At 39.0% G+C, this 60,449-nt stretch overlaps 2 protein-coding genes across 2 annotated transcripts; both read left to right on the forward strand.

The window, feature by feature from the left end:
- Nucleotides 1-4,870: 4,870 nt before the first annotated feature.
- Nucleotides 4,871-33,679, forward strand: LOC142349896 (cytoplasmic 60S subunit biogenesis factor ZNF622-like). Its single transcript, XM_075401742.1, has 7 exons — nucleotides 4,871-4,974; nucleotides 5,709-5,945; nucleotides 6,567-6,996; nucleotides 14,408-14,567; nucleotides 31,728-31,834; nucleotides 32,606-32,755; nucleotides 33,345-33,679. The coding sequence occupies exons 1-7, from the start codon at nucleotides 4,873-4,875 to the stop codon at nucleotides 33,485-33,487; spliced, it is 1,329 nt and encodes a 442-aa protein (XP_075257857.1). The 5' UTR covers nucleotides 4,871-4,872; the 3' UTR covers nucleotides 33,488-33,679.
- A 17,173-nt stretch (nucleotides 33,680-50,852) lies between these two features.
- On the forward strand, nucleotides 50,853-58,724 carry LOC142349394 (nucleoside-triphosphatase THEP1-like). Its single transcript, XM_075400924.1, has 2 exons — nucleotides 50,853-51,226; nucleotides 58,347-58,724. Exons 1-2 carry the CDS (start codon nucleotides 50,891-50,893, stop codon nucleotides 58,620-58,622), a joined length of 612 nt encoding a protein of 203 aa, XP_075257039.1. The 5' UTR covers nucleotides 50,853-50,890; the 3' UTR covers nucleotides 58,623-58,724.
- Nucleotides 58,725-60,449: the final 1,725 nt, after the last annotated feature.

Genomic DNA, 60,449 nt, shown 5'->3' on the forward strand with positions numbered 1-60,449 from the left:
AAGCCCATCCTTTTACCCCTATGCTTGCTATGTTGTGTATCTGAGAAAGCTGATATATTGCTTTTAAAACAAAATGACGCAGTCTGTATAGTTCTATGAGTTTATAAGTTGGCTGTAAGTTCTGCCAAATGCACAAGAAACCGCAAGCTGACGTTATGTCCCTCATTTGGACCAAAATAAGCTTCGCTCTCTTTCGAATCCTTTTTTCTCTGCCTGCGAGGATGGAGGTCACTGTGATGAAACGAAACTACCGAGAGAGAGAAAGAGAGAGAAAGACTTAATTCCCAATTAAGGGCCATTAACCAAAACTAAAATAAATTAATTTCTACTATTTGACATTTACAAAGCTCGTGCAAGTGGGGCAATTGCAACAAACAAACCATGAAAACAGGGATTGAAACATGCGATTATGGATTCAAAATTTTCAACAATCTTGTTGATCTTGAAGTAGTCATCATCGATTCTCCCTTGACGATAGAAAAAGTTGATCATGTTGATGGACCGTTTGTAGAAAGATCCAAGGGCTACTTTACGTTTGAGTTTGAACTTTTTTTTCCGTCTTCTTGTCACACCAAGAGATAAAACTTCAACATTATCACAGAAGTCGCTCAATAGCTTCCTTTGAGCCAAGAGAAGGAACAGTCGGCAGTCCTCAACTTGGATTCGGAAGGCGATTGGTAGGATTTTATGTGTGAGAAGAGTGTCCATGTAGTTCGTAGAACTCCCGTAAAACCATCTCAAGTACTTTTCTTGGATATTCTTAAACGCCCGAGATCTGCAAGTGAAAAGCAACAGATTTGAGAACCATAGAGGAGTATTGGAACAACATAGGCGACGTAGAGCTGGTACTTGATATGTGATGGAGTGCTCCAAGGTATAGTATTTTTAAGCTTGTAGAAAGCTATGCGGCTGTTGGTGACTTTACATTGAGTGTGCGTGTTCCATTTTTACTTTCTGTTGACATAAACTCCAAGATTCTTCACGCAATCTTGTTGTGGAATTGTGATGTTGGCGTACTCTAACATGGGCTTGACAGTCCCAAAAGACATACGTAGGCTCTTTTTGGCATTGACTAACATCCCGTTTGCTTGATTCCAACTGCAGAAACGGACAAGATCATCATTGAAATTCAAGGAGTTGAAAACTAGTTTCGCGTCATCAGCAGATAACCACATAATACTCTCCAGAAGAATACACGGCAGGTCTTTGATAAAAATCAAGAAGAGCAAGGGCCCAAGTACTGAATCCTGGGGTACGCCCCTCAATACTCTTGTGTGCATCGAAGAAAACCCGTTGATTCGTACTGCTTGAAATCTTCCGAGAAGGTAACTTTCAAAGAAGGAAACCAAATTCGAGTCCAGACCAATTTTTGGGAGTTTTACAAGTAGAACGGAATGTGGCAAACGATCGAAGCATTTCTCGTAATCGAAGTATATTAAGAATAATATGTCTCCTTTGTTGAGATAGAGGTAGTTGACGTATAATAGAAGCTGACAAATCGTAGATTTTTCAGACTGGGAACCATACTGTCTCGGATAAATTTCATTCTTGATTAGATCAATAAGAAACTTGTGAAGTAACTGCTCGAATAACAGTGAGATGTTTGGCAGTAGACTAATTGGACGGTAATTGGTGATGTCGTTTCGGCAAGCTACCTTGTGAATAGGTTTAATAAATGAAGACTTCCATATTTCGGGGAATTGGCAGTTCAGGATTACGCAATTGAAGACGATCCGGAACAACGTTGCAACAAGACCATAGCATTTTTTCAATAGTTCTTTCGAGAAGTCATCATGGGTCTCAAAAGTGCAAGCGGTGCTGTTTAGAATTACTTGTAGAATATCGGAGCCGCTAAATGAGCCACAGAAGTCATTGAAGAAAATAAGTCCTTGGCTGTTATCTGGTGTCCTTGTTTCGTACAAGTTAGTGTTGAAATTCGAAGCAAGTAAATCATTGAAAGCAATTGCAACGTCAATCCAAGAAAGGAGTTTCGATGTACTGGAAAACATTGGATGCGGAAGAAATTTATCCTTGAAGCTTTCAATGAGTTTGAAGCAAGAATCCAGGTTGGAAGTAAATTTCCCAGATATGTTGAACACCTTGTCCAATTCCAAAGATTTCTCAAGGGTGTCTTCGAGGTTCCGCTCGACATTTTGACCAGAATGATACTTTCTCTTCCCAGAATTACTCAGAATGCACAGTATGGGATTAGTAGTAGGTTGGTAGAGAAACACTTTTTCTGGTTACGCTCCGAACACTGTTTGACACTAACATGCAGATGGTGATAGAAATCGGCGAGCGTGTCCGCAGAACGATAGTTGAAGAAGGTGTAATCTTGCCATAGTGAGCAAAAAATAACAATGCCTGGCTCAGTAAAAGCATAATTTTGGATTCTACTAGAGGAGTGTGAGGACTTCGTGATTATCTTTGCTGATATGGGAGCACGATCTGAGAACCGAGTAAGTGGAAGGACGTGGCAGTCGAAACAGCCGGTGATAGATTAGGGGACGACAATGTTGTCGAGGGAGTTGCCACGGTTGAGAGTGGAGCTGAGGATAGTATGTAGAAGGTAGACCAAAATAAAGAGGACAAGACGATCGTCAACTTTGATCAAGGCTGATGTAAAAAAGTCGAGGTTGACAGAATTGCCAAGGATCTTCGCACATAATGTGTTGGAGTGTTCTGTAAAATCAGAGTCACGTCATGTCGTCCTTGTTTGAAGTCTTGTCTTCCGACAACCGAAAACGATCCCCAAGCTGACAAGTCACTGTTTTCAAGCGTCGTTTCTAGCCATGTCTCGGTGAGAAAAGCGAAGTGTGGTTGGTGTTTATGCATGTAAGCTCGTTTTTCTAACGATAGCATTCCTCGACAGTTCAGAAGAAGAAAACAAACGTAAAGGTCATTAGCTAGTTAATTGTCTTTAATTGGCTTTGTTAGAACATCTGGGGCTTTGGAGTGGTCCAAAACCGTGTTCCCATGATAAAGTTTCAAGTTCAAAATTTTCATCTCGTGCTTGGGGATGCTTAGGTTTGATAGCTCGGAACGCAAATTGAGCAGTTGTTTCTCCAGGGCACTTTTCCGGAGTTAGCTTTGGTTTCAGAAAAAACTTGGTGTTCTTCAGCATATAGGACTTCGACAGGGCCATCCGTTTGTCCCATTGACTTTGGAAAGTCACTAATACTGGTCTGTGCTTATGATCAAAAGTGAACTTGTCAATTAGGTGGACGTCTTCGATGGCGCAAATGGACGGATCTACTTTTTCAATCAAATTTTCAGCTGTAGAAATGTCCTTCGGAAGACTTCAACGTTGGCTCATGTTCTTCGATCCCAAATACTAGTATTGAGCGGTCGAAAATGGAGTTTTCGAGAAGTTTTGGTGTCACTGCACGCAGCTCAGGCGGGTTCCGACACTTCAACTTTGAGTTTGTTGACCTCTGATGAAGACAAATTGACCAAGTACTTTATCCACGTCAATCCACGTGTGATCTCGTTAACGGATACGAAATTCTTCTTCAGCTCGTCAACACTTTCATGAAGTTTCCGGACTTTGTCAACTTTGGGAGATGACATAGAGAGCGCTTCTAGTTGGAGATTCACAAACCCACAAAGCCAAACCAATACTTGAACTTTTTTCAAGTGAGTTAACAGGGCTGCTGGAACAGAAGTACATTTTAGGTGGCACCAGAAGTAACACCTATGGCATTGTAGAGCTCCATGTCCATTATATTTGACCTGCAGTGCGCAATGACCGCATGGGTCCCTACTGGAGTTGGATCTTGGAGGCATTTCAAAGTCAAGTCCCGAAGTCGAGATCTCGTTGCCCTCGAAACACGTAAGTCAAGGACGCAGAAAACCCAACAAAGAACAAAACAATGAACTAAACTCAAGTCTTCGTTGGCTGACGTTCTACTTGTGCTGTCTTTCTTTTCGTGGAAGATGGGCGTTTCCGATAACCACGCTTCCTCTGGGCTAATCAACGAAGGTCTTTCGAGTTATTTAGGACGGTTGATAGAAATTTCAATTCAAAGTAAGCTGGTGGATGAACATGACGAATGTCTTCAACAATAGCAATATCTCTCCGTTTTCGAGTGGAAAGCAAACGGTTCCTGATGTCGATGGCACTACTTGAGAATTTCTCAATTGCTCCAGTATGTTAGGAGCCGAAGATCTCGCGGTGTAAACAATAGCACTTTGTCGAGGTTTGAATTGTTCGATGAGACTCAACAACTTGTCAATGCGACAAATGCGACAAGCCCGATTATTGTTTGAATGATGTTTCGTGAGGGCATTGTTAATTATATCGTGCCAGATAACAATGGACTTTTTGGATAACGTACCTTTTTGCCGAAGATATTGCAGTCTGTTAAGGGGCTTACGTGACCAGGGGTTGAGGCTCATTCCAGGGACTGCGAAACAGAATCGTCGCAGGAACGTCTTCAGCCCGTAGGGAGCAGCTTTGATGGCGTTTCGTAAACAGCTGGCGCCCACAATGAAGACATTTCAGAAGTAGAAATTCAAAATACTCTGAAATTACACGTGATAAACTTATCAAATATTTCTATTTATTTATCTGTTTATCACAACAATTAGTCAAAAATTCATCCTCTGTCATTGTTTATGAGAGTGGGCTGAACGGCTCCAAAAGGATTCTCCTACTGACGTTTGAGCTGATAAATTAGACACTCCTGCCAAGTTGTATCATTTTTCAATAAAGAAATATTTTGCAACATCAAATATAAACAAGCGTAAATGCTCTGATGCGTGCTATTTATATACTGTTTTCATCAATTCTGAGCAATAAACTCTGTGTATATACGGATAACTACAATTTTTAAAGTAAAAATGTTGCGAATTTTTAATTTTTTAGAGACTATGCCTTTAACCTGTCTTGCCTGTCGGACAGTTTTTGGAAGCAGTGAGTTGCAGCGAGAACATTATCACACTGAATGGCATCGCTACAATTTAAAGAGAAAAGTAGGTATCAGCTTTGAGTGAAGGAATTAGGGATTTTTCTATCTCCCATTATAGGGGACATTTTGTCTTTTATGTCTTCAGGCGCAGTGCTATTTTTTACGGGCTATTTAACAAAAAATTGGGATTCTAAAAATTGGGATAAGGAAACTATTCTGTTTCGCCCCGCCCCCAGTGTTTGTTTTTTATGACCCCCAGTTACAAATTCTGTTGTTATATAGCATGGTACTATGTAAGAAAATAGCACGTGCGTCGGGGGGTCATAAAAATTTTATGCTCACTAAGCTGGAGGGGCCGAAACAGAATAGATCCAAAAATTGCAAGTGAGGGTCGTAAAAAACACGGGGGGGGGGGGGGGGGGTGTTGAAACAATAGTAGTAGTAGTAGTAGTAAAAGACTTAAATTCCAAGAGGAATACATAGTAAAAGAAAGACATGACAGTACAAATTAACAAAGCACAGTAGCAAATTAAGATCTGCAGTCCACACAGCGACATTTAAGAAAATATGTACATGGCCGAAAGTAATTAAAAGAAAGTGTTTTGGCTATGAGAAAATTATCTAAATTCTTACAAAAAATATTGAAAGATGACCTAAAGTCAATGACGTTGATAGAAATTAAGTAATTGGCGGAGTGGATAGTTCGACTAAGAAAACAGTTGTCGGTTTTGAATTTTTTGTTACATAGACCCGGAACTAGTTAAAAGTCGAGAATGTATGACATTAGTTAGTGTCTAGGTGGTTGAGCTGCCCCCAGTGAGCCGCGAAGAATTCGAATTAAAGCGGCTAACGGCTGAATTGAACAGCAAACCGACTTCTGGAGGGAGAGGGCCAAAGTCAACTGTACCGACGTCACATTTTAATCCTGAGAATCAGCAATTGAGATGTACTGTCTGTCAGAAGAATTTTCAGTCGACAAAAGCGCTGAACAATCACCTTCAGAGTAAAAAGCATATCGAGAATCAGAAAAAAGAGGTAACGTTTGCCCACAAAATCCCCAACACCTCCCGCTCTTAACTGATTACATAGCTCAAAACATGATGCCCATTCGGGTCTTTAGCGTATTCGCGGCCGCCAATAAAAACATCTTTTCAAGTTAATTGTTATTAGGTTAAGATTTAACGCTGTAATACATTTAAATGCTAATACATTTGAACTTAATTAAATTTTTAATTCTCATGACGCAGCTCAAAAAGAGTGAAGAGTGCCTTGTCTTTAAAATTACATACGATGCAGTGATGTCTCTTAGTAGGGGATCACTCCTCGTCTATTGAATTAAGAGCAAACCCCCTCTTTATATACTGCTTAAGATAATAAGCAGTTAAAACTCTTTTCAAAAGAACTTTAACAGAGTTTTTGCAACGTCAGCATGAAAATTTTTATATATAGTGGAACGAACAGCTTAAGGGGTAACATCAGTTAGTAACCAGAAGAATAATGTATAATTTTGATTATTTCAATAAATATTCCTGATTATTCTGAAGGCATGTAAACTTGAACCTTTCGGTTATATTATTAATTTACATGTTTGAAAAAAAAATAAAAATACATTTGAACTTTAATAAATTTTGGTTTTTAAATATTGAATTGGCGTAGGTATCGAGGCAAAGCAGCCGAACTGAATCCAGAAGAACAAGCGAATCCTTCGACATTTCAACTCAACTAGCGGCCGAGATCAACACTTCAACCGACTGCGTCCAGTTGGTGGCAAAACAAGAGAAGCTTCCTGTCGTTCCGACATCGAATCCCGAAATAAACAATCCAAATACACAGGAATTCGAAGATGAAGAATGGGAGTCTGAAGATGAAGAGGATTGGGAAGAGATGGAATATGACGAAGAGGAGGAAACGGAAGCTTTCGTGCGTAAAATATGCAAATTTGACCCAAGGCAGTGCGTGTTTTGCTTTAAAGAATGTTCATTTGAAAATGTCGAAGAATGTTTAACGCACATGGAGCAAGCGCATAGTTTCTTTGTGCCCTACATCCATTTGGTAGCTGATTGTGGACAGCTGTTCTCTTATTTGCGTGAGTTGTGTTTTTGTTTCTCAATTGACCCACTAGTTGAACACCTGAATTTCAAAATTAAATAAAGGCCTCTTAATTTTTAATTGCTCTCAAACGAAGTTTGAAGCAATAATAGCAGTCCTGTGGTCTTTTTTTATGCGTTTTTTTGCTTGACCGATTTTTCATCTGACCCATTTGACTTTTTGTCCCCAAAAACGGGATAAACAGGTAGCGCCCTGAGGGCATTAAGTTCTCTTAGAGCCTTTCAGCTCAATAGTCTTCAAGTAAAGTGGAGGGCCTTAAGTGGCCGAGCAGCTCTCTTAGAGCATCTTGACCAACTTGCTTATAAGATTGATTTGACAATAGTGAATTCACAAACTTTGGTTTCAGCGGTAAATTAGCGTGGAAACATATGAGCTAAAGTTAGAAATCAAATCATGCAAAAAGAAGTCAAATTAAGAATCAATGAAATATTGAAGCTTGAACCTCAACACTCCGCGACAAGAAGAGGGCACGCTTTAAAATTAGGGCTGAAACTGAATACTCTGGTGATAATTTAAAACTGATATAACCTTTAGAGTTGGTGACCTATAATCTCTTTTGTACTTGTTGCCCTTCTCTTTGCATTGTAAGCTGCATTGTTTGTTAGGCAATCTTGTCAGCTGCTGATTACTTGTTTTGAGCGGATCGTTTTGATTAATGTGGCACCTGATGTTTTTCTGAGTTGCAATTCGTTATCATTCGGTGGCTTGAATTTTGAAATATAATTGACCTTTTTTGTCAGAATATACACTCCTCCCACACAGCGAGAGAGAAGGTTAAAATTTTGTTTTATGTTGAATAACTGGTTCTCAGGAGATGAATGTCGTGATAATCTCAGTAAGGGGTTGATTTCTTTTGGATTTTGCTCTGCTCCTTGTGTTGTTCAGTTCGTCTTCATCTTTTGCTCTTGACAATTTTACTACAGGGCGAGTCAAGGTACTTGTTGCCGAATGAATGTAAAATTATCTTGGTATTCCGCCGGCTCCATAATGATTTTTTGTTATCCGTCCGAGGGGCCAAATACCTCTTGGCACAAACTAATTCAGAATCCAGACTAAATCGCCCGCCTTGAGTTCTGACTGCTCTCTCCATTTTTCTTTGCTTATTAGGTCTGAAGTGTACTCTTTGCAGTGTTTTCCAGAAATGCTCCAAAAGCGTTAAATCCTTCTTGCTGAAATTTTTAAATTTTGCTGTGAGACTGGTTAGAGTTAGATGTGGTCGTCTAAGAATGAAGCGGTTGGGTGTTAGGGCTTCTTCCTCGTTATCAGAAGAAGCAGAAGTTATGGTGCGGAAGTTTTGAAATTGTCTGCCTCCAGTTGCTGACTGAAGACAGAAATATCTGCCTGCAGTTGCTAACTTCGTAAGATTGTGACGTGTTCTCTTTGCTGTTTGAATTATTCTCTCCCATATACCTCAAAAATGTGGAGCAAGCGGTTGATTCATTTTCCAAAAAATGTTCTGCTGTAATAATTTTTAAGCAATATAGTTGTCAATGCGGAAACTATCCAAGTTCATGACCTTTTTTTGATGCTGTAAAATTTTTTCCGTCTGCGGAGATTATTATCTCTGGGTATCCTCTCCTTGATACGAGACGTCTAATTGCCGGTAAACAACTGTCGGGGTCTAGACTATGGTAAACTTCCAAGTGAGCTGCACGGGTTACTTACTAAACACGTGAAAATGCAGATGTTCTTTTTTTCAAGCTTGTGAGTTTATTATGCTCATTATAGAGGGGTACAAAGTAATCTACTCCTACATTTATGAATGGGTATTGTTTTTGTGCGTGAGCAAAGCGAGAGTGCGGAAGATCAGACATCATTTGTGTATTATTGAGAAACAAATCAGGCTGATTCTTCTTTGAAATCTTCGAAAACCTTTGATTAAAGTCTGCTGCAGGTACGCTATGAAAAACTTCTCACCCATTTGACAGCTGTTAGTGTGAGCTTCTTGAGCAATTAACTGATTGACATATTCCTTGATGTCCTGTATCATGGGCTGATTTTGATTCTAAAGTATTGGTGCATGTTTCAGCCTTCCCTTGGTTCGCAAAACTTCATTTTCATCCAAAAATGGATTGAATTGAAGAACTGCATTGTCCAGTTTGCATGCTATTGTTTTTCTAAAACTTTTTTGTTGTGAAAATTTCATTAATGGGCGTCATTCTGGCTGTTTAATGTATTTCTTTTTTGCAAAGTGTTTGTTGCTTTGTACACGGTTGTTGTCCTTCTGAGCAGTCAATTTCGAACTTGAAAATTTTGTTGATTTGTCGACTGGGCTCACACTTTAGTTAATACTAAATTGGTAGCTGCTAAAAATTTTTGATCAAAGCTCCAGTGTTCTGGGTCTTGAAAAGGAAACTTGTAGCTACTTCTCTTCGAGCTCTATTGCTTTCAAAAATCTGGTTCATGGTGTGCAGGGCTAAATTTTCCGGATACATGTTTCCATTTCTCTGCTTGAGAATGATCCAAAATTTTGTTGACATGGTTAGCTACGAAAACTTTTCATCGTGACTTTATCCGTCCTAATGCTGCAGTTTTATCCGTCCAGAAGTGAACTGAGAAGAAATTAATGTCATTTCTGGTCTACGAAACTGGCTAGTTCCGCTCTCATTGTGACTGCCTTAACTTCAAGTTTAGGTGTACTTGTTTGCTTTGTCGGGGCTACTCGGGAATTGCAAATGGCATAGTTCACAGTCACACTTCGTTCATTAGTTGTAGATCTCATTTAAATAACCGCTGAGTTTGCTATATTTGAGGCATCTTTAAATACATAAAGCTGCATACTTTTCGTTGGTCCTGTTACAAGGCATCTTTTTCGTAATTTCTGGCATGCTGTTGAATTTGTAAATTCATTTCTGCAGGTCAGTATAAAATTCGGCTGGTACTTCTTGATCCCATTTTTTGCCTTGTTTAAGGACTGCTTGAAGAAGCTTCGAATTCGTGTTGCAAATAGCGTTATCATCCCCAATGGGTCGAACAGCAAAGGTGCTGTTGACGAGAGTTGTCTCTGTTGTATTTGTTCAATTTTGATGTCTAAATTGGGTTTCCTAAATATGTGAACAAAGCGGACAATTCTTGGGAGTTGATCCTTTGTTCGAATTTTCCCCTTGGTTGTACTATCTGATAGAAAGAATTTTTGTTATGAGTCCGTGGCATATCTTCGCACGCTTCGGCATACTTGTCTGTCCAATCTTTAAACTGAATCTGATTTAGATTAACAAGTTCTTTGCGCATGACTTTTTCGTTCCACTTTTATAATTGCAGGAGATAGTTTTTCTTTGGCTACTCTCAGAACGACGGATGATTCCAGGTCTGGTTTAAACTCGTGAAAATTTACACTAATTGTCTGACAAAAGCTGGAAATGAGATGAAGCTGTCTCAGTTGTCTGTCGAAGGCTTGGGCAAGCGTTCCAGTTTGTCAGGATGTATTGTTGATTTGAAATAACGATACCACTCGTGCCATTTGAGGGGTCTCCATTGTATGTTTTCAATTTTGTCTTTGGCAAGTTGATGTTTATGTGGGGGTGTCTCTGATTTGGAATAAAAATGAATTTGCAAAAATGTGTGTTGGTTGAATTGGTTGTATGATTTTCAGGTAATTGTTTTGCAGATTCAAAGTGAACTGCGGTGCGGGTTGTCTGACATTGGAGCTCTCTTCGTAACTCTGCACCCTGTTCTCTCTGATTTCGTGTATCGCATGAGACTTGCTCCGGCAAGACCTCGTTTGTTATTCCGTGTCAGTTGGGTCTTGGTGCTGTTAGTTGGCTGTAGTTTGCCTCTGTCAACATATTTTCATTGTAACAAGGTTGGTTCCTATTCTTTTGTTCCTGTCACTTGTTTGTTTTTATTTGAAGCGGGAATTGACAAAGTTGTTTGGAAATTTTCCTGTTCTGCTGTTTGTTGGTGAATTGTATTTCCCACAAAAGTTGCAGTTTGGACGCTTTGTTCTTTGAAGAAACCTTCGTAAAACATTTTTCGTTTCTCTTCATTGCTGTCACTGTCATCAAAGCTGTCCTGTGAGGGACAATATGTACTATCGTTTTGCGCTATGAACGTTTTTGAATGTCTGAGTTGTTTGTCTGGACCGAAGTTTTGATGTTGATTGGGGATTTTTATTGTTTTTATTGGATTTCACAAAGTGAAGTGGTTCCTTAAACTCATTAGGTCAATCTGTTTCGAAGCGCTCGTTGTGTTGATTGTTGTCGGTTCGCTCGGAAAGGTCAGTCTGTCGTTCGTTTCCTTCGTTTGATTCTTTAGGTTGACTATTGGAGGTCTGTTCAACAATTGTACCAAAATACCCCCGTTATAAACTGTTGCGGTTCCAATCTATTGATTGGTTACTAGTTGTCCTGCACTGTCGTTAGCTGTATTTTCTACAAGTTGTCCAATATTACGCTTGCAAGATTTATTCGACGCAACTGAATCTGTGCCCTTTTTATCGCTGACTGTCAGATGAAGAATTGTCGGTGTCGTTTTGAAAACTCAATAATTGGTATCTATCAATGCTGAATCCGATTTCTTTTGAGACAGCACATCATGTAGTGTTTCTATTGGTCAATGTTGGGTATGAGTCATGTTGATGTGATAGAGATTGCATTTTGCAGACTGTTATCTGATGATAATTCTCTAGAGATGTTAAAGGAATTATTTCTGCTGCATAACTTGGCGCATACGAAAATGTTTTTGTTATAGAATTGTCTCCTAAAGCATCAACTGTGTTCATTTTTGATTTTGTCAAACCGCTTTGAATTTTCTCTCATTTGAGGAATGTCATTGTGTGTTCACTTAAGCAGTTGGCAAGTGTGGTGTTTTCGTTGGTTGTAAGGGTAAACTCGGAGACATTGTCCAAAAGTTTGTCCAAATATGCCTTCTGTTCCAGCAGGGTGTCATACGTGAGTTGAAGAACGTCAAGATCATCATTCTGGTTTTTTCCTCAATGAAGTTTTGAACTAATGAACCCCACTCAACTTCACGTTTCACGATTTTTTGGATCGATCTCTTTCCTTTTATTTGTTTTGGTGCCATTTGTTTCAGTCTGTTGGCCGTTTGGAATTGTTCATATTATCGTTTTTAACTGGCAAAAATTCTTGCTTGGTGCTGAATTAGTTTGCAGTTTTGAACAGTTCTGAGCAAATTAAAATTGCACTATCAAAGAGAGGCACTGACTTGTTGCGCGCAAGAGTATTCAGTGTTACTTGAGGTTGGGAAAAGCTGCTCTTTCTACTTCCGTTGTCTGTTTTTGAAGTATTCTTCGAACTGTATGCAGCGTTATGGATGAGAGGTCTTTTTATGGTCAGCCTATATGCTGATAAAGGATTATTTTACTTTTTCGAAAGAGAATTCCTTTGGTATGTTATGTTAAATTAGCAAAAATATCTCAAACCCGAGTTTGCTTTTGTTAGTGTTGTGATATTAGTGAAGGTATGGTCTGAGTTTCTTATATCCTAAGCATGGTTTGGTCTGTTTGACTTGTTAGATAGTCAGAGAACGTCATTTTTTTAATGGAAAAAAAATTGAAATTTTTTTGTTATCGACTTTTGATACTGACGGTTGCTACTTGACGTTTAAATCTTTTCTGCAAAATCGTTCAACATGAAACCATTTGAGACACTTGAAGCATTGTATGCTAAATGTAGTACAATTGTTTCTGCATATACTGCATTGAAAGTCTTCAAGACTTTTTGCTTGTTTGAGAGCCTTTTTTGTGAGGCATTACTTTTAAACTGCTCAGTGGCACCTCACGGAACCTGGGGACAGCTTAAAACAATACATTAGGGGTGCCTCAATGCCACAACTTTTTGGGGGGACTTCTTTTTAAGTTCAATATAACAGCCAAATAAATGGAATGATGTAACCGGATATATTGAGTCCTTTATCTAGCTTCAGAGTGTTTTTCCACCCCAAAATAACATTCATGACGCAAAAAATGACAAGTTTTCTCGTTCTGAAATTTATTTTATGATGATTCTTTGATCTCAACGCTTTTCTTTAGTAAGGCAAAACTAGCGCACGTGCAGGATAAAGGATATATCAAGTTACATAGAGGAGGTGGAAATGAGCACGTGACAGAACAAACCAAAGCCTCCGTTTGTCCGTCAAGCTCAAAGAACACCCCGTTTTGTTTGACATTATTTTTGTGTGCAGGTTCCTGATATCGTACAAAAACCGCCATTTCTTGAACATGTTTCTTCAACTCGCCTCTTTTCTTTGTCTCTACTCTTGAAGACAGCTTCTATCTCTAGGACAGCCCTGTGTCTTGAATTCTTCGTACAATAATTAGTAGTTAAAGAACCAACGCTAAATCTGTAGTGTGATAACAAAACACGCCTCTGAGTTGCTGATCTTGCAATAATATGTAATAAGATCAAGAGACCTATTATAATAGGCAGATGTATTAATTCAAAACGCGGAAAGTTTTTCTCAATAAGTCCAGCGGCATGTCGAACTTGGCAAAATTGTGCTTAATTAGATCTTTTGCGCATCGGCTATCTCTTACAAAAAATGTCTGCGGAGCTGAAATTGTTTTTGGCACGCTAAACAGTCTAAGCGTGGACACCCTTCAGGGCTGCTTTAATTTCAAGCTACCCGTTTATCCCCTATCTCTACCGAAATAATCGATGTGTAATTCAGGTTGCTCCAGTAGAAACGCTGGTAGAAATTAAGGTCACAGATTCTTAAGTTGCATTGTTCTCTTCTCCGAGGCCCAACGGGCCTTCACATTTAACTCGTATCCTCATTCATTCCTGTATCGGTGCTGAATATACCGATTGCATGTTTGCGCTCTCTAATTGAAGCTTTTAACCAAATTTGTTACCAACTCTTTTTAAATCGTTCTAATGCTTTTTTGTCTGCTTCGTTTTTTGGAGCGCATAGACGAGTTTTTGTGACAAGTTGAACTAATCTTCGCACATCTGGTGAAGAAATTTTCGGCTGCTCCTTTGGGAGATTATTAGCACTGCTTACCTTTATAGAGTTTTCGCCTAATAGAATATCCAACGTACGCGCTCGAGTTCGTTGTTTTCTATCTTGGGGAAAAATTGGGTTCAATATCGGTTTGGAGCAACAATCAACGTTTAACATTACTGAGCCGTTTCACGTAGATTTCCTGAGTTCAAACATATATGCACAAAAAAACGAACAAATTTAAGATTCGACTTTCAGTGGGTGGCAAATTTTCCTCCGTTGTTTCTCCTAAATGACCTTTGATTTTTTAAACCTACGAATGCTCTATTGCGGGCAGTCTGTTGACTAGGTTTTTGATGGTCCCTGTTGCATATCAGTCTTTTTAAATGTACAAATGCTCTTTTGAGACCAGTTTAAAGATGTTTTCACTCGAGGAGAAGGAATAAAATCGCCGTGTTCCTAGCACGGAGAGTTCTGTTGTTGTTCAGATTACAAAGTGGAAGTGTTGCATCAATGTATCCTGTGTTCGAAGAGAAGCAAACAGTTCAGAGATGGGGGTGCTGTGAGAAAACACATGTTCGATAAGGGACACCACCGAATGGCACACGATTCTCCCGAACAGTTCCTGGAATACGTCCACTTTTACTAGTAAGTGAAAATGAATAAATTAGTTCCTGATTTGAAGGACTTTACTTCAATTGTTTTTGAGTATTTCGCATTATAACCCCCCACAAAATTATAGCCCCCGTAATGGGATACTTAGTATTTTGGGGATATACCCAATTTGTTCAATCTCTGTTATTGCAACTCTTTCATGCAAAGTAGGGGAATAGCAACTTAGCTACTGATTAGACTCATGTTACTAGAACATTTTAAAATGTTTTATTGATGGCTGGAATCATTTGAATTTTCGAGTAATTTTCATCACTTGAGTTTTTGATTTCTTAGATATCACTATGTGATTATGATATCTGTTATGTTCACAGATCAAAAACTGATTTGAACTGTTTCAAAAACAAAACCACAATTTTGAAATGCTATCAACAGTTTTTGTTTTTCTCTGTTGTTCTCTAAGCCCAAATATTGACCTGTTTTTATACTCTTTTATACTGCTATCTGTGAATGTTGTTCTGCTCATCAATTGATATCACCGTTTCCGAGATGAAAATTGCAAAAAAATTAATTTTTGAGAAATATTGATTAATCAATATAATGGGTAAAACTGACAAAAATGCAGTCTTTCGTAACTTTAATTCGTCGAGATCCTTAAACTACGATAAAGTCGAGTAGGAAACTGTATCTTACACATATCAAGGCAATAAGCACATCTAAATGGCCCGGCAAATCTAGCTGTATTTGCTAGCAGGTATTTTGTCTGAGCCGATTTTCGGCTCAGATTGGTCACCGATACGTTTTCGAAACATAAAAATATTAAGCCTAAAAAGAGCGCAATCGATTCAGTATATTAGTAGGCTCAACGAAAATTATGTTTAACGAACTTTTTCCGAGCTTTCTATGCCAAATAGAACGTATTTTGTGTGCATTTAATCTTTTCGTAAGGCTTACATCGTTAAGAGATTATGACGTAATACTTTCTCGCTGGATAGATTCTCGCTTTATTTAAATAGTGCATTTCAATCCTCGCTGCTCTTTTTATTTACTCAGTAACATCCTCCGGCCCGGAAGAAAATGTTGGGAGGATCGGTACAAGCTTAACGAGTGGGCGGACAAGCGATCCGGATGACGTGCGCAAGACGGCTGAGCGGGCGACGCTGTCGGAGCCGTACCGAATTTCTTCAATCCGAGCAGTTGGATAGTAACCCCTAGGGTTGCTTTCTTCAACGATCCAAACTAAATCACCGACCTTGAGGTGCTGCTCGGCAGGCGTCTGCCACTTAGATCTACGATTCAGTGCAGGTACATACTCCTTGAGCCAACGTGCCCAAATTGCATTGGCGTATGACTGTGCACGGGCGTACCGCTTACGATGATCAAACTCGTCGACGCCAACGATGGACGGAATTCTGGTTGCTTGGTTACCGAGTAGAAAATGATTAGGTGTTATTGCGCCTAGGTCGGACGGGTCGGCGCTTACGGGCGTTAAGGGACGTGAGTTTAGTGCGTATTCGACCAGACAAAAAGTAGTGTTCAACACCTCATCTGTGAGGCGACGCGTACCGAGGATGGTGTATAGTACTCTTTTAAAACTACGAACTAACCTCTCCCAGATGCCACCTTGGTGTGGCGCACTGGGTGGATTGAACCTCCACTTAATGCCCTTATGTGCGAGTTCGGCAGCGATATTAAGCGTATTCCACTTTTCCACACTTTCACGGAGCTCTTTCTCCGCTCCAATGAAGTTCGTACCATTATCCGACCAAATCATAGCAGGAGTAGCCCGACGGGAGACGAACCGCTCAACTCCCATTACACAGGAACTGGTGTCCGTGGACGGTACAACTTCAACATGGACAGCACGAGTAGTGAGACAAGTGAAGAGAAATCCCCACCTCTTCTCGGTAGTCCGACGAACTGTGACGTAGAATGGGCCGAAGTAATCAACCCCGGTGTTGGTAAAGGGAGGAGACTGGTATGCGAGTCTCTCCTTTGGGAGGTCTGCCATGATAGGCTGAATGGTTGCTGCACGGAACTTTCTACACAAGACGCAGTTTGATTTGATGGAACGCAGTGTGGAACGTAGTTTTAGGATGGCATAACGTTCTTGTACCTTTGACCTTAAGTAGTCGATGACCTGATGATGGTTCTTCAAATGAGTATGCCGCAGAAACAGTTGAACAAAAATATGACGCGCATCCAGCACGGTAGGATGCCTCGTGTCAAAGTCAATTTCCACTAGCCGTCGGAGTCGACCAGAGGAACGGATGAGACCATGAGGTCCAATAAACGGAGTAAACTGAGCAATGCGGCTGCTCTTCTTAACGGATTTGTTGTCAAGAAGATCCTTTCTTTCAGTATTAAAGGACTCTCCTTGAACCAAGTACTGGAGATGACGATCGGCTTCGTCAAGCTCAACAGGGTCGGCTATGCTGCCGTCTACGGTGCGGTAACTTTCATGAGATGGTAAAAGACGGAGCACATATGCGGTGACACGAAGTAATTTTTGATAAGAACTGAACTTATCAAACGGGATCAGATTAATGCTTTGTTCTTTTGAGGAATTGGTTACAGATGCGGCTAAAGATGAGATGGAGTCATCATCTTGTTCCTTGGTTACAACGCCGAGCTTGATGTTATCAACGACGTCAGTATTTGGTACAAAAGGGAATTGCTTAGTTCTCAAGAAGTCAGGACCCCTCACCCAGCTACTTGATTGCAAAACTTCAGCGGACATACCACGCGTGCCAGCGTCTGCCGGATTATCACAAGTGGCGACGTGGTTCCATTGGTCAACGCTGGTGTTCTCCAGGATTTCACTAACCCGATTTGCAATGAAGATGGGGTGTTTGTTTGTTGAGTTTATCCACTGCAAGACGATTGTACTATCTGTCCACATAAAGACTTTGTCGACAGTAACCGTTAATGCTCGACAGATTTCCCTTTTTAAACGGGCAGCGAGGAGAGCGGCTTGTAATTCCAACTTAGCAACTGTCATTACCTTCATAGGTGCAACACGGGCCTTGCCCAAGACAAACGCCAGCTCTGTTATAATCTCCCCGGAGTGGCAAGCTACTTGAGCCCTAAGAAAACCTACTGCACTGAATACGTCTTGCGAGCTATCACCAAACATGTGGAGTTCAAGATGTTGGAATGGTCCTGAAAAGTAACTTCTCGGTATAGTGATCTCAGCTAACCGCGGCAGTTCAATACACCAGGCAAGGAATCTGTCAACTGTGTCCTTAGGTAACTCGTCATCCCAACTTTGTCCATTGACACGCCAAATGTCTTTCAAGATTAACCGAGCACCAACAGTGAAAGGTGCGACAAGACCAATTGGGTCGTAGACCTTTGACACAAGACTTAAGACCAAGCGCTGTGTTAAACTTTTCTTGATGGTGCTGTTAGTGCCCTACTCACAACCAGAGTATCGTTGTTGTGATCCCACTTAAGCCCAAGCACGTGCATTGATTCCTCCTTTGATGAAGCGATGACCTTCGGTTCAGTGGATTGAGCAGACCCATCAATTCGGTCAGCCAGATCTGGTACATTGCTTACAAACTTAGTAAGCTTGAACCCACCTAGATGGAGAAGATGTACCAATTCCTTCGACCTAATGAGGGCCCTCTCGGGGGATTCCACTGAGTCCAAGTAATCGTCCATGTAGAAGTTCTCGAGGACGGCTTTCGCAGCTTCTGGGTACTCCTTAGCATTATCGCGTGCCGTGCGCTGAAGTGCGTAGTTGGCGCAGGTGGGCGAATCTTTTGCCCCAAAGATGTGGCGCGTATACTGGTGTACCACAACATTTGATGTGGGGTCCTCCCGCCACAAAAAGCGCAATGATGGTTGATCACATGGTAACACTCCAACTTGGAGGAACATTCCCTCGATGTCGGCGGATACGGCAAATGGGTGTTGTCTGAACCGTAGGAGTACATAGATTAGGTTTTGCAGTAAGTCAGGTCCGGTGAGTAATGACTTATTAAGAGATGCGCCATGGAATTTAGCTGCTCCGTTTAGTACCCTACGGACCTTGCCCGGCTTGTTCGGGTTAACAACCGGATGGTGTGGTAGGTACCACTCTCGTTCCGAGCGACTTTCCACCTTATGAGCATCTTTGACCCTTACTACGTAGCCTTTGTCTAAGTCCTCTTTGATGTTATTCGAGTACTTTTCCCTTAAAGTCTGGTCTTTCGCAAGCCGCTTTTCCAAAGACTTTAATTGAACAAGCGCTGAGAAATAATTGTTGGGCAGTTCGATGTTATCTTCAGCCCATAGCATTCCTACATCGTACCTTTTTCCATTATGTACGGTGGTGTTTTCAAGAATTTCATGCGCACGTGCATCCGAGGCGGATCGTGGGTCTACTTGCTTAAGTGCGCCGTACGACTCCATGTCGTACCAAGATTTTACTTGACTAGCGAGTTCAAAATCCTGCTCCATATTAGCTTTGAAACAAGTCGAGACTAAACCTGAAGACGACGGTAGAGGGCCGCTTGGAACCCAACCTATGGGCAAGCGAACAGCGAAGGGCGAGGACTTCTCGTCGGCAGCGAAGTACTCTAACGGGCGGATGGCATGATACACATCCTGTCCAAGTATCATCTCGATGTTTCCATAGCAATGTAACTGGGTCTAGAACTGCTAGGTGCGGGTATGTTTCCTGAAGTGCTTTAATGTTAATGACATCGGCGCCTACATTCAAATCTTCCTTTACGTAAGGGCTGACTTTAAATGGTTCAAATGTTTGGTGGTCGCGTGGTGTTACAATTAGTTCAACTAACTTAGTGTCTACAACCTCCTCGTTATTTATACCCTTGACTGTTAATTTCAATGCTGTACCGTGCAAACCAAGTCTATTTGCAAGATCATTGGACACCCAAGAGTTACTGCAAGCGGTATCACACAAAACTAAAGCCGTGGTATCTTTACCGTTAGAGCTCTTTAACTGTAATTCACTCACCTGAAGGAGGCCTTTCACATTACTCACAGATGACAAAGTGGTGGTCTTGCTCGATGATTGGACACTAGGAAGTTTACTTTGATTTGCGCCAGCATTAGAATTACTGTTGTTGTTGTTTGGAGGGGATTTTGATGGATAAACCCTCTCAGCTCCATGGAGAAGTGTATTATGGGAGCTGTTACATCCGTCCTTCCTGCATTTCCTGGGATTTGGGCATTGCCTAAACATATGCTTTTCTCTCAAACATGAGAAACACAGTTTTGCTTCCGCCACTACCTTTGCTCGCTGAGTGGGAGACTTTTCTTTAAATACCCTACACTCCCAGATGCGATGATTGCCTTTGCACACGATGCAGCGAGGGGTTGCAGGCGTTGCCGATGTTGAGGCTGGTCTCTGAGTGCCCTTAGTTTGTGTATTAGCAGCAAGAGTTCTTGAGGCAACTTTGGTCTTTACTACTGAGTTGGTGTTATCCTCAGTTCTTGCCTTCGATGAAGTTTGTTTCATTAAAGCGTGTGCCTCGGCCTTCTCCTTCAACCAATCGTTGAAGTCAAGGAGTGTTGGCTTAACCCAATGTTTCTTCACTGTGAAGAGTGACCAAGACTCTTTTAGATTGGGCGGCAATTTTTGCACAGCCGTGTTGAGAAGTGAGGCGCTCTTAAGGTCTGAGTCGTATGAGAGTGATTTAAAGACCCCTACAAGACTTGAAATTGATGCAGAATAGTTTATGATGTTATCACTATTGTGCATCTTAAGTGGAGGAAAAGAGCTGAGTTTGTCTAAGTGTGCACTGACTACTGCCTGTGGTTGGCCAAATTTACGTTCGAGTGTCCTAAGTGCATCCTTATACATTACACCACAGTATGCGAACTCAGCGATGGTGGTTTTAGCTTTTCCAGTTACAAGAGTTTTTAAGTATGTTAACTTGACATCATCAGTCGAGGACTGTGCGTCTATGGCGCTTTTAAATTGTCCGAACCATTCGTGCCACTGTAGTGGATCACCATTGTACTGTGACAATTTCCACTCGGGCAGTGGATCGTTCTTCTTACAAGTAATTGCGTCCGCCAACTGCTTTATCAAATCCGCAGAGTCCAAAGAAGGAGCCGAAGGTGTGGGATGCGGCGGGCCACCCCAACACAACGGGTTGGGAACGGTAGCTCCATACGTTGGCGGAATGATCGGAGTGACAAAGGTGGGGGCGGTACCTGCGGAAGAACTAAACGGATTCGCTTGCATGAAATCTGATGTTACGCAATTTTGAGCGCCTGCTGCTGCTTGTACATGAGGGGGGCTGTGCGATGTAGATATATGAGGGTTGATTAACGGGGCCGGTTGTACGGTGTATAAATTTGCAGATGTACGTACAAGTGGTACTGCATTAAGTGGGACTGCTGCCGGAAAACGCCAGACATTTGGATCTGGACGAGCAGGAGGTGCGTGGGTTATGGGTACAAAGTTTTGGGGCTGAAAACTCTTTTGTGGGGGTGGTGAATGAATTAATTGAGGCACGAAATTGTTTGCGGAGGAAATGAATGGTGCAGAAGGAGAATGGGGTAACAGATTGACATTATTCGCCACGGGGTTAGTGGCTTGTAGTGGGAGTGCTTGTGGCGGCGAAGGAGGAAAGCGGAATGCTGGTGGGATTAACGGAAAATGCGGTGGTGCGGGGTTTAGGACGGGGGATGGAGGAGCTGGTACATTTATGTGTGCTTGTTGCGGATTAAGTGCTGGCGGAGCATTAACAAGTGTGTTTAAAGGTAGTGAACGCGAAGGGCTGACTAAATTCAACTGTCCCGGCATGCTCGACCTGCGAGGGAATTGATGGTCTAACTGTAAACCATCGAAGTGCATTGTTGCTTGAGACAGTTGGGCTGTGTTTGGGGCGTTTAGTTGAGTTTGCATACCAAAGTTTACTGGGGGTGATGGAGGCGTATATTGAGGCTGTTGCTGCTCTTGCATGATGTTGTTTGCAACATGTGCATCATTGGTTACATTGGTTCTACTACTTGGTTCATGGACAGGGGGGTTGATGTTGGCCTCAACTTGACCATGTGTATTGAGATTGAAGTGTGAGTTAGGAAGTTGAGCTGAAGAAGGTCGTTGGACAATTGCTTGGTTGGATTGGGCGATGGAACCAGAAAAGTGCAAACTCGGTTCGTTTGCAACATCTGCCATGTTCCCGGCCGGTGACGAATTAACCCAATCTTGAAGAAGTTTCTTGCTCTTGACTGAACTTCTTTCAGTAAAGAGCCCACTCATTTTGCCTGTACCAGACCCGTCTGTGGATGATTTTGTCATCAACTCAATTTCCTCAAGGGCTGCAGCAGCTACTTCCTTGCGGTGATCCTCCTCAAGCTGCTCAATTTCCAATTCCCGCAATTTCGTTTGTTTTTCAATTTCGAGACGCTGTCTAGCAATGCGAAGCTTTGCTTCATGTTGTTTCTCAAGTTCCTCCCTTTTGAGTCTTGATAGTTCTAAGTCTCGTTGACGCTGACTTGATCTTTTTGAGGAAGTCATATGTGAACTTGATTTTGAATGGTGAGAGGTATACTGCTCTGCTGTTCCTTTGTCATGGACCGAATTGATATACCCTCGAGCAGCAGCAATGAACTCATCAGTTTTCTTTGTTACAGTCTCTAACCATTTTTCAAGGTTCTTACAGGCAGCATCTGGATTTTCAGTCTTTTGTGCCAGATCAAAGAGCTCTTCATTTTTATCAACTACTCTAGTAAAAGCGTCTTTGCACTTCACAAGCAGACGTTCGATCTTAACTTTCCTATCTTGCTTATCCACAGCATTGTTAATTTCACCATAGATGTTGTTAAGTTCAGCCTCTAATTTTGCCCTCGCACTATAAAGTTTGTTGAATTTGTCCTGCAAAGTTGTCATGATCTTAAGAAAAACAGGAACCACAAGTTTAATTTGGTACTAATATAAAGTACACACACATGCAACAGCACAACACAAAGGGGTTATACCGAACCCTAGTGTGACGGTTTGGCTAGCAAACCGCCAAAGAGCAAAGATGTTAGTCGAGTACAATAGTACCCGGCGAAAGAAAGAAAGAACGGTGCGCAGGAAGCGCGAAAAGGGGCAGAACGGGAGAGGGGACGGACGGGAAGAGACGCCGAACGAGTAACGCACGACGCAACGGGAAACCGGACGGACAAACGGGAGCGTCGGGCGAAAAGCGCGCGACGAAGCGGGAAAATGGCACGGGCGGGGCGGAATCGTCGGGCGGATGGCGCGCGACGAAACGGGAAAACTTGCACGGGCGGGGCGGAAACCACAAGCGAGGAGGCGGGAAGATCGATGCTAACAGACCACAGCAACAAACTCAACCAAACAAGCTAGCCGTAACTCCAGAATAAACTTAAGTCACACCCTAGAAAGAAGGAGAGGAGCTACTGCCAGGTAAACTAGCACAAAACATTATGGGGGCTTTATCAACGGCTTCAAAACATCAAACATGAAACAATTTACGGCAACAGTGTAGTATAACCAAAAGTCGAAAAGGTCAGGAACTTTACTAGCCGTAACTCCAGAACAAACTTAAGTCACACCCTAGCAAACCACCCTACCCAGACAACAAAAGTGCATACTACAAAATTAATAAAGCTACAACAAATTGCTAGCAAACCAGTGTGGTGAAAGTCACAAAACAAACCAGCCGTAACTCCAGAATGAACTTAAGTCACACCCTAGCAAGGAATGAGACTACACAACAAACCAGCATACTAGCAGAGAGAAATTTTACTACAGCAGAAACTCAACATACTACATCATACAACAGATATACGGGGGATAGAAGGAAACAAAGTGACAAGGAAACAAAAGGACGGAAGCGGAAAATGAAACCAGATAACCTGCGGAAAACGGACGGTAGTGAAAAACTCGAAGAATGGGGAGAGCGAAACGTTTAGTAAAGCGCTATCGGAGAGAACCAACCACAAACTAACCCGTAACTCGTGAGTTAACTAAGTCACACCGCCAGTCAGCGGGTAGACTCCCAAAACAGCGCAAGACTAAGTGACATTCAGGTTATCAAAGGCTTGTGTGAGTTCCGCCTCCTCGAACGCATGACGGGTGCGAAGCGTTTTACGACGGCGCTTTGAAAGTTTCTTCGGTCGGGAGCGTGTTATCAAGGACCGGAGGTTGTTCTTATGAGCTAAGACTATAGTGAGTGTTTTCAGCTCAAGCGCAGGCCTTTGGTGTAATGCTCTGTACTCTTTAAGTAAACTAAGATCTTTCTGTTTACGTTTAGACACAATGTCTTTCACTAAATGGATGGTAACTAGAGTACTACGCTTGAGCTGATTGTAAATATCAGGAGTTCCCTCTCTGGGGCAATACACTATAGCTTCTATGCGCTCCTGATACTTTTCAAGCACTTCAATAAGCTGCGAAGGTGTTAAAGGCTTATTGTTGTTACTGCGATGACGGGACAATGAATTGTTCACCACATCATGCCATATAACTAGCCTCTTTTTATCACGGAAGAAGTGACTCAATTGAAATTGCGCGGTTTTTCGGACTTTCAAAGCGTTAGGATTAAAACTCAGACCCGGTAATGCGTAAATTCCTTTTTTATAATGGTCTTGTAACGCTTGAGGCAAAGTTTTTATGGCGTGATGAAGTGAACTTGCAGCTAATATGAAAACCATGTAATGTTTTTACAACATAATTGATTTGAGCTTTGCTCAAACTCCGAACCTTGACGTTAAATGCACGATTTTCACGAGTTACCAAGAATAAGCGCTTATTTGTAAAAAAATCAGTTATCTGATTCTTTTTTTTTCAAAATTTGAAAATCTTGACCAAACTCTTAATTCTACTCTTTTTTATACAAGTGTTCTATCTGTCATCTATCAACGCTTTATATAATTTTTTTTGCAAAATTTTATCAAGTTTGGTCAATTTTCTCAAACTTTTTTCTTGCTTCGCTTTGATGTCAAGAACTGTAAAAAAACCACCGCAATTTGATTATTTCTAGATTTTGACAAAGATTTGTCAAAATCGATGATTTTTCAAAAAAAAAATCGAAGGAGTTGGTTATCGGTGACCAGAAAAATTGAATGAAAATCTAAGAAGTTGGATATAAGACCCAGAAATTTAAGGCGAGGGCTGCCTAGATTTGCCGGTTATTAATCAATTTATAGCATACAGAAGAAATAAAGTTGAGTTTGGATGGATCTTACAGTTTTTTCTTGTTGGTTTATCCCTGATTGTCGCCCATCATCTTGAAGTGAACTGGATCTCGCGTTGTTGATGACTTATGATTACGTTTGCTTCAAATGTCGTCAAATGCGTTGAGGGGCCAATTTGAGGGAGGTTTCTATTCAGTCACAGGTTTCCACTCAGTTAATTTCATTGTTTTCGTTTCGTAGAACCTTCTTTTGTAGACCTGAGCCTGATCATCACAAAGCTGCTCCACAGAATAATTTCCGTGACCAAACAGTTAATTTTTTGCCCCAGGATCTAGCCCAAGATCGCGTTAATTTTCCTTCATCTGTACGTCGAATGTTTCGAATGTTTCCTCCTGGCCCCTGTGAATTCAAGTTGTCTCCACATTTTTGCAGAAACATGAAGTTATCATGCATGGTACATGGAAATTGGAAATAATCATGACGCGTCTAAAACTGATGTTGCGCCAAATTGATTGCTTGCCGGGTAGGTGGTAATTCAATCTATTCAAGACAATCGTGTAATCGACCTTTACACTTCAGAAATCGCTTGAGATAAAGTCATGTGGTTACACTCAGAAATTTAATTGTGATGAGTAACTAAATTGCATCCACTGCCTAATTGGTGAACGAACCAGCAGGGAAAATAGTTGAACGATCTCGTGTATTAGGGGCGGCACCAGCAATAAAGCTGACAAAAATGCAGTCTTTCGTAACTTTAATTCGTCGAGATCCTTAAACTACGATAAAGTCGAGTAGGAAACTGTATCTTACACATATCAAGGCAATAAGCACATCTAAATGGCCCGGCAAATCTAGCTGTATTTGCTAGCAGGTATTTTGTCTGAGCCGATTTTCGGCTCAGATTGGTCACCGATACGTTTTCGAAACATAAAAATATTAAGCCTAAAAAGAGCGCAATCGATTCAGTATATTAGTAGGCTCAACGAAAATTATGTTTAACGAACTTTTTCCGAGCTTTCTATGCCAAATAGAACGTATTTTGTGTGCATTTAATCTTTTCGTAAGGCTTACATCGTTAAGAGATTATGACGTAATACTTTCTCGCTGGATAGATTCTCGCTTTATTTAAATAGTGCATTTCAATCCTCGCTGCTCTTTTTATTTACTCAGTAACAGACGCTTCCAGCTTGATGTTTATCAATATATGTAGTTTCCAGGTTTTTGGGACTCAATTTTTAATCCCTTCAGTGGTCTATTCTGGGTTGATCCAAATTCGTTTTTCCATTTTCTGTCTGCTCTTATTGGCGTTCTCTTGGTTTTTTAATTGCAATTGAACGAAGTTCATAGCAATTATTGTAAACGTGGTGGTCTTCTTTTTTATGCAAATTATGCAAAGCGCTTGACCCTTTAGCGCTTTTCTTCTAGAACATTCTTTGACGTCTCAAGTGACTTTATCGCGCTTTCGTTCTTCATTTTTGAGTGATCTTTATTGCTCTCACTCCGAAGTAAGCTTGTTGCTAATATTAAGTCGGTTGCAGGATAGCAAAAATTAGAGCCAAATAGCACAGTCAACCTTGATATGAGTGATAAAGACCTGCGTTTGGTACAGAACATGTCCTTCAACCGATCGGCGTCGATTAGGCACAATGGGAAGATCTCAGGTCAAGTTCCAATTAAACGAGGAGTCAGGCAAGGAGATAGCCCATCCCCCGACTACTTCTCTCTCTACTCCGAGATGATCATTAGAGAAATTGATTAAGAGGAAGGAGTTAAGATCAATGGGATAAATGTCAACAACCTTCGATTTGCGAACGACATTGTGTTGTTGTATAGGCCGCCCCTCATAAGGTGCCCCAGGTCTTTGGACACAGCTGCAGGGTCCGTCCACAGGTCGCCCGGTTCTCGATTTAGATGACATCTCATCATGTGGGTCACAGTCTCCTGCTCTTTTTTGCATTTCCTGCATAGCCCACTTTTTGAGCCGTCTATTCTCGATAGATAACTGTTGAGTTTTGAGCTATGGCCACTTCTTAGCTGACAAAGGGTTAATTCATCGCTGCGTGTTAGTTCTCGTTCGTTTTGCATCAGGACGTCGGGTGGAACTGGAAGGCTATCGTTCAAAACTTTGTTGTCAGCCAGATTTTCTACTACGTGTTGGACAGTTTCTCTGGGGTTTTCTTCTTTCTTGCATGTCGGTTCCAGAAAGAGTTTCTGGCAATTTTTTGTGTGGTGTTAACGCAGTGATTTGCGCACTTGCCAGGTGTAGCTGTCTTTCTTCGTTTTCACATGGCAGGGGTGACCCGGATTTTGCAGTGCTTCCGCTGCGAAATGGCTGGCAATCATGTTGCAATTCTCTTTTATGGGTATGCACATTGTCTCAGTGCGAATGTGATCAACTGGCGACATTTTTAGGCAACCAGTAACGGTGTTGGTCCGTTTTAGAGCTTTTTTGGTTAACACCTTTGATGTGCTCGTTGAAATTGAGGCTGTGGTCTAGTGTCACTCCCAGTAGTTTCAGTGAATGAAGTGTCGGTATATATGCATTGCCCAGCCTAATCCCTAGTGGTTCCTTCCATTCTTTGTTCCAGGTCGAGAAGAGCATCGAAGCACATTTTCCAGTGGAAACAAAGAGTTGTTTCCGCTTAAGCTACGGCGAGAGTTCGTCCAAGTATCGATTTATGCGTGCTCCTGCGTCCTTTCTGTCTGTACTCTGTGCATATACGGTTGTATCGTCTGCATATATGACAAGCGTCACTTCATCTTTTGGCTGCGGAATAGAATGTCTTGCAAATACCAGCGAAAAGCGTCGGGGAAAGGACGCTGCCTTGCGGGACGCGTGTTTAGATAACAGCTGCTTTTGACGACACACCATCAAGGTCCGTTCGCTGTACGCTACCTCTCAGATAGTTCGAAAGCCATTTTTTGGTGTGACCTGTTAGTCGCGACTCAAGAATCAATTCGATTAGTTGGTCCAGGTTCACCGTATCGAAAGCTTTCTTGATCAAGTGCCACTGCACTCGTTTTTCTTGGTGGTCGTCTCTCATTGAACCCATCTATGTCATCTTCTACGAGGGTTGAGATGGCAGTTACAGTCGAATGTCCTTTCGGAAAACCTTGTTGCTGCTTGGGCAGGTCGGTGGCCTGTTGTATCTCAGGCAGTAAAACTCTCTCGGCAATTCTGGCCACAGGACAGTGGATGCTGATTGGTCCGTAGCTGTCTGGAGTCGGCTAGTTTTCCGGGTTTCTGGAGTGGCGTTACTTTGGCGTTCTTCCAGTTGGACGGTATTCTTCCAGTTGAGAACGATCGTTGTACGAGGAAGGCCAAGAAAGAGAGCGCTTCGGGTCCAAAGTGCTTTAGGTGCACTGACGCCATTTCGTCAAGACCTATCGCTCTGGACTTTGACATCTTTTTGATTGCATCATATACCTCCTTAGTAGAGACAAGCACTTCTCCAGTTGCTACGAACTTACTGGCTTTCCTTTTAAGTTGTCTTGTTTTGCGAGATGTTTCATGTTTGCAGCTTGTTACTAGAAACCGATTCAGCTTTTTGTGGCTCGGTGACAACTTTCCCATCAAACTTCAAGGCCGAGTTAGCCTGCGAGGATCTTTTGCCTGTGATTCTTCCGAGGGCTTTCCAGATCTTTCCAGTGGTCAAGCGTGAATTCTCTTCTACAAACTGCATCCATCTGTCTGATCGGGGCTTCCCGACTTCATTTTGAATTTTCTTGTTAAACTCAGAGATTTGTGCCTGGTTGCTGTTGAGATCCCTTTCTTCAATCTTTTTCGGACGGTCATCGGAAGGCAGGGCGTCTCTTTGTGGTGACGACCATGAGGAATGCTGTTCTTCGCGGCTTTCTTCTGCTTTCCTCGGGAATTCTTCTAGCTCTTTTACGGAGGAGTTTAGCATATTTCCAGCTTTGGTTGTCAAGAGGCATTCGAGTTGACTTCTGAAGGAGTACGACATTGTCTTGATAGCTGCCCCCGAAAAAGAATTGCGGAATCTTTTGGATCTGATTAATAGAAAGGGAGAAAAATTTGGGATTGAAATCAACTGCAAGAAGACAAAATGTATGGTTTTCAGCAAACACGCTGATCAGAAGGTAACTATCCGTCTGAATGGCCAGCCACTCGAAACCGTTGACCGTTTCAATTACCTTGGATCACTCCTGAAATGTGATTGCGAAAGGAGATTTGACATCCGGCAAAAGGTGGCAGAAGCGAAGAAAGCTTTTTCTGACATGAAAAGCGTATTAGTGAATCTGAAGATGCCCATGAAACAGACTTCGAATCCTTAGATGCTATATCGAACCTATTCTCCTCTACGGTAGTGAAACATGGACTCTGGTGACCGTAGACAAGAAAACCCTGATGGCAACGGAGATGTGGTTTTTGAGAGGAATGCTTAAAATCAAATGGACAGACAAGGTAACAAATGAAGTTTTGAAACGCGCCGGGACCAAAAGATGGATGATAAATGCAATAGCCAACAGACAGGTATCTTTCTTTGATCATATCTTCAGGAAGCAAGGATTGGAAAATCTTGCTATGACCGGCAAAATTCTTGGCAGAAAATCACGAAGAAAACAGAGAAGACAGAATCTCGACCAGATCAAGGAGTGGACTGGAATCCAACAAACCGACGTTCTACTCCGAGCGGCTAACACGAGGAACCTGCAAACAGTCAACGTGTATTGACACGACACAAGAAGAAGCACAGTCGGCAGTGCATATGGTTATGAGGCGGGAGATCAATGGTTCGAATCCAGTTCGGGTCAAATGTTTTGCCACCCGCCGGTCGTTCGAGAGCTATTCTTCCGACATTAGTCGGTTTGTTTTTATTTCGTCATCGAATTTTTACGTGCATATGACGTCACGATCATTTCAAATGAGCCTTTTCTTCGTTCGTGCCTGCATTTTTCGACTGAATTGCGAGCAATTTTTGATAAGGCGATTTTTTGCTCATCGGTGTGGTCAAGTTTTTAGTCACACGTGACTTAATTCACTCTCAGAAATGACTTTCCTTACTTTCAACACGACTTTGCCTTACTTTAAATCAAATAGATAAAGTTAACTGAGCGTATCTCACTCGAATTGATCAAAATATAACTACTCAGCAATTAATCGATGATAAGTTTCTCCTTTTCGGTCTGTTTTTATTATCTTTCTGAGACCGCAGATCTAGGAAGATGATGCAGCTATTTTCACTCAATCTGCCAGCTATGTTTGAAACTGGTTGACTCCTCATCCATAGAATTGGGATAACTGGGTAAATCCTTTAAACACTGAGTCTCGGTGTAGTATTTAGAGCTTCATCGATGTTTGAGTTATACCGAATCTACTGTAATGGCTGTTGTGGGACCGTTCTCAGGTTTTTTTCGTTCGAGAGCAAATAGTTCTACGCTAGTTGGTTTATGGCTGTTGTGGGACCTTTCTCGGGTTTTTCCGTAGATACCCCAGTTAGGCTGGTGGTCCCACAATTAAGCTGTCAATATCAACCATAATCTCGCTCGTGTTTAAGAGTTCAATTTGTCCGACGTTACTTATCTTTTTTTTCAATTGTTCTTACCTTAATAAATCGCCCTCGAACAAAGTTTCAAGCAATTTTTGTAAACATGTGCTTCTTTATGCAAAGTTTTTTTGTTGACCATTTCCTTCTTGTACAATTTTTCGATTTCACTTCTGGAGTGGATGTTTCACGCTTGACTTTTTGTTTTCTGGGTGATTTTAATTGCGAGTATTAAGGAATTGTCTGTTGCTGAAAAAAATCGATTGTGAGTGAACGCTGATCATAGGATGTGTAGATTAGTGGCTACTGTCCATGACACATCCAGGAGGTCCTGGGTTGGAACCCCTCCCCAGTTAGAAATTTTCGCATCATAAGTTTCTCTAGCCTTTACCCCCTTCTAAATTGATTGCCTCGACATTCGTTCGAGTGCAAATAGTTCGACGCTAGTTGGTTTATGTTAAATAGCCGCCGTCAGCCTCACAGGCTATTATTCAGGCGCTTTCCTTTTTTTTACAATTCAAAGAATTTGATTTGTATTATGGGCGCTGTCTTTTTTTAAGATCTGTTCACACATTTTCTAGATTTTTGAGGTCAAATTGGAGTAGTGATTTTAGTCACGCCTAAACAGGCAGTAGAGCGAAAAAACGAGTAGTTCTGCAGCTCGAAATTTTTCAATTGATGTGAAGTTTTTTCAAGTGAATGTGTGTCACTCTAATTGAAGGTTTTTTTGAGAGCAGCTAATAAAGGCAGCAATAACTTATACATATTCCTACTCAAAATGTAACATCTCATCCTTTAATGAAAATGAGTAATTTTTTTGGTGTGTCTTTTTACTGTTTTTTAGACTGCAGATCTACGAAGCTATTGCGGCTATTTTCTGGCAATGTACCTGCTATGTTTATTCAATTAAAGTTCTTGGGAGTTATACGTCAGGACTTGTCCTGCTATGTTTTTTTTTAAAATTCGCTTTACCTTTTGATCACGTTTTTCATTTTACATTTACAATTTTCATGTTTGACTTCTGACTTTCTTATAATTTTCACGTGTTTGACTTCTGACTTTCTTCACTCACTGTTTCAACTGAATGGAGTTTAAATTCTTTCATGCATTGAATTACTCATTGTGGTGAATAATGTCAAAGTCAAAATAGCAAAATCAAAAGAGACGGGATAAACCGATAAAACCCGGTCATTAGTTAATTGAGAATTAGGTTATCAAAGTTTATTATATTGTTTGCTAGCTGAAATTGGTGTTAAGCGTATTAGCTGTCAGTTTAGAAGCTGAATGAACTATAGCTTAAGATTCTAACTGATGCTGCACCTCAAATTAGAACATTTTTAGACACTAAAAAAGAAAACAAAAAAAAATCGGTCAATTTGTCTCTTCTTTTTTTTCTGTTTCAATCTCGATGTGCATCGAGCGCGTCAACGACGGCTATTTTCCGGCAATCTGCCGACTATGTTTGCGATTCCGTATCCGCTGAAAGAGGCAGATTTTTAGCGGGTCTAGTTGATAGAGTTACGTTTGTAATAGCATCAAAAAGGATAATTTTGATTGGAAACGTTTTTTTTTGCAGCGAACCGGATGATGATACAGATCATCTGGATGATCCAACTGGTGCCAAATTGGAGGAACTTCTCACTGCTGCCCTGGAGGACAGCTACAGTCTTGTGCTTCCATCTGGTAATAACACATATCTATGTATTATATACAAAAGCCGAAGTAACAAGTCAGTTGTACTGAGATAAATTCAAAATGAAAAGCGTTGCTGGCGGTTACAGATAATCTCTTCTGTTTCGCCAGCCCTCTGGTTTTATAATTAGCATATACTATTGAGACATACTAGAGTGAAAATGCTAGATCTCTGCTGTGCCATATTTTCTTATATATGGTGCCAGATTTCAAAATCGCCAGTTCGGGTTTCGAGAATTTGGAATAAAATTGCCTGTAATATTTCACCTCGGTAAAATTTGATCATGGGTTATATTTAAATTTGTTGATCAGTCCTACCTATCTTTGTAGGTCGTATAAACTCTTATCAGCGCCTTCAGGTGTTAATACAGCCTTCTCTAGATCAAAAATATATATACTCGTTGGATGAAGAAAGTTTAATTTTCTTGAGTTGGAAAATGTGGGCCAGATGATGCTCTTCGTTAGGGTATGATTAAGTATAATTAGAAAGCGGAAACTTTTATTATTATTGATAGAAATAGATCTAAGATATATGACTCAAGAGTTGGTTTCCTAAACCTTAAAGCTCTTAGTTTAAAAGATGAATTAGAGAATAGTGAGATAAATAAAATTATAGATTATATTAAACCACTAATGAATAGTGCTACAGGCAGAAATACTATTAATAAAGATAACTATATATTCTACTTTAATAAACTTCTTACTTCAAGAGGTATTAAAATTCAGTTCTTCCGACGTTTAGTTGGTTATGTTTTAAATCAGGTGCTGTGATTGGACATCGTGCACTAATGAGGTACTACAAGCAGAAGCCAAGAGCACCAGTGGACATGGCAGCTCAGAAGAGGATTCAAGAGAACAGCAGAAGATACATCGGATTCAGGAGTAACCAGAACCAAAACAACAATGCCATCGGTTAGTTTCCTATGATCATTATTTAGCAGTAGTAGTAAAAGGTGATCAGAACTTACCCCAACTTTGGGTCAGATAATTAATGCAGATTGAGAGATTACAACGGGGTAGGAAAGATTCTAAAAAAATGGCCTGAAAAGAAAATCATTAAACTGCAGATATTCGGGTATCTGCATCGAATCTATATCCTTCATCTGCAGCGTCCAGATAAATGTCCGTCTCCTCAATTGAGGATCTAGCCAGCTTTTTTATTATGGCTTCTATTTGGGCGTCCGCGAAACTTACAAGTGTGATAGTTCATTATCTATAGCATTTTCTTGGGCTCATTGCTGCATCTATACTATTCCTAAATGGAATTATAGATCGGGAGAAATCATGAAAGAAGTCGTTACGAACTTATGGATAATAAGAGCATTAGATTAGTGGTTTTGAAAAACTGGTTTGTGATGGTTTCATTTGAAGACATGATACTTGGATGCGTAAAAAACAATGATATCTTGCAAAAGGTTCTGAAATTCTTCTTACACGATTGTTTTGAGTTATTCCGGTTTGAAGATGGTCCGTTTTGTTTTCAATTTCACTGTTTTTTTAGAACTGTCAAGGAATTTGCCGTCAATCAGGGAGCTGAAAGTGTTGCAGAGATTCAAGACCCGTCAAATGGAGAAACTGCAGTCGAAACAGAACAACCTCAAGACTCACAGCAGAGATCAGAATTTCTGGAATATGCGATATTAGACTGTTTGTTTGTTGCAACATTATTCAGTTGTACATGCAACAGAACAGGAGCACCATTAATTAGAAATTTGACCTGAGTGTGATACTTTTGAAAGCTGATTGACATCCTAGCTAATTGCCTATCGGTCAAAGAATTTTTTCAGAATCTATCTGACATTTACTATTTATAAAATTTAAATATTTTGAGCTCTCTTCCTTCGATTTTGAGTTGAGTGCACTAAGAATATGTTGGAACACAACTTAGCGGCTCGAGAGACTTAGTACTGAGTAAAAATCCCAAAGAGGCTAAAATTCATGTTTAATTGCTCTCAAACGAAGTTTTTTGCAATTATATTAGTCCTGTTGGTCTTTTTTATGCGATTTTTCGCTTGACCGATTTTTCGTCTGACGCTTCTGACTTTTCGTCCTCAAAAACGGGATAAACAGGTAGCGAGCAGTAAGTGCTCTTAGAGCCTTTCAGCTCACTAGTCTCCAAGTATGCGATTCACAGAAACTGTTTTGGAGACTTATATTTATGGTGTGAAGGGCGGTTCTTAGAGGTTGACCCCCCTCCCCCCCCCCCCCCCCGATGCACCCCCGCTGCGCTCACCTCACACCCCCACACCCCTTCAATTAAGCTAAAGCCAGCCTCACTAAACCGTAGCTAGCTACGGACGAAGCCAACCGCTCGCAGGCCGTTTCAGAGCAATTCGCTCCGACACTAGTCGGTTATGTTTAAATTGTTTAAGAGAACCAAAGCTTAAAAATAAATCAAGTTCCACCGCAGTGGTTGAAAATAGGAGGTAATTTTGATACCCCTTAATGCAATCTGCGTATGTACAAGGGTGTCATACAATTGGTGTCGATTCAAGTAACACTGATTTCACAGTGCAGTGTTACTTGAACAATGCAGCATAATTGAATATTCCTAGTCTAAATAACAATTTCTGAGTTGATTTTATTTCAAAAATACTTTTTTTATGTTTAAAAAATCAATTATAGCGACGGGCCAATAACTTTTTGGGTTAGGCCTGCATTTAGCTTCTAGCGAGTAATCATTTTTTAACTTTGGTTCTCTAATAAATATTACGACTTTCGCAGTTCGATAAGAAAACATACCTTAATTGAATAAGTCGAGTTCAATTACTCGAGAACAAAATTTTTAATTATATTGGTCCTGCTGAGATTTTCTATGCAATTTTTTGTACTACCGATTTTTCATCTGACAATTTTTTGACTTTTTGCTTAGAAGAACGGGGGAAAAACTAGAAAAGAACGGGGGCATTAAGTTCCCAGCTGTTGTCTGTAAGCCTAACGAGTCTCTAAATATGCGATTCACCAAAATTTCAAAGAGATTTTAAACTAAAGGTATGAAAAGCAATTCTTGAAGGTTTTAGAACCCCCACGCCTCTCAAGTCCCCTCATCTTTGGATGCCGCCTATGCACTTCATTCCCCGCCGAAATTGCTCTCTAGTCGTAAAACCACGGTGTAAACGGCATTTTTTTATGCTTATGACCCCCTCCCCACTTTTCCACTTCCTTCGTTTTGCTAGTCTGGCTATCCTGCCTAAGCTTAAGGTACCTGTTACAACAAAGGCCCCTTACAAAAGGGCAATCGTCCGACGTTAATCGGCTATGTTCAGAACTTTAATTGCGGGGTCATCTCGTCTATTATTGCGCTCTTGGTTCTTGGTTGTGCCCTAGGGGTTTGCACGAAGAACGGTAGCACATGTAGTGGCGATATCTGGCCACCTCCCGGATCTGTAATAGATAAACCAGTGCATTTCCAGTAGAATCAGTTCTGGCAGTCCGCACACAAGATGGACCATGTGTTGGCCCTAACATTTTCCCCGCAGGTGCCGCAGGGGTACGAGACTTTCCTCTCTTGTCTTGTTCTCTGCTTCCTTGTCGCTCTCTCTTTCTCCTTCGCTGCCTTCCCTCTCTTCTATCTCATTCTCCTTTCGACTAATCCTCTTCGGGCATCTCTGTGTCTGCTGAGGTTGGACTTCTCTGGTCAACCACACAATACGGGCATTCATCGGGCTTCGAGCTTACGCAAGTCTTGTGCATAGCCAGGTTGGCTGCGGCCGTGAATGTTTCGAATCTGTCACATCTGCTATCCTCTTTCCCCGTTCTGTTTTCATCGGATTTCTGATTTCAGTTCACCTCTGGTCTTGCATTTTTGTCCGCACTTGTCACATTCTGTTTCATCTCGTCTATCTTTTCTTTGGTCGCTCTTCATGTTTCCTTGCTTCGCCATCCCTTTATCCCACTCTTGCATGTAGTTGATCCTTCTGTTGACGAGTCGACTCTACTTCTTCCTGTCGATCGCCATTGCTTCGACTGTATCTGGATCTTGCCCTGCATCCTTAATCAGCTTTTTCCAATAGTCGAACGTGGTTTGGATTCGTGACCCATTTCCTGGTCTCTCTTGCTGGCCAGCCGAGAATCACCTTCTTAACAACCCTCTCGTTGTCCATGCGAAGAACTTATCCAACTCTCTGGAGAGCTCTTCTTGTGATCTTCGTCTCAATGCTGTCTACTGCTAACTGGCTCCTCACTTTGAAAATATTCACTTCTTTCTGGCCATCTCCTACAGCGGAGGTTCCTTTTTCTTCGACAAGATGTATCGGTAAATTTTTTCCACATTCCTTTGGATGCGGTTGGTCTCGCTCTGAAACCAAGGTTGAGTCTGTACGACGAAAAGCGCCGTTGACTCTGCACATGCTTCCACGATCAGTTTTGCTCCTTTGATCCTCTTTCTGACCAGGAAGAATGCTTTCGTCATTCTGTTGATCCGCATGTCTACGTCCTTCTTCCGACCAATATACGTTCCTAACATTCTAATGCCCTCTGCTTCCTTTCTTCCGAAGTCCAGGTGCTCCTCCTTGGGCGGGTGGCACTTTTCCTCGAACCAGCCCATCACTTCCTTGATTTTCTCTTTGCCTTCCTCGAGTTCCTCTCTGAGCCCGCAGAACGTCGTGTCGTCCGCGAAGAGTGACTGTGATTCGGAACTCTGTTCTGTCGGCCTGCTCTTGCTTTCTGGGTGTCCTTCGGTGGTAGGGAGTGCCGCGGGGGCGAACATGCAAGAAATCCCGACTTCTTTCTGCGTCCTCTAGGCCTGTTTCCCTCTCTTGTGCCGCTCCTTCCATGACCTTCTCGTTGAAGATTTTGAACAAGATGGGTGATATTGCGCACCCTTCTCGTAGACCCCGCACTGGGATCCAGGCTGAGCTGTTCTCATCCTTCCCCCGCACCTGGAATACTGTCTTCTCATGGATACCCTCCAAGTTCCTTCTCATTTTCGGCCCCAATCATGCCTTCTCCAGGTTTCGCCATAAAGCGGCCTGTTAACCCTCGGGCACGCCTTGGTGATTTCCGGCAGCGTTGCCACCGTTTCCTTATACTTCTCGTCAGTCACCGTTTTTCTCGTCTCTTCGTGGATAAAGATCTGGACTGCATCCGCTGTTGATCTACCAGCTCTGAAGCCCTGTTGGTTATCTCCCATGAGGTTGAGCTCTTCTGCCCATTCTCTGATTCTGGTGGCCTAGACACGGGCAAGAATTCTCGACGCCAGGCTTAGGAGACATACCCCTCGGTAGTAATTCAGATCATCACTAGGCCCTTTTTTGTGTAGGCGGATGACTGCCCCACAGTTGATCAGACTGTCCCAATCGAAAGGAGGGGCTTCGAAAAGTTCTTGCGTCAATTCCGCTACTATCGCTTTTGTCTTTGTGTCTGCCGCTCTTATCAGTGAAATGCGGACGCCGTCTTCTCCCGGTGCTCCATCCCTCATCTGTTGGATCGCCTCCTATTCTCTTTTAATAGAAACTTTTTCGTCTTACCTACTTTTTCTGTTTCACTATTTCGAACAAAATTTGGAGGCTATTTTCGTTGTTCGCTCATGAAGCTTAAAACACTTTCAATCAGCAGTTGCTCAGCCAGTCAATCTAACGTGAAAAGTCAATATCGGAAAATGAATTTAAAATAAACACGATAAAAGCATGATTATAGCTGCGAAGCTGTAAGCTGAGTGGATCTATATTGCGGTGCTCTTGGTTTTTTGTTTTGTCTGACGCTCTTTTTCGTTTTACATTTTGTTCTAGAAAGTTCTGTCGCTTCACGTTTTCAGTCACTCTTTCACTCTTGATTTCTTGCTTTTCGCGTGTCCTAAATTGCTGGCATTCAGAATGCTTGTTGCTAAAACAAATTTTGTTGTAATATAAGACTCCATAAAGGACTTGTAGCCTAGTGGTTATTGCAGACGGATCTTACGCCGGGGGTCGGTGGTTGGAACCTCTGCGTCGTCATTAACTTTTTTTTAAAAATCTGTCTATCTGTATTTCACGGCACTCAAGTCTTATTTTTTCGCAGCTCTTTCGGCAATCTGCCGGCTAGTTTTATCAGTCTAAGATACTAATAGCTGACTGACCAGCCAACTATTAAGTGACTGAGGGCTTTAAATGACTGAGCAGTTCTCTTGAGATTTGCACTAATTAATAATCCTATGAAAGTAACATGTACTTTTGGTATGTGATAGAACAATATTTTTCATTTTCTTTTCTTTGCTTGATTCAATCTCAATCTGGGTCATGGGAATCAATCACATCTCTTTTCCGGCAATCTGTTGGGTACGTTTCAAATTTTAAACTGCGACTGACATAAGAACCCTTATGCGCTCTTTCACATTGGAGATTGCAGTTTTGAATGGCAAGCGTACTTCGGCATGACCTTTGACGAATTTTTGCAGTTATCGCTGTAAGCTGACCGTAGCTATATTGCGGTGCTCTTAGTTGGCGTCTGACGCTCTCGTTTTATTTTTCTATTTGGCTCTGAGTTTTAATTGTGTGATTACATTTTTGATCATAATTGATTTACCTAATTCTCAAATTGACTTTTTAACGCTATTAATGTCACATATCTCCTTGAGCCCATTTTGTTGTTATAGGTTTGAAGTTGTGAGCTAAATGTAGTTCTATTGAGGTGCACTTGGTTATTAGGATACAAGAATTGTATTGGGGCGCTCTCTTAAAATCTATTTGTTTTATGACAATTCAAACTGTATTGTTGTGATCGCGATTTTTGTTGAACTCAGCGTAGTAACAAGAGCAAAAATCGAGAAGTTTAACTGCGTGATGTTTTCTTTTCCGAAGGAGTTAGAAAACAGGTTTTGTACAATTTTTCTGTTTTTCAAAATTTTTTACGTGCAAAAATTTCACTTCTGTTTTTCTCATGATTTTTGTTTCACGGATGGTTTTAAGAGCAAATACATGTTTTCGTTGCATAGTTGCATTTTTTGATTTCATCAAAAGGAACTTGATGGGTTTTGCAACTTAGGCACTATTTGCTTTCAAAAAATTTCGTTATTTTAGGTTTTCCCATTGTAGTTTTTGTCATTTTATTTTGTCTCATTAAATACTGTTCCCATTGGTGCTGTAATTTGTTATATTTTAAGCTGTTTAATACTTTCATATATTATATAACGTTTTAAACGTTGTTCTCAATACATTTTTCCAAAAATTATCTGTGATTTACGAGTTTTGTAGTTTATCTGTTTTCCTTTGGCCGCATTTAAGACTGGTCTTATTGTCTCTTTATGGCATAATTGATTATGTTCATTAGAGTTGCTCTGTGCTTTTTATTTATCGATGGGATCTAAAGATTTTATTTTAGATACAACTTTTAATCACTTTGACTGTATTTGCGAATAGTGAAATTCAAATTTCTAATGACATTTTTATCTGTTCTCCTTTGTCTTTTGTTTGGCCCAAAGGATTGAAAATGTGAAAACTGATTTAGGATTTTGGTTATCATGTTTATGGTTTCAATGACTCCACAACACTAGTTTTTTTTAAAAAAAATTATGGGAAAGTTTTTTAATTGCTCTCAGACGAAGTTTGTGGCAATTATGTTAGTCCTGTTGGCCTTTTTTAATGCGATTTTTCGCTTGAGCGATTTATGTCTGACGCATTTGAATTTTTGTCGTAAAAGCGGAATAAAAAGGTAGCGGGCATTAAATTCTCTACATTCTTTCAGCTCACTAGTCTCCAAGTATGTGATTCACATTAACTGTTTTGGAGACATACCTATGGTGTGAATGGCGGTTCTTAGAGGTTGACCCCCACAACAACGCCCAACAACATCACTACCACCCCAAAGACCGTGCAGCCAAGGACCCCCCTCCCAGCAGCCCCCCCCCCCATCTGTTGACCCCCATCAGCCCCCTGTGCACCCCCCCGGCTGCGTTCACCTCACGTCCCTTCAATTAAGCTAACACTATACCTTAAGCCTCACTATACCGTGGCTACCTATTGACGAAGCCAACCGCTCGCCGGTCGTTTGATAGCAGTTCGCTCCGACGTTAGTGGGTTATGCTTTTTCTTTTTCCCGTCTGATCATTGCCTGTTTCCGGCGGAAGGCTCAGAGTTGGGGTATATTCATGTGAATGCCTTTTGTAGTGTACTGAAAAACCATCTCATGTAAGTTCGATCCCAAGTGATGTGCTGTTTTACTAATTACTACAACACAGACTTACAAAATTTAATATATCATTAGGCTGAAAAACTACGTGTTTTTTTTCTGATTTTCATGTTTTCTGATTTTTATAGGCTATCAGAGGCTGTTCTTCTAGTGATGCTTGTTGTTAGTTTGTTGTATTATTTGAGTTGTAATCTGGAACTGGTTAATTGTTCTACAGCTAAGTTTGTGGGACTGATATTAGTTCCGTGCTCTTAATGCGTTTTTTCGCGTGACCGATTTTTCGTCTGACCCCTTTGACTTTTTTTCCTCAAAATGGGACAAACAGGTAGCGCCCAATGGGCATTAAGTGTTCTTAGAACCTTTCATCTCACTAGTCTTCAAATATGCGATTCATAGAAACTGTTTTGCAGACTTATGTTTATGCTGTGAAGGGCGGTTCTTAAAGGTTAAAGAACCCCCCCCCCCCCATTTTTGTGCCCACCCCTCCCCGCTGTTGCCCCACCCCACTCCGGAGGGCATTAAGTGATTGAGCAGTTTTCTCGAGATTTGCTCTAGTCTCCAGGGGTACAAATCACCAAAATGATGCTTGGAAGAGCAGTTTATTGACGGATAAGACCCCCTCACGCTGACTCCACTCCACCCTCCCTTATAAAACGCTCTAATAAGCCCCCTAATGACCCCCTTTTTTCCATTCGTTTCCTGTTCTTATGCTTCAGCTGGCATCCATGAAACCCAGATAGCTGCTGACAAAGCCAACAGCTGGAAAGTCGTTCATGCTCTTATTGAGAGGACTTAAATGATATGTCATGCAATAATTTCTTTATCACTGCAAAGTGGTTGCTGAGCAAATTTTGTCTAGCAGCTGCGGAGATTTTTATGCGGCTTGTTTCAAGAATTAAAATAGACGATAATCTGAGAATTGCTAAATTAATTTAAAACTTACAAAGACATAGAGCCAATTAATAGTCTTCCACGCAGAGTTGCTACCTATCAATAAAAGCAGTTGCTTCTGGACCAATTTTTTTTTTGAAAAATATCATTGCCTTGTGTGTCAACTTACAAATAGACATTCCTGAACGAAAGCTCTGTTAGTGGAAGACAGATCTAGTTAATCGTGGTCCAATAAAAGCGTCATTCGAATCGGTCGAACTCTTAAAGAGGGTTTTAAAAAATTCTCAAAATTCCGTTCAACCATTTCGCAGGGACCAATGGGAAGCATTATATACAAATATTGTCAATGTTTCATCCAAAAATTTAACTTTATTAAATACTCAAACATATTCAGTTTTATTTTCCATTATGATGTTACTTTTGACTTGTAATCCCATTTCTTGCTATCATTGCTTTGGGTTTTACACGCAAGTAGTCATGCTGGTGTTCCTTGCCACTTTATGCTAAAATGAAGGTCGTTGTTCGTTAGTGATTTGTAAAGATCAACTGAAGTTGTGTACAGTTGTGTCGTTTTTACATGGATTCCACGAAACATTAGGTCAATCTGTGTGTCTATCCGTTTGATACCCGGTAGATTTTTAATAACTCTCCAGAGGAAATCAGTGCAAATTATTTATATAATTCCTATCTTCGCATTTTTCATTTATCTGACAAAATGAATTTTTTCTCGACTTCATAATATTTGCATCATCTAGTTTACTCGGTGCGCCGAACGGACGGGCTAGTGAGTACCTTTCTGAAAGAGGAAAATAAAAAAAAAATCGACATCCTAAGAGAAAGCTTCAGCAAATGATAGGTGGATTTTTGATTGTTCACTGTGACCTCAAGCCAGGATTCTAATCCACACGTAGTTTGCGATATATCCAGAAGACATTAATATTTTATTTCACAGCAAGAGTTCAACGTTCTAAATTGGTCGCTCGTTTCCGCTTAGAAAAAATGGCTCAAGTGAACTGAAAAAACATCATTGCAAGCCTCATTCTTCAAAACCATTTTGAGGAAACTTCAACTTTTAGTCCCAAATTTTCCCCTGGATTACAAATATTAAATTTTCCCTAGATTATCATGGCATCCTTTACCCAAATGGTGGGAGCAATTACCGACCCAGCAACCAAAGAAGCAATGCAAAAGATGTACGAAGAGCTCAAAGAAGGTAACCAACAAACCGCGAAAAAGGTTAGAGATGTTTTTGATTTCTGCGACTACCTTGACGAACGACTCCGCAACCAAGAACGATACACTAGTAAAGATATCGCTATTCTGCAAAACCCCCCATTTGACGCCCGAGACGAAGCAAAATTGTGCCAAAATATCTTGAATTTTTTCAAAGATCAACTTAAAGTTAAGGATATAGTTGATAAAAGTTTGAAAGCGTATCATATCTTGCCAAAACGGAGAGAAGTGTCTGGAGGTTTAATGCCCACAGTTATTGTCAAGTTTGTATATTTCAAAGGCAAGGACGAAGTATTCAAAAACCGACGAAAACTTCGCGACTTTAAAAATCCGATAAACAATAAAAACACATCATGGAACGATTGCCTCCTGTTGAGCATGATGTATAGGCGGAAGCTGATATGCGAAATTATGTGGTGTCTACCAGAAACTGCATGATATCTGTACTTTATCACATAAATGGCAGACGTATTTATTCCCGTAAAATCAAAACAATGTCTTGACATTCTGAGGAACCCAGTTGTGCGCAAGCAATTTGCTACCGGATCTTATGTGGGGCAAAAGAGAGCTCGCGATACTGAGAAGTCGGATCTAACGCCGGACCAGAAAAAGACAAAGTAAACGTCTATAGAAAGAAACTCAATCAAACGGACAAGATTCTTTGAATTTTGTTTTGTTTATTACGTGAAACTAAGAGCAAATTTGACGTTGGTGTTTTTTTAAAGTTTATTTTTGTCGTGTAAAGCTCCAGGTATTCAAGGGGGTGGGAGGGTGTTCATTTTGTTGGTCTTGTATTACTTTCTTTAATTTTTTCTGCCTTTTTTAATCAATTCGGATTGCGAAGAAATTTTTTGTAATTAAAAAAAGTCACTTGTTTCGTTGGCAGTCGGGTGTCTGTGATTTCCGCGGACACTCCTATAAAATTTTTACATAAAAAAGATTAGTAGTGATATTCGCGACTACGAAATTATGTATGAAAACAACAAAGAATCTGTGATTTCCGCGGATTCTTAGTAGATTTTTATTTAAGTAGTTGTGATTTCCGCGACTGCTTAGTCAGAAGCTCCAGTAACCTAGTGTCTGTGATTTTCGCAGACTCTTACTAGGTTTAAAATTAAAAGTGGTTGTGATTCTCGCGACTGCTTATCCATAAGGGTAAGAAACTGAGTGTCTGTGATTTCCGCGGACATTTTTAGATTCTGTACATAATTATACCATTTACAATAACCTTCCAAATTAGCACATCGTGAAAGCTGCGTAATAACTCCAAAAAGCGGAGCAAAAACGTGGTGACAACAAAAATCCAAGAAATTTCATTTTTTAGCTGTTTTTCTCATTGCGTGTGTTCTTAAGACCAGATGAATGAGGTTGCAACGCAATCAGTATACTAATGCGATTACTTCTGCAGAATATTCGATCGATTACTAAGAACTTTTCTGAACTTGAAACTTTCCTAGCCGAGACATCAGAACCCGAAGTAATAGCACTTACTGAAACTTGGCTTTCAAAAAGCCCCACTCATGATTATTTTTCTTTAAAAAAACTATCAAAATTTGGTACTCGCTAACAGGGAGAAAAGAGGTGGGGCTGTTGCGTTTTATGTTAGGAAAAATCTTGCCTATAAAATTGTTGCAAAGCTTGAGCTGAATGAATTGCAGATTCTTACAATTTTTTTGCATCCGTTCACATTTTTAACAGTTGTGTACAAACCGCCTTCTACAAAATGTGGTTTTCTGTTAAACCAGCTGACAGAATACGTACTCAACTTAAACATACCCTTGGGTCAGAAACACTTGGTTTGTGTGGACGTCAATATAGACTTACTTCGTAGCAGTAGTGCGTCCCAATTGCTCAAAGGCACGTTAAGACTCTTTGAGTTAGAAAGTATAAACTCAGGATCAATAACCAGAACATGCAGAGGTGGAGGCACATCAATAGACCTTTGCTTTGCTAATCATGACGTAACAGTGTCCATTGTAGAAACGGCTATAACAGATCATTTCACTGTACTTTGTGATACACAGATCGAGATGTGCAACATTGACGATGACGAAAAATGCAGCTATAGGTGTTGGAAAAAACTAAGAAATGAACAAACACTATTCAATAGGAATTTTGTTTTACAACATGAATTAGTAAAGAATGCTAAAATTTTTACGTATGGAACAAGTGAGGTAGCGTTCACAAAGTTTTTTGAGATTCTTGCTCAAGTTTTGAACAAATATGTTCCGAAAGAAACAAAAAAGTCTACTAAGAGACCGAAAAAATGTTGGGTGGATAATAAGGTTGAAAAGAATGTCTGCGCAAGAAAAAGCTATATCAGGAATACATTCACTGTAAAACACAAGAAAATTGGTTAAAGTTCAAGCAGCAGCGAAACAAAGCCAAAGAAGTTATAAGACAGTCTAAAAGGAAGTACTTTGATGTATATCTCTCCTGCAACGAAGAACAAGGGAATAAAAACTTTTACAAAACAATGAAAAGTCTGAAACCCTCAGCTGCAAGTCTCAATGATAATGACCTTAGCCCAAATTGTGAAGTGTTCAATACTTTCTTCAGCACAATGGGATCTGACATAAACAGTAAGTTTGACTCTAGTCCAAATTTCTCCCTTATTGACAAATACCAGCAACTATGTTACTTCATGGCACTAATGAAAAGGAAATAGAGTGTATTATAGATAAATTATCAAACAAAATCTCTGAGGACCTGTATGGAATCAGCAACAAATTCCTTAAAGCAGTAAAATGCACCATAGCACCCCTTTTGACTGACTTAATAAACCGATCAATTGCAGACGGCATTTACCCAAACTGTTTGAAAACAGCCAAAGTTGTTCCTATACACAAGTCCGGAGACAAGAGCGTTTGTTCTAATTACAGACCTATTTCTTTGTTACCTACTGTAGGAAAAATTTTTGAAAAAATTCTCAAGTCGAGAGTAGTAGACTTTCTGGACAAAAACAGCGTCTTTACAGATAAACAGTTTGGCTTTCGTAATAAAAGAAGTACAGTGGACGCTATAGCAATTGTGATAGAGAGCTTAAGGTCAGACAAAATCACTAATACAAAAAGCTGTTGCGCATTTTTGGATCTAAAAAAGGCCTTCGATACCGTAGATCACAACCTGTTGTTAAAAAAGTGTGAACTTTATGGTCTTAGAGGCCATGTTCTGGAATTAATTACTTCCTACCTTACTGACCGAAAGCAGTTTGTACTACACAACAGCCTAAGATCTAGAGTTTTAGCAATAAATTGTGGGGTTCCACAAGGCTGTTTTAGGACGCATTTTGTTCCTTTTTTATATAAATGACATGCCGAAAGTCTGCCATACTCTTAAGGTCACTCTTTTTGCTGATGACACCTCTTTGCATTGTAGTTACGATAACAAAAACATTGATTGCGTACAACAAGATCTAACCAAATTTGAGAAGTGGCTTGGTGAAAATATTCTAACGTTAAATCAACAAAAAACGTACTTGTTGACCCCAAGCTCTCCATTGCTAACTAATAGGGCCAACTTTTCTTTCAACGGTGTGACTATTGCCTATGCACAATGTGTCAAGTATTTGGGATTACATATTGATATGAACCTAACTTTTAAAGAACATGTTAAGTACGTTCAAAAAGAAATTTTTTGGCAACATTCAACCGCTACGATTTTTCAGACAGTTCGTAAGTCAGAAACGAAGGCTGCATTTATACAAGATCTACATACAACCTGTTTTCCAATATGGAGTTCTGATTTATGGCTCTGCTAATAAAACAGATCTCTTGGCCCTTGAAAAAATACAAATACTGGTGTGGAGAATACTCTTTGGTGTTAAAAAGTTTAACTCAATTAACAACAAAAGCATCGTTTACTATCAATACGTGAACTGCATGTTTATGAACTGATGAAGTGTCTGAGTAAAATTATAAGAAAAGAACAACATAACGGAGAGTTAAATGATGTCATTTAGATGTCATGTTAAATGATGTCATGTCAAGATGAAAGAGAAGATATTACTAATGATTCAAAAAGAATCAAAACAATTAAAAATAGGTCAAAAGGCACTAAGCAAGAAATCAAAATTCTTAAGTGGCGCTTACGCAAACTGTTTAATGTTTTAGGGAAATGGGATGTCAGCATTGTCTTAAAAATTGTTCAATGTAAATCCAAACAACTGCCGCATTTACTTCATGATCTGAAAGATAATTATATTTGTGACAATGAGGAACTCATAAAGGCTTTTTGGTAAGACTTCGCTCTTTTGGTGTTTTTTTTTTGTTTCTGTATTAAAATCAAAGATGAATTGTGTTTTTTCCAGTTCAGTTTTTTAACTTTTGATTTAGTTCGGGGGATGGGTGTCGGGGGATGACTTTCTTTAATTTTTTCTTCTGCCTTTTTTAATCAATTCGGATTGCGAAGAAATTTTTTGTAATTAAAAAAAGTCACTTGTTTCGTTGGCAGTCGGGTGTCTGTGATTTCCGCGGACACTCCCATATTATTTTTACATAAAAAAGATTAGTAGTGATATTCGCGACTACGAAATTATGTATGAAAACAACAAAGAATCTGTATTTCCGCAGATTCTTAGTAGATTTTTATTTAAGTAGTTGTGATTTCCGCGACTGCTTAGTCAGAAGCTCCAGTAACCTAGTGTCTGTTATTTTCGCAGACTCTTACTAGGTTTAAAATTAAAAGTGGTTGTGATTCTCGCGACTGCTTATCCATAAGGGTAAGAAACTGAGTGTCTGTGATTTCCGCGGACATTTTTAGATTCTGTACATAATTATACCATTTACAATAACCTTCCAAATTAGCACATCGTGAAAGCTGCGTAATAACTCCAAAAAGCGGAGGAAAAACGTGGTGACAACAAAAATTCAAGAAATTTCATTTTTTTAGCTGTTTTTCTCATTGCGTGTGTTCTTAAGACCAGATGAATGAGGTTGCAACGCAATCAGTATACTAATGCGATTACTTCTGCAGAATATTCGATCGATTACTAAGAACTTTTCTGAACTTGAAACTTTCCTAGCCGAGACATCAGAACCCGAAGTAATAGCACTTACTGAAACTTGGCTTTCAAAAAGCCCCACTCATGATTATTTTTCTTTAAAAAAGTATCAAAATTTGGTAGTCGCTAACAGGGAGAAAAGAGGTGGGGCTGTTGCGTTTTATGTTAGGAAAAATCTTGCCTATAAAATTGTTGCAAAGCTTGAGCTGAATGAATTGCAGATTCTTACAATTTTTTTGCATCCGTTCACATTTTTAACAGTTGTGTACAAACCGCCTTCTACAAAATGTGGTTTTCTGTTAAACCAGCTGACAGAATACGTACTCAACTTAAACATACCCTTGGGTCAGAAACACTTGGTTTGTGTGGACGTCAATATAGACTTACTTCGTAGCAGTAGTGCGTCCCAATTGCTCAAAGGCACGTTAAGACTCTTTGAGTTAGAAAGTATAAACTCAGGATCAATAACCAGAACATGCAGAGGTGGAGGCACATCAATAGACCTTTGCTTTGCTAATCATGACGTAACAGTGTCCATTGTAGAAACGGCTATAACAGATCATTTCACTGTACTTTGTGATACACAGATCGAGATGTGCAACATTGACGATGACGAAAAATGCAGCTATAGGTGTTGGAAAAAACTAAGAAATGAACAAACACTATTCAATAGGAATTTTGTTTTACAACATGAATTAGTAAAGAATGCTAAAATTTTTACGTATGGAACAAGTGAGGTAGCGTTCACAAAGTTTTTTGAGATTCTTGCTCAAGTTTTGAACAAATATGTTCCGAAAGAAACAAAAAAGTCTACTAAGAGACCGAAAAAATGTTGGGTGGATAATAAGGTTAAAAAGAATGTCAGCGCAAGAAAAAGCTATATCAGGAATACATTCGCTGTAAAACACAAGAAAATTGGTTAAAGTTCAAGCAGCAGCGAAACAAAGCCAAAGAAGTTATAAGACAGTCTAAAAGGAAGTACTTTGATGTATATCTCTCCTGCAACGAAGAACAAGGGAATAAAAACTTTTACAAAACAATGAAAAGTCTGAAACCCTCAGCTGCAAGTCTCAATGATAATGACCTTAGCCCAAATTGTGAAGTGTTCAATACTTTCTTCAGCACAATGGGATCTGACTTAAACAGTAAGTTTGACTCTAGTCCAAATTTCTCCCTTATTGACAAAGTACCAGCAACTATGTTACTTCTTGGCACTAATGAAAAGGAAATAGAGTGTATTATAGATAAATTATCAAACAAAATCTCTGAGGACCTGTATGGAATCAGCAAAAAATTCCTTAAAGCAGTAAAATGCACCATAGCACCCCTTTTGACTGACTTAATAAACCGATCAATTGCAGACGGCATTTACCCAAACTGTTTGAAAACAGCCAAAGTTGTTCCTATACACAAGTCCGGAGACAAGAGCGTTTGTTCTAATTACAGACCTATTTCTTTGTTACCTACTGTAGGAAAAGTTTTTGAAAAAATTCTCAAGTCGAGAGTAGTAGACTTTCTGGACAAAAACAGCGTCTTTACAGATAAACAGTTTGGCTTTCGTAATAAAAGAAGTACAGTGGACGCTATAGCAATTGTGATAGATAGCTTAAGGTCAGACAAAATCACTAGTACAAAAAGCTGTTGCGCATTTTTGGATCTAAAAAAGGCCTTCGATACCGTAGATCACAACCTGTTGTTAAAAAAGTGTGAACTTTATGGTCTTAGAGGCCATGTTCTGGAATTAATTACTTCCTACTTTACTGACCGAAAGCAGTTTGTACTACACAACAGCCTAAGATCTAGAGTTTTAGCAATAAATTGTGGGGTTCCACAAGGCTGTTTTAGGACGCATTTTGTTCCTTTTGTATATAAATGACATGCCGAAAGTCTGCCATACTCTTAAGGTCACTCTTTTTGCTGATGACACCTGTTTGCATTGTAGTTACGATAACAAAAACATTGATTGCGTACAACAAGATCTAACCAAATTTGAGAAGTGGCTTGGTGAAAATATTCTAACGTTAAATCAACAAAAAACGTACTTGTTGACCCCAAGCTCTCCATTGCTAACTAATAGGGCCAACTTTTCTTTCAACGGTGTGACTATTGCCTATGCACAATGTGTCAAGTATTTGGGATTACATATTGATATGAACCTAACTTTTAAAGAACATGTTAAGTACGTTCAAAAAGAAATTTTTTGGCAACATTCAACCGCTACGATTTTTCAGACAGTTCGTAAGTCAGAAACGAAGGCTGCATTTATACAAGATCTACATACAACCTGTTTTCCAATATGGAGTTCTGATTTATGGCTCTGCTAATAAAACAGATCTCTTGGCCCTTGAAAAAATACAAATACTGGTGTGGAGAATACTCTTTGGTGTTAAAAAGTTTAACTCAATTAACAACAAAAGCATCGTTTACTATCAATACGTGAACTGCATGTTTATGAACTGATGAAGTGTCTGAGTAAAATTATAAGAAAAGAACAACATAACGGAGAGTTAAATGATGTCATTTAGATGTCATGTTAAATGATGTCATGTCAAGATGAAAGAGAAGATATTACTAATGATTCAAAAAGAATCAAAACAATTAAAAATAGGTCAAAAGGCACTAAGCAAGAAATCAAAATTCTTAAGTGGCGCTTACGCAAACTGTTTAATGTTTTAGGGAAATGGGATGTCAGCATTGTCTTAAAAATTGTTCAATGTAAATCCAAACAACTGCCGCATTTACTTCATGATCTGAAAGATAATTATATTTGTGACAATGAGGAACTCATAAAGGCTTTTTGGTAAGACTTCGCTCTTTTGGTGTTTTTTTTTTGTTTCTGTATTAAAATCAAAGATGAATTGTGTTTTTTCCAGTTCAGTTTTTTAACTTTTGATTTAGTTCGGGGGATGGGTGTCGGGGGATGACTTTCTTTAATTTTTTCTTCTGCCTTTTTTAATCAATTCGGATTGCGAAGAAATTTTTTGTAATTAAAAAAAGTCACTTGTTTCGTTGGCAGTCGGGTGTCTGTGATTTCCGCGGACACTCCCATATTATTTTTACATAAAAAAGATTAGTAGTGATATTCGCGACTACGAAATTATGTATGAAAACAACAAAGAATCTTTATTTCCGCGGATTCTTAGTAGATTTTTATTTAAGTAGTTGTGATTTCCGCGACTGCTTAGTCAGAAGCTCCAGTAACCTAGTGTCTGTTATTTTCGCAGACTCTTACTAGGTTTAAAATTAAAAGTGGTTGTGATTCTCGCGACTGCTTATCCATAAGGGTAAGAAACTGAGTGTCTGTGATTTCCGCGGACATTTTTAGATTCTGTACATAATTATACCATTTACAATAACCTTCCAAATTAGCACATCGTGAAAGCTGCGTAATAACTCCAAAAAGCGGGGTTAAAGGATAAAGGAAACAGTTGATAGGGGTGAAAACCCGGGTCATCGTGTTTTATACCGTTGATTTCTTTTATAATTTGATCTCTGCGTGAGAGGCTTTTGGGAACAGAATTGTTTTTAACTTCTTAATTGCTCTTGAACGAAGTTCATAGCAATTATGGTAAACGTGTGTGTCTTTTTTTAGGCAAAATTTTCGCTTGACAATTTTGACTTTTCGTGTGAGTTTTACGCCCTTGACTTTTTGCATTTCTCGTGATCTAAAATTTTCTCTCAATCGCAATTTCAAGCAGCTGAACTCAATTGGCGGCAATTTAATACTAAAAGTCAAACGAAAAGTGCGCCGAAACTGGTGCCGTTTTTACGGTTATGTTTGTACATTTGGACATGCGTTAATCAATGCTGCTTTGCAGATGAGCATGTCCAATGCGAAGCAATTAGCTATCACTGGTTTGCCGGGCGTTGGGAAAACTACTCTTATGTTGAAAATAGTGAACTATTTGAAAGAGAGTTGCAGCAATATTAAATGGTGTGGTTTTGTAACGGAAGAAATTCGCGACCCAAATAACAGTAAAGAAAGAATCGGGTTCCAAATTTTGACTTATCCCAGGAATTCGAGGTACACGTTGGCAAGCTGTGACAATTCGGCAATGACTAGAAATTATCCGAAAGTTGGGAAGTACAACGTGCATGTTGATTCTGTTGATCAGTGTGTTCAAGAATTGATGCAGTATGTCAAAAGGGAGCGGGTAAGTGATCAAATGACCATAGAATGGTGTAAATGGGAAGCTAGGAATCAGTCTAACGGGCACGGGCGTGCAGCCGAATGTCAAAAAATGGGAAGCATAGCCGAGCGCTTAAGATTGATATACAGTTAATGGAATTGGTTCAAATTTGAGTACAAAACATCTAAGAAATTGCAAATTAAATTAATTGATGTTTGATTTCAATGGCACTCTGTCGAGCTGCGCTCTACTCGGACACTACGTGCTGTAACCCCACCCCAACCTATGACGTTGGAGAGGGGTACGATCACGGATATACCTTCGTTACGCTAGTTTGTATTTTTAGAAAAAAACTACCTTTTAAGTAAAATAGTTTAATTAAGCTCCAGCAATCAGAGCCTGGGAACTATTCGGCTTTAAAGCTCATTTTATGGCATTATGTTCTACGCCCGTTATGCTCTACCGGCCTTCTGGGTAAATGTCATAAAATGCAACCGGTGATTTCAGCTTGAACGGCTTTTTTCGCTGTCTTTTAACTAATGCAACAGTACAGGAGTTCCTATGGTGCCATTCTCAATTGTCTTATGTCAGTCAATGGTAAACTTTATATCAGTTTGTATTAGTAAATTTGTATACAAAGATTAACTCCAAAAATCTATAGATTTAGCAATGGAGACGTATGAAACGGAACAGAATAAATAGATAGAGGTTTTTGTACGCGAGAAAACGAAAAATGTGAAAACAATTGTTTTTGAAAAATTTGTGTAAATTTTCAAACTCCGAGAATCTTTCCCAGCATACCGTCGTCAATCCTACATTTTGAGCAAGCAAATTTGCCTGCTAATGTCAGCATTGTCCATTCCCCATGGTTTAAGATTAGGCGTTTTAGATTTTCGCGGACAACAGTGACAGTGAGGTAATACATTGCAAGTTTACTCAAAAATGAAAACATTTGCCACTGATGTCAGCGATTGCGGAATTTAATGACACGCAAGAAAGGTGGACAGATTTGTGTCACTATTGTCCCGAAATTTGCGTCACTATCCGCGCTAAGGTAACCACTTTCCGCCTCAGGCTTCTAAAACTGATTAAAGGAGACCAAGAGGGATATAAGTTTTTCTTATCAAAATGCAGTGAGTGCAATGATAATTTTAATCCGTCAAGTTTTTAATATAAATTAAGGGTTCAAAAACTTAACTTAAAGTGGGATGTACTTAAAGTGAGGGATAATTATTCGTTTAATCCGTCAAGGCTTCTGAAACTGATTAAAAGAGAAAAGGGGAAATAATTATTACTTATCAAATTGAAGTGAGGGGTATTTATAATATTAGTCTGTCAATGTTTTGAATATAAATTAAAGGTTAATGTGCAGTGATTGCGGTACCCCTGCTCACAAATAGCGGAAATTTATGACAGAAAAACAATGTTCACGAGATCAATGACGGAATTTTGTAAGGATTGTCTCCAATTTTCTTGTCACTGTTGTCCACAATTTAACCATTTTTCTTCCACGCGAGAATTGGTGACCAAATGTCACTCGTATCCGCAAACGAGGACTCCGCGCTGAATTTGTTGGTTTGGCGACGTAACGAAGAAATGAAATGCAAACATAACAATACAGCTTTTATCCAAAAGAAGATTTTTCGGCTTTCATGGTTAAGAATTTACTGGGCTTCTAATTTTTTAAACAAAAAAGCATGTAGTTTTAGTCTAATTTGTCCAATATTGTTGATATATTAAATGTTCTAAGTCTGTGTTGTAATAATTAGTAAAACATCACATCACTTGTGGTCGAAATTACATAAGATCATTTTTAAGTACTCTACAAAAGGCATTCGCATGAATATACCCCAACTCTGAGACTTCCGCAAACTCAATGATCAGATGGATAAAAGAAAAAAACGCATGCAAAGTATAAAGATGCGAACTTCAATGCATTTCAATGATCGGATTAAAGAGTATGACGGAATGGATAGCAGCTTTTTAAAGTTACTGTATCCATCCGAATGGATAATCGTAAGAGGGTGTTGCCATATTTTTGTAAAGATCAAAAATCATAGGCGAGGCGTATTTTTTTTGTTTTGTCCATTCAATTTCTTTTCCGGAAAATTTTAATTTTAAGGGAATAATTGAGAAGTACATGCTAATGGGAGGCTGAGAATTGGATGGAAAAGAACGAATTGAACTTACGAGAAAGGTTACTATTATAGACAAATCGATCTTTTAGCAAGACTTACTTTATTTTTAATTGGTTTTTATATGATCTTTGAAAGTTTTTATTAGCTTCCTGAGTAAAACTTGGCTACAGTTAATTGACTTACCTTAGTTGACTGATTCTTCGCAAAAGTTTTTGATGGGTCCAAGACTTTTTAGAAAAGAAAAAGAAAATGTTTGGATCAATTTTTTAATTACCTTGATGAAAAAGAAATAATATAATGTAAATGGCATTGTAAAATTAGATGAATGAATAATTGCATCTAATATTAAATGCAATTTGTCAGAATCCAAAAATTCTTAAATTGATTGTCGTAGAGCTAATTATTCAAGTCCCAAAGGCGATCCCAAATTTGGTGACCGCATTTCTTGTTGAGATTATCGGAGTCGCTTTAAATCAAGTCTCGTTGGGTTTATTGCAACAAGTAAACATTGAAAGTTTGAATAATTGAAACTTTTTTTCGGAAAACCCGGAATGTTAGTTTTAAAAAAATAATGCCTTCCTAAAACAATATGGTCCTTTATAGATATAAATGAAAAAGTTGGGCTGGAATATATTGTTGGCATAAGTTTGTTGTGATACGTTGGAATAAATTTGGAGCAAAATATATTGTAAAGTGCCGAATATATTGTAAAGTTGTACAAAGAGATTGTGGAGCGAAATTTAAATTTAAATAAAATTAAGTGATTTGAGGCCAATTTGTCGGAAACTTTTTAAAATTACCGTGGAGTTGTCCAAAATTTTGAACTTTGGCATGGGCGTGTCAAGCGGATTATTGTTACAACATTTTATGGAAAAATGATTTTAATCTTAACCACTCTTTTTTTCGTTAAACCAATTTTGATTTTTGGGGGCATCTTAAACTAACGTAGTTTGTACCACTTTAACGGTCTCTCTCTGTCTAGGATTCAACTATATTTTAAATTTTGAGCCAATTTTTGGCAGACTTTGATTGACTGTTCAATCATTTGTTCGTTTTTGTTCGATTTTTTAAATCTTTTTTGAAATGCTTTATGAAGCGGAGCATCAAACATTGTCGACAGCCTGTCAAAAAAATCAAGCCATTAAGCCCCGTGTGGTCCATTGGGATCAAAACAGGAGCTGGGATTTCATAACTTTTAATTTTTCTATGATTTAATGAACTAACTCTATTAACGCAATCTAAGCATTTTGACGTAATTATCGGGCTTTATCAATTTATCCGAATTCGAACTTGAACCGCATTCACTGCAAGTGGTAGGTTTATTGACCGAATTTTAAGCTTCAGTCCGTATAAACAACAAGTGAAGAAATAAGTTACCTTTGAAATATGTGATTTTCGCAAAATCCGAGAGTTCAATTATTCCAGATTCAAATTAACAGATGTAAACGTCCAGTAAATTTGTAAATTAAGAACCATGAGAAAGCTCTACACAGTCTCTGTCAATAATGATTGAAAAATGATGAAGAAAAGCAGCGAACAAGAAAATCTAGTAAAACTTAAAATTAACTTTTGGTTATCAAGATCAAATAGTAAGAAAGGCAATAATATCATCAGCTATATTCGAAAAAGCAAAAGGTAAACATAGTTGAGTCATTGCAAACCATATGAGAACTGTAAAAAATGTCAAAGTTTTTTCAAGTAATATCAAATTTTGAAAACCTTCATTAGCTACATACTGGAATCTTAAGAGAATATTCTATTTTGCCTCATTAAAAAACCGATTAGACCAGTCATTAATAAGACTCGGTGTGAAGGCAACGTAGAGATCAACAATTTTTGACGAAAAACTCATCTTCTGGAAATAAGGATGTTTTTCTTAATCATGATTTGATTCAAAGCCTATTTGTTCCAACCCCACTTGTGGGTGGGGGGGGGGGGAGGAACTATATACTCAAATGGTTTTTTTTTGTTCAGTCAATTTTGACCGATCGATATATTCGTCGTAGAGAAATGTGAGTGGTATCATTAAAAAGCTGGTCCAGCGTAGAATTCAAAATTAAAAAGACTTTTTTATTTTCGTTTTTTTCGAGGAGTTATCGATGATTGAAGTTTTGTGTGAACACGCGATATTTGTTCACTTTTAGTGTAATTTTTCTCCAAATTAAAATATTTTCTATAAAATTAGTATTTCAAAATTAAATTTCACGCTAAAAAATGGACCAATTTTTTGTTCCTTATAGACTAAAGGCGATAAAGAGACTAGTTCTGGTCTCATTGGGAAGTTCACTAAAAAAATATTGAATTCTATTTAAGAGCTCTTTTCTTATAAAACTTTTCTCTTTTTTCGCTTTTTTTAAGTCACATAGAGACAAGCCACATTTTGTATCAAGATTCTATTAATGACAAACCTCCTTCACAGTCAAATTAAGCCCAATGAACAAAAAACATCGTTTCCAATGAAATGCTCATGTTTTTTTTGGCTTCGATTCTGAGTTTTCGTAATTTTAATTGAAATTTTGAATTTCTTTGAGATTTTACTAATTTTATGGAGTCCTATAGCATAGATTCATTGACTAACCGTGCGTAACAAACATCCTTTTCCTCCCATCGGGTTATATCTGCGCGTACATATTGAGCTTCGTTGAAAGATTTTGAGTTTAATGGCTGTTTTGAGTTAAAAACAATTTTTCGATTTTTTTGAATATTAACCAATCCTAAACTTTCTTTCTTGAACTGTTGGTAAATATCAGTACTAGCGGAATCTTTTTCTGATCTACTGCAGCCAAAATTAATCTGGTTAGCGGTTTTACCTTCTACCTATTAGTTTTAAAACTTCAATGCCACGAGATTTCATAATTTTTTTTAGTTTTTGCGTACTTTATACTGTTTTTGGATCCTTTTGCAATCTTATACATCATCCTTCTGCTGATGATCCCCATTGTTTAAGGTATAAAGTTCAACAGATCATAGATAAAGTTTTCGGAGAAGAAGAGCTTATGATTTGAATTGCTTCGACATATTCTGGCACTTTTATACTGAATTTTTGTGTTTTGCCTGTCGGTTGTCGTTTTCATAGTCAATAACTTGTTGCAAGGTCTTACTGATGAAATATGATTGTCAAACAAACTTATTGTCACGTCGAGTCATAATTTAGCATATTTACTGGCTTGCGTTGAAGGCTAATGGAATTAATTGCGTTGATAATACGTGTTTTCTCGACAATTTCGTTGTTCTAATGTATTTGTTTGTTTGTTGGTTTTTTGAAACTATATTGATAAATAGGACAAATCTCATTGCTCCTAAAAATTGATTGAAAATAGAAGAGTTTTTAGTGAAAAGTTCATTTTTTTAATGCCTTTGACACTTCTCTCGTTCAATTTTTTCTTGAATTTGCTGTTTTCGTTCTTTAGGTAGCCCGAAATTGCTGACAATTCTCATAGGTTTCTAAATGAGCATTGAATGAATGATGTTACCCGAAGCAGTTAGTTTATAGTGAATAGTCTTAAAGATAATCATATTGAAGTTTTTTTCAAACTTTTCAGTTTTTGTTCTTTTCGTCAAATTGTAACTTATTTTCATCAATGAGAGGTCCCATCCAATTTCTTGTATTTCAAGAGATAAATTATCTATTGATATTATTTGTCACAATGTTTGTTTTGTTAATTGCGTTTTCTGGACAATTTGCGTATTTCTGAACGTTTATTGCGTGGCCAATTTTTGTGTTTCTTCTCTTCTTTCAGAACAATCGCGTAATAACAGATCCCAATGGTTTTCAAATGTGGCACAAGAAAACTTATTTAATCTCCCAGTTTAAGTCCTTCAGCTGAATAAGTAGAATCGAACAATTGAATTAAAAAACATAGTCAGATGATAGCTAATGACTTTAATCGTAGCAATAGTTTGTTTTCCCAAATCGTTTGTAATTTTTTGAGTTTCTCTTCAGTTCGCTTCTATGGCGTAGTCTAACCAAAGACAGGTCCTCATGGTTTTGTTATGAGTTTTTAGTACTTTATTAAAGATTATTTAGTTAAAAGCTAATGATTTTTAAGATTTTTGAAATTTCTTGGTGTAAAAAATGTTGATTAATTTTTTAAGTTTCGCCTCACCGTTCTTTTTGTCGACTTGTTACCCAGTCTCATTAAGAGAATTTTCCAGCTGCTGTATTGTTAGAAAAAAGTAAACTTGTGTAGTTAAGGTTTTACCTGACTGGACTTTGACGTTGTTACTAGGTGCTTTTAAATTTAGATATTCCGTTTTTGCCGTCAAATTTTTGTTTGTGCTATTTTTGTTTTTTGTTTTTTTTGTCTCTTAGTCTCTTTAATGTCAGATCACGTTGGCGCTGTAATGAGGCATTGCATTATGTAATTCAATTAGTAGATAAGTTGTGTAACGTTTGCTTTAAACTCAAACATCTATTTTTTGTTATATCTTCATTTGGTTGACAACTTAGTCAAAAATGTAGATGAGCTCGGGTCGGAACATCATCTGCGAACGCACATTAACGAGCCGCCTTGTTGCATAGAGCCTCTTTGGTTTTATGTGATTAATAAAATTTGTGTATAGAATCACATCTGAAAATTGTTTACTTCAGATCGAGTCGATAAGATCAGACAATAACTCTAAACATCTACACTTGCGTGTCAACTAGTGACATAGATGTGGCGCTATTTTGCAGAGGAATTATAAAACCAGCATGTTTCTTCAAGTTCGTTTTATTTTTCGAATATCGTAAAGGTTGTGGCGACGTTTATCTGGAACCTAAACAGGTCAGATTTTTTGAGAGTTTAATTTTTGCTTATAAATGATGACGAATCAGCTAGCTGTAGTTAAATATGACCATATTTGATTTGTCAAAAACATGCCTGAAAACTAAAGTTTCATGTTTGATATGATAGCCGCTATTTGAAATAAATTGAGTACCGTCGGGTTAATGGTCCGACCAAATTGATTTCGGTTTTCACTGGATCAATTTGGAACTACCAAAAATGATCCTCTGCCCTTTTCAGCCTCAGATAATTCTAGTGGACGAAATTGGCAAAATGGAACTTTTCAGTCGCGATTTCATCGACTTCATCTCTGCGTATATGGTTAATTCTTCAGTTACGATAATTTGTACTGTGGCTCAAAAATGCAATCACAAACTTGTTGAGTTAATTAAAACAGACCGAAAAACGGAGTTGATTACAGTGACGAAAGACAACAGAGACTCCTTGTTTCAGGATAAAATTGAAAAAGTTCTGTTGAATTGTCCGCAAACTGAATTTGAATTTATGACTTGGTGAATATTGAATTTATGTCCGAAAACATGTGTTATGTGTTTGTGTTTATTCTAAGAGATGAGTATAAAGTAATTATGAAAGTCACTAATAAATATTTCTGCATGTCTCCATCTTGGGCTGGATTTGTTACGTTTCTGTTCTAACATTTGTTGGAAATATAGGCCGAAGAATATTATCCTCCTGTTCCCTCTTTGTGGAGCGAATGCGATGTGATTGCTCGAAAGAATGTGGTCTAGTTCTAAGAAAGAAATCTGATTTAGTGATATTCCAGATTTGAAATAAAATTTTGGCCTCATTCAGGGAGTTTAATAGCGACAGTAGAGAGTTTTTATTTCCCGCTGGTTTCTATTTTAAGTTTTTTTGTGTCGTTTGTCTCAATGTAATCGAGGTTGAAAGTATTTGGATCAAAATTTTTCGTCTATTAAGTTGAAAGTATTTGATCAAATTTTTCATTTTTCAAGTTGAAATTATTTGGATCAAAGTTTTCTTTTTATTGAGCTGAAAATGTTTGGATCAAATTTTTCTTTTGCTAAGTTGAAAGTATTTGGATCAAATTTTTCATTTATTAAGTTGAAATTATTGGGATCAAATTTTTCTTTTAACATGTTGAAATTTTTGATCAAATTTTTCATTTATTAAGTTGAAATTATTGGGATCAAATTTTTCTTTTAACATGTTGAAATTTTTGATCAAATTTTTCATTCTTTAAGTTGAAAGCATTTGGATCAAATTTTTCGTTTATTAGGTTGAAATTATTTGGATCAAAGTTTTCTTTTATTGAGCTGAAAGTGTTTGGATCAAATTTTTTTTTATTAAGTTGAAAGTATTTGGATCAAATTTTCTTTTATTAAGTTGAAAGTATTTGATCAAATTTTTTGCTTATTTAGTTGAAAGTTTTTGATCAAATTTTTCATTCATTAAGTTGAAAGCATTTGGATCAAATTTTTCTTTTATTGAGCTGAAAGTGTTTGGATCAAATCTTTCTTTTATTAAGTTGAAAACATTTGATCGGATTTTTCTTTTATTTGGCTAGAATTATCGTGATTGGTTATCAGGAACTTAATTGTTTCAGCCTTCAAATATGTTAGAGAGTTGACGAGAAGTTTTGTTGGAATTTTTCTGCTGAAGTTTTTTCAGATTTTTTGATAGTTTAGACGTTGATTATCGAAATTGATCTCAAGTAAGCTAGTTTAGCTAAATTTTAATTAAATTTGTCAAAAGTAGTGCCCTAAAAACTGTTCAAATTAATTTAAAACATTAGATACAATGTAATTAGTTTTTTTTCAATATTAGCAATTTAGATGTTGTTTTAAAACATATCTCTAGTCTAATCATTTGTTAACAGAGCACGTCTAAGTTTCAAGTTACTGGACAAAAGAGTCAAATTTGTTGTTGCAATTTTGGCGGTTTTTTGAATAATCATATTATTAGTGCTGCAAGGTATTAGTTCCAATGGGAGAAAAATATAATTGCCATGGTTTAATTAAAAACAGAGTTTTTTCAAAAATTTTTGGCCACGTACTGTTTTTCCAGACGTTCTAATTTTAGTTGCAAGTGTAGAACAGGAAAGGTAATCTGAAGGTTAGAAATTAGTATTTCTACGTTAATCTGCACCCTAGTGCAAACAGTTTTGAACAAAAATGACAAACAGTTTCGAATAAAATTGATACTAAATATTGTTGAATTCTGAACTTACTAAATTTCACCACATGCAAAACAATTGAGAATTGGAAATAGCACAAAAATGTTCCAGTGCTTTTATTTGGTCATTTCTTCGAAAATATCTTGTTTTACAATTGGAACTGAATTCAGCAAAATGGGCTGAAAATG

This window comes from Convolutriloba macropyga, chromosome 11 (assembly GCF_964194025.1).
Source record: "Convolutriloba macropyga chromosome 11, txConMacr16.3, whole genome shotgun sequence".
Lineage (NCBI taxonomy): Eukaryota > Metazoa > Xenacoelomorpha > Acoela > Convolutidae > Convolutriloba > Convolutriloba macropyga.

Excerpts from the sequence above, each read along its gene's own strand:
- LOC142349896 (XM_075401742.1), top strand. The coding sequence starts at position 4,873 with ATGCCTTTAACCTGTCTTGCCTGTCGGACAGTTTTTGGAAGCAGTGAG. Across the intron at positions 31,835-32,605 it reads CAGTCTTGTGCTTCCATCTG|GTGCTGTGATTGGACATCGT; the intron begins GTAATAACACAT and ends GTTTTAAATCAG. Across the intron at positions 32,756-33,344 it reads CCAAAACAACAATGCCATCG|AACTGTCAAGGAATTTGCCG; the intron begins GTTAGTTTCCTA and ends CTGTTTTTTTAG.
- LOC142349394 (XM_075400924.1), top strand. The coding sequence starts at position 50,891 with ATGAGCATGTCCAATGCGAAGCAATTAGCTATCACTGGTTTGCCGGGC. Across the intron at positions 51,227-58,346 it reads AGTATGTCAAAAGGGAGCGG|CCTCAGATAATTCTAGTGGA; the intron begins GTAAGTGATCAA and ends TGCCCTTTTCAG.